General features: G+C 39.6%; 3 protein-coding genes across 17 annotated transcripts; 2 read left to right on the top strand and 1 right to left on the bottom strand.

Moving 5' to 3' along the window:
- Positions 1-43,140: 43,140 nt before the first annotated feature.
- LOC144708384 (calcineurin B-like protein 9) lies at positions 43,141-49,513 on the bottom strand. Of its 10 annotated transcripts, XR_013582772.1 has the most exons (12): positions 49,453-49,513; positions 48,728-48,915; positions 48,182-48,264; positions 47,871-47,930; positions 46,454-46,562; positions 46,326-46,378; positions 45,197-45,277; positions 44,974-45,086; positions 44,790-44,888; positions 44,355-44,458; positions 43,806-43,911; positions 43,141-43,361 (listed from the first exon to the last, which is right to left on the bottom strand). XR_013582772.1 is itself a non-coding variant. In XM_078581662.1 (11 exons), exons 2-10 carry the CDS (start codon positions 48,804-48,806, stop codon positions 44,395-44,397), a joined length of 741 nt encoding a protein of 246 aa, XP_078437788.1. In that variant the 5' UTR covers positions 48,807-48,915; positions 49,453-49,513; the 3' UTR covers positions 43,141-43,361; positions 44,355-44,394. The 10 variants fall into 10 exon arrangements, 8 of the variants coding, with proteins under 8 accessions (XP_078437788.1, XP_078437783.1, XP_078437784.1 ...); XR_013582773.1 differs by lacking the exon at positions 44,790-44,888; XM_078581662.1 differs by lacking the exon at positions 43,806-43,911.
- A 2,122-nt stretch (positions 49,514-51,635) lies between these two features.
- On the top strand, positions 51,636-53,641 carry LOC144708383 (serine/threonine-protein kinase SAPK3-like). Its single transcript, XM_078581656.1, has 9 exons — positions 51,636-51,904; positions 51,992-52,066; positions 52,150-52,251; positions 52,323-52,376; positions 52,468-52,560; positions 52,677-52,769; positions 52,967-53,071; positions 53,151-53,249; positions 53,347-53,641. The coding sequence occupies exons 1-9, from the start codon at positions 51,782-51,784 to the stop codon at positions 53,560-53,562; spliced, it is 960 nt and encodes a 319-aa protein (XP_078437782.1). The 5' UTR covers positions 51,636-51,781; the 3' UTR covers positions 53,563-53,641.
- A 2,361-nt stretch (positions 53,642-56,002) lies between these two features.
- On the top strand, positions 56,003-65,000 carry UVH1 (Restriction endonuclease, type II-like superfamily protein). 6 transcript variants are annotated; one of them, XR_013582822.1, is made up of 10 exons: positions 56,003-57,251; positions 57,365-57,585; positions 57,787-57,866; positions 57,983-58,144; positions 59,915-60,622; positions 60,977-61,087; positions 61,173-61,230; positions 61,339-61,433; positions 62,158-62,277; positions 62,749-62,887. XR_013582822.1 is itself a non-coding variant. In XM_078582043.1 (10 exons), exons 1-10 carry the CDS (start codon positions 56,356-56,358, stop codon positions 62,957-62,959), a joined length of 2,766 nt encoding a protein of 921 aa, XP_078438169.1. In that variant the 5' UTR covers positions 56,004-56,355; the 3' UTR covers positions 62,960-63,297. The 6 variants fall into 6 exon arrangements, 3 of the variants coding, with proteins under 3 accessions (XP_078438169.1, XP_078438167.1, XP_078438166.1); XM_078582043.1 differs by having other exon boundaries at positions 56,004-57,251; positions 62,054-62,277; positions 62,749-63,297; XR_013582820.1 differs by adding an exon at positions 64,505-65,000 and having other exon boundaries at positions 56,005-57,251; positions 61,173-61,433; positions 62,054-62,277; positions 62,749-63,027.
- Positions 65,001-72,089: the final 7,089 nt, after the last annotated feature.

Here is a 72,089-nt window from a genome sequence, read left to right as displayed (position 1 = left end):
AACCAGAACTTTTATTATCTGAAAAGTCTAAGATTAAGAGTTTCCACATACATTCCCCAACGTTCTTCACGTCAAGATTCCACCTACTATATATATCCTTCAAATAAAGCTCACAAATCCAACAATATGATGTAGCCAATATCAAAAAAGTATCAAAGATGTCTTTTTCATCAAAACATTTGTAGGTATAAAATGCCAACTTTGAATATTCATCCACACTACCTATTCTAAATATTGAAAACAACCAGTTTCATTCGTATAAGAAACTCAAGCGGCTTGGATCATGGCCATTATTTATATCCCCCTCCCAGTTATTTGTGTAAGTGATGCTTAAGAACATTATAACGCAGCATAGCCATGAATAGTTCAAAACAAAGGAGGCACTATATAGATGCAAATGGGTTATATCTGATGTTGGTGATGATGTTACTGATCTTGAACCATAGAATGCCTATATTATCTGCACTAACTTACAGATAACTGCCTCTACAATCTTTATAATTCACCAAAATATGGTATATCCTAGATTCTTGTAGAGTAATCTGAATTAGTATTGATCCTAAATTGATCATCCTCTCAAGGGAGTAGAAACTTGATCAGTCCTGCTATAAAATCAGAGTCATATTTTTTACTTTCGTCATTTCCTACTTTGATTTCATTTAAAACATTTAACTTCATCATTGAAGTAGTTCTTCTCAGCCCACAATCCAATGCGTCCTTGAAGAGACACATCAAATGGACATGTCGCATCCACATCACCGGGGACGTGTTTACTGGCCATTGGGTGTTCCAACGTGGCCACATCTTACTGCCATTCTCACATGGGTCTAGCGGACACCACTCTCCTGACAGCATTAAATGCTGAAATAGAGCAAACTGACCATCAGTCGGGATGATCATGAGCTGATCAACCCGATAAACCTAGACAAATTAGATCTGACAACTCTGCTCATACTAGATCCGATAGCTTATTCCATCTTGGTTGTGTCGAACCTGATCAATATCCCCATCCCAGTCGTGCAAGACCTGATCGATACCTTCATCCGGGTCATTCTAGACACTAGTAATCCGATTGGTTTGATCATTCTTGACTAAATTAGTTTGGCCATTCCAGACTTGATTGGTCCAAACATTGTAGTTTCCCGTCAAGAAAATCTAGACTCGCTTATGGGATTAATAAGGATATGACCCATTTGGTTGCTTAACCTACGATCGAATGGATAGCTATGCATGGACACCTTCGATCGTATGCCCAGCCCCCATTGTTTTTGTTGAAATTATTGTAGTTGAGATGTCTCACTGTCATTCACCTAAGTCAAATCTAGGCAACATCATTTCACGCTTGTCGAAGAGTCCTCTAGACCAGATTACAATCATTCCTTTCGACCTTGGCCCCATCACAAAAGGGAGCATGGCTAGAACTTCCACCTCAACCTTGACAGTATCATGGGCCACCCGTGTAGCTGGCAAACCACAAATGACCCCTAACCATTGATTTCCAAGAAGCATGCTTCCCCTACGTATGTCGACACGATTCCAATGTGAGGCTATACATACACTGACGAGATGAGGCATGTCCCATTCTCATATGAGATTCTTCACATTCTAGTTCACTGTGGCGTTACGTTTTGCTACCAAGCGTCATTTTATCGCTGAAAGCATGAAAATATTCTTAGCCCCAAGGAATTTCATTGGTCGTGTTGTCATTGGTGCTCGCAACCACCATAGTGTATTTATTAGATTTGAGCTTGAGGAGGATTTCACGAAGGCTAACAGCTATACCACATGGATGATTAGTGGATCCATCATGCATGCATATCATTGGATAGTTGAGACGATGAGTGGCTCCCATGACCAACACCCTCATTCTTGCATGGTGTGGATTGGCTTTCGTGGCCTTTGACTCTGGTTTTCATTCCCAATGCCCTTGAGTCATTGTTCAATGACATAAGAACATTTATACATCTTTGGAAAGATATACATTTGTTCAATTACCTTGGATATGCACGTGTTTGTGTAGAGATTAACCTTTTGGCGCCCCTCCATTGTATGATCCTAGTTATGAATAGTGATGAGCTGATCTATAAGCCCATTATGTCCAAGAACTTAACAAAATTCTGTATACAATGCACTCTCCTTGAACATTTTATCCACACTTGTTGTCAAACGACAGTGGAGGCTACCTTGCCAACCACAGCAGAATTTCTACCCCCCCCCTTTCCCTATAATGAGTACATTGTAGAGGAAAGAAACAATACACAAGGTCATCACCCTAATCAGCATTGGCCTCCAAATAGCCGATCACATACGACACCATCGTAAAAGATGAGCATTCCACCAGCCGCACCCACTCTAGTTCAGCCTCATGTTGCCTCTACCTCTACCAAGTCCTCATCTACATCTTATCAGTGAGTGAAGCAAGGCATTGTGAAGAGTCTCAATACTCTCACTAAGGCCAAAGATGTACCACCTCCTACCTCATCATCACACAATGGCAAAGAGGTATGCTCCTTAGATTGACATCAAATGTGCTTTCCTCACTTGATTTCAATCCATTCCATGTAACATTTTCTAGGGAAGAATGATTGATGGATCATCAAGCCTCTCTCCCTTCTTATACTAGTGAGGATACTCACAAGGATACTACTGGACTCACCTCGACGTGCCAGGAGGAGGATCATAAATCTATATTTGAGGACTCAGATACTGACTTAGACTCAGATACAGACCCAGGTATGTAAAAATTGTTGATTGTTAAAAATTAAAAGAAGAATAAGCAGAAGAAAAAAAGTGTGGCCTCGAAGGAGCCCGCCAAGCCACAACCACAGCTACAGCCACAACCACAACTACAACCATAGCCATAGGTGCAGCCATAACCAAGTTGCTACATCCAAAAGATGCAGCCACAACTGCAACTGCAACCGCGCCCCGACAGCTAAGATCCATAGGTGATGGGATATATAAGCATGAACTACGACAGGTATCCAGCGCAGGCATGCACAGGAAGTTCTTTCTTTTTTTCTTTTAAATTCAATACGATTTTGACATTTATATGCAATCTATGAATTCTAAATAATTCGATATGGGATTAACATAACTAGATGCCTCAGAAAATAACGGGCTGTCCAGGGCAAATATAAAAAAGTCAATGAGCCGGTGGGCTGCCACATGAATGAACCATACAGAGAAGAAAAGTTTGGGCTCTACATTAACCCTGCTTGAAGCCCATATTATAATGGGCTCTTCTTAAAGCTGATGTTTTAGTCTTGACCTTTTATCATGTTGAAGAAGATTGAATAGTCAAGATCACTTTACATTCTTTTTAAAATCTCTTTTTCTCTTTTAGGAGATGACTTAGCGGCATGAGATGATGCAAATGAAGGAAAATTTGCCATTTGGAAAAAGGAACTGACGCGGATAACACTGACTGGGAGAGGACCACCAGAGCTTAAGGGGGCCCATGTCTACGGTTTAATTGTAGAAGTTGAAACCCCAAGACATGGATCTAACAGTCCACGGACAGGATTTTCTTCTTCCTAACCTTCACCACCGTCTCCATCGACGATGACCAGATTCCAGCGATGAGAGGGCTGGTATTCGCCATGTCACTACCAAAAAGTGACAAGGAATACTCCCATATTGACAAGGAATATCTAAGGAGCATTCCCAGCATAGTAAACCCAAACATTCCTGCCCAGAATGCTATCTATCTCACCAAATTCAAATATGAATATTTAAATATAAATGGGGAAACATCCACCTTTTATTTTCATTCTTGTCTCAATTCTTTTGGTCATTGGTGGTGACATGACCACAACCTGAAAAGAGATTTTTTGAGAGAGTGTAAGAAGAAGGCAATAGATCAGGAGCAGAGAAATTACCTGGAGAATAACTCAGCTAGGAATGGGGTCTAAAGCCGTCAACGACTCCAAATGAAGGTGAGGAATTCTGGCAAGTCTCGATTTAATTCATATAAGTCTTACATTGATCAAAACAAGAAGAAAACATAGAAAATAATAATTCAAAATTCAACTAAAAAATACTTGATTCTATTAGGCATTTCATTGATTAGTTAGTAGTCATAATTGATTCAGAAAAAATTTAACCGATTTATTTCTTAATAATTCAAAACAAATCAAACTTTATATAAATACATAATACTATAAAAATTACATAACTCATCCTATTGTTTCCCAAGATCTAAAATACACAAAAACATCCTTTTCCTTTCTTATAAAAGCATCATATAAATGATTTCCTTCAGTTAGGCAGTTCGTTAAATACATTATACCTATACTCATTTTTCAAAAGTTACTAAGCATTTTCTATCACAAATTGACATCTAAAAATTTGGTAAAAATTACCTCAATTCTCTTATCTCCATATACTATCATAATACAAAACTCCATCTTCGAATAAAATCATTGGAGGAAGATATCCTTATAAAAACTTATAAAAGCTCATTTTTATATTAATCATTTCTACAAACAACTAGTGGCGTTCTTGACTTTCTTCAGCCATGGTTTTGATTCCTTTGCTTCCCGCTAATTCTCATTACTCTAAATTCCTTATTGATATTCCACCTAACCATCTTTACTGACTTCTCCACATTTTCCTTCCTAGAATTTAAATATCAAAAATCCTAAAATTGACATGGTTACTATTATCTTAGAGTCCCTTATCCCAACTTCCTAACACATTAGTTAATTCCATTTCTAAGAGCCAATGCCTGAGGAGACGACCTTTCTCTTAGGTATACATCTTTGAGTGAGAATCAAAATTGAAAAGTATTATTTGACAGAAGTGAAAGTAATAACAATGACATAGTAATACAACTAATTTTTCTCTATCACATGCCTATTGTCACTCCTCGAATAGGCACTGGTAATTATGAACATCATATTACTCGTTGGAGTTACTTGCCGAAGGGATACAATGTGTTACCTTCGCAATACCATATTCCCCACAGCCTTACATGATCACAATAGTCTATGCATCACATAGAGGCCTAGTGCATGAGACCCTACGGGGGAACTCACACAATATATTCAGGACTATCCTCGACCTGTTGATCTCGCTTGGTTTATATTTGAGGTCAAGTTCCATGTAGGTGTTCAATGACTTCATACAACAGACATCACTCATTTGAGCCGCCAACTATGGGCAATCTATGGACATTGTGCAATGAGCGCCAAACAAATGCTCATATGTATGAGCAGGTTGATCATTGTTTACCCAAAAACATTGTCCTAATGTAATGCTCCATTATCATAACCCTTCTACCAATGTATTATTCTTATCATTCACCTATCCCTGGTTATGTGGCACCAGCCTGAGGCTTTTATTGCTTTTTGGAATACCATTAGCATGTAGAGATTTCTACGTTGCCTATGGAGAACTTCATTTGTTGACTGAGGAATCTCTAACTCTACATGAATTGGTAGAATAGACATGTATTTTGGGATGTGCACGTACAAGTTGAGATGCTAAACACGGACCTCACAACAATTGAGCACCAACTTCAAGGAACTTGAACCAATTCAGCTTGGGAGCTAAAGAGTATGATTAGCAAGTAGCTTAATGATGCCATGCGACAAAAGGAGATTTACTATCGCTATAAGTTGCATAACTAGTGTCTTAGAGAGGCTGATAGAAATATTTACTTATCTCATGTATCCATTCGGCATAGATCTCGACCTAAATATTCTATCCAACTAGGGACTTATAATCAAGATCGAGAAGAGTTGTCAACAATTGGTATTACCTACTTTCATTTACTTCTCACCTCGTTGTCGATAGAGATGACTGAGAATATACTCTCCTCAATCTCACATCTAGTGACTGACCAGGAAAACACCATATTCCCTGCCCTTCCTACGCAGGCAAATATCAAGGATGGGGTCTTCTCACTTTGTAGGAATAAGGCCCCAAGGCCTGGCATATTTTCAGCTGAATTCTACATAGCTTGTTGGGATATCATAGACATAGACTTAATATAGTTTATCAATGAGATCTTCATACACATGGTCTTAACTAGAAGCTCAAAATCCACTTTTCTTGTACTTATTCCAAAAGTCCATAATCCTGATTCTTTTAAAGAATTTTGACCCATTAGTCTTTGTAATATATGTCAAACGATTATATCTAAAATCATTACAAACTAACTTGGGACCTTCCTTGATCAACTCATCTCTCCATAGTAGTTTGGTCCTGTCAAGGGCCGACTGATTCATAACAATATCTTGCTAGTTCACAAGTTAGCACAATCACTAAATCTCATATTCAGGGTTTAAACATCATCATTAAAACTCGATATAGAGAAGTCCTTTAATAGAGTCAAATGGACTTTCCTTATAAAGTGTTGTAATGCTTTGGTTTCACTTATGCATTCATCAATCTCATTGATGCTTGTATTAGAGAGAATCATTTTCTATGTTGGTGGAAGGAAACTTTTCTTGTTTCTTTATTACAACACGCAATCGAAGAGAATGTAACCCTATCTCACCACGCTTTTCATATTGATGGAATAGGCCTTTAGTTGATCACTCACATGAGCAATTGCCTAAGGTCTCATCCAACCATATTCTTTGAAAAAGGGTTGTGTGATAACCTCACATTCTCCATTTGCAAATGATGTAATCCTTTTCCTTAATGTATCTAAAAAACTCCATTGAGGGGCTTATGAGTGTACTTACTACATACAAGAGGGTCTCTGGCCAGCTCCTCAATGTCTTAGATGACAGGTTTATAGTACGACTATCGACAACCATAAAATGCTTTGAGATCATCTATCATTACACTCTATACTTACAAGGATGTCTACTTTTTGACTATCTTAGATGTCCCATCTTTATTGGTAATGCAAGATACCATTATTTTGATGCCTAATTGGTCAAGCTGAGAAAGAAACTTAAAGGATGGAAACTCTGTTTTTTAGCCCGTAGATGGCATATTCTACTCATACGTCAAGTCCTCATTAGCATCCCGTTGCATACCCTAGCTCTACACTCAATATCTCTCACTGTTCTTTGATTTGTGGAACATCTATGTGCACACTTCCTGTGGTTGGGTCACTTAGAGGGAGGCCACCAACATAATTGGGTCTCTTGGCAGAAAGCATGTCGGCCGACGGATGAGAGGGGTCAAGGGATTAAGATCCCTCAAGACATCCATAACATGCTTTAGAAGAAGCTCGTGTGTCATATGTGTACCACGAGCTCCTTGTTCGAGTGCTTTATATCGATTAAGTATGACGTGTGGGTTCCCTGTAAGTCTGATATCAAAGGCCCGAAATGGTTGCATACTTGGCAACACCATTGGTAAGAGATATCCACAGTGACCCTCTAGCTTGTCAACCAAGGTACAATCAATGCCTAGTACGATACTTGTCTTGTGAGTGCCACCTTTGCTCGCCACCCAACTTTTCTATACAACCGACTACAATGGATCGTGGCCCAATTGCTAACTAGAATACAAGACTCTTATGGATGCAACATGAACTTTCATTAAAATTCTTGCCAACGACTACGACAATTGAGATAAAGCACGCTCCTGACTATCCAATCTGGACTCTCATGCTTCTTGGAATAACTTCTGGGAGAGATTTCGTGTACACGCTTGGGGTCGCACATTTGGCACCCAACAATTATCACTTGTATCTCACTCTTCCTTTGAAGATTCATGCACCGTGGCCTCTATTGGTTACTCCATTAGTTTGGGGTGCCATTGTTGCCATGTATCTCCTCAGGTTGAAACTATGGAACATCTCTTATTCCATATGAGATTGCAACGAAATGTTGGTGCCAGTTTACTCACCATTGGCATCAGATTTTTCGTTCTCACATGACACTAACAATGCTAGAGTGTTTTGACAAGATCTTTATCTCACTAACATGTTCTAAGCTTAGCCCTTATCTACACATTACCCTAGCATACTTAATATGTGAGATATGGAAAAGGAAAAACTCTTCTCATTTTGCAAGGTCTACTATGAGCCCACATGATGTAATGAGCCATGTCAAGCAATGGTTACGGAAAACCCATCACCTCATACAAACTATGGCCTAACACTCACTACATTCCTATGATACCCTTTGTACCTAGGGCATCACGATCACTTTGACTCGCATCACCACCCAACTATGGATTTGTCCATTGGCACCCACTACCAATGGTTTATCTCAAGTTCAACATGGAAGGTGTGGCCAAAGGGAACCCAAGGCCAGCTAGTGGAGGTGGTCTCCTTTAAGGCCACATAAGGAGTATCATTTTTGCTTTTTCGTATTTCTTTACAGACTAGCACATTGATAGAGGCTATGGCAATATGCTATGGCTTGTTCCTTTGTGAGAAGCAAAACCTTCAGGGTATCATCATAGAATCAGGTTCACTGTTCTTCGTTAATATGCTCCATGCATGTTCAAGCTCTTAGTGGCATCTTCAGCATATACGACGAGACATTATGTGGTGTCTCACGCACCTCACTAGCATCTGGCGCCTATTGCAAGAGGGGAATCAAACAACAAATGCCCTTGCCAACTATGTGGTACACTCTCGCACTCATTCCCTCTACACTACTTTGACAAGATCTTTCCTAAGAGGCCCGAGTCATCCATCACATTGAGAGACTAAGCGTGCCAGCTCCCTACAAACGCCAGACTCTTGTGCCCAACGACCCCCACGAGTGGCGTATCGCATGGAACACTAGAGGTAGGAATGCACAACATCCCACCTAGATGTTGTACCCTTCCCAGAGCTTCAAGATGGTACCTGATGAGCACGGACATAATGCATGCCCCATGTATCACCTATTTGAGGGGACACAAATGAGTTGTTAGCACTTGTGATCTCCACATAAACATGTAGTGGTATCACTATTGAATCATTTTCCTTTGTGTGTAATTGGGGCTCTGTGTGTAACTGGGATTTTTACGCTAGCTCCATGCCTATAAATTCCTCTAAACATTCAGCCTTACATATATAAAACCCCCTTGGGTGGCATCTAGGGCACGCTTGGATCGGCCTACGAACACAACCCTTAGGTTGGTCATACCCGGCAATGTATTTTTACCAATAATATAAAACAGAGTGGTGGATTAAGTTTATTTATGTGTTAAAGTAAGCATTAGGTTTATAAAGCATTCGAGAGCCAAGCAACACAACATGATGCTGCCATGACCAATTTCCCAATGATCGGATGGCGGTTGACTCGGTTGAGTCAAATTAGTAGCAGATCAAATCAACCAATTATAGAAAAAATTAGACTTGACCCCTAATTGTGGTGGGAAATGTGATCAGTGGCAGCCGAGAAGCACGGTAGTTGGACAACAGCTTGTGGTGGAGTTTGTCATCTAACTTTTGCTACGTTTTAAATTTATTGATATGATTGTTTGCATTTGAAATCTTTGAGATATTCCCCAAATAAATAGAAGAAAATAAACAGAAACTTCCCATGAACCTTTCTGTCACATCAGTTGGGGGAAAGGTGGTTATCCTTTTCCTCTACCAAATTAACTGATATGGATCATTGTCCATTCATTCTGACACATCCATAGAGAATGGAAATAAGAAAAAAAAATTCCGGTAGGCCTGTAATAAAGAGTTGGGACAGAAATCAGGGATGAGATGCAAAGGTGATAGAAGAGAGTTTAAATAAGGATTCTGGTTTCTCCATTTAGGAAACCTACATAGAGTTCTAAGGAATAAGTCAACTGCTGCTCCATGTCTCATCCTCTAATATCCCGAAGTCAGTAAGAAATCTCAATGTTAAAAGGTGGTGTCGCTCCCTAAGAGTGAGCCTACTCCTTGAATCGGTCTTGAGTAGGGTTTGCCATTTTTTATTGAAATTCCGTAAAATTCAGTAAAATCAAATTCAGGGTTTGCCATTTTTTATTGAAATTCATTAAAATCGAGCCGATACCATCGTTTCAGAAATATCAGGTTTACCGAAAGTTTGGTATCGGGTTCGGTTTCAAGAGAAAACCAAACCAAAACCGTACCAAATATTGTATGGGAAAAAATATTAATTGATATGATGATAGTGGGATTTTTGCATAGGTCGGTCATGCTCAAACCAAAATCCTAACCAACTATGCTACTGATGTTTACACTAAATGAGTTAAATTAACATAGTACAGATCAATAAATTATCAATAAGAAAATAATAGGAATGCAAAAATGATCTATGCAAAAAGTAAATAAATGCGCAAGTAACCTAAAAAAATACATAAATGTGAAAAAAACTGAGAAAACAATACATACATTTGCAAATATGTTATACAAAAAATACATAAATGTGCAAATAACTTATACAAAAAATATATAAATGTGTGAATAACCCATAAAAAATGCATAAATGTGTAAGTAACATATAGAAAAATTAATAAATATAAGAAAAGACAAATACACAAATAACATATAGAAAAAATACTTAAATATGTAAATCAGATAAAGACACAAATAACATGTATAAAAAAAATATAAATATAAAAATAAGATAAATACATAAAGAACATAAATAAAAAATAATATAAATATAAAAAACACATAATATAAATACAAAAATACACGAAGGACCTGAATGTATTAATATGCAAATGCATAACTACATAAAAATGTAAACACCTAAATATGTAATTGTGTAAATACCTAAATATTTAAATATATATGAATTTGTAAATCTATGACTATGTAAATATGTAAATATATAAATCTATGGCAATGTAAATTCAAATAGAAATATATAAAAATGTGCACAAATACAGATTTTTTTTTTATTATGTAGTAAATCGTTGGCAAAAATGGAATATTTACGTAGTAAAGTTGTTTATTTAAGTCTTTTAATTAGTATTTTTCCCTAAATTTTGACTACTATTTTTAAAATTTCAATATGATTTTTTTCAGAGGCATATGACCAAACTTATAGGTTTTACCAAACCGAAACCAAACTCAGACTGAACCAAGACTGTACCAAAGTTTAGGTACAGGTATTGGCCAAAAACAAATACTGAGACAGAAACCGTCATTCCCTAGTCTTGAGCTTCTCCTAATTTGTGATTTGGGATTATCTCCATGGGCGTGAAAGTTGTATGAGATGATTTAATTCTTAATTGGTAACCAAAATGAATTATTTAATAACCTATGTTGTGCATTTCCTGAGAAATATAAAAAACGATTTTTCAGAAATGACTCGACTAAGAATCCACTTGATCCAAGGAATCAGGCAGGATCATTCACTATATTCAGATGATTAGAACTCATTACATCATTCGTGTTATTTTATTTTTATAAATAATGAATAATATGTATGTAGAACCAACAATAAAGAATTAAATAAAACACAATATCATAACTATGAGTATATAATTGATGCATCAACATGGTGTAGCTGTGACTCATAAGCTATCATTACCTCCATTGTGGTGATAATTTATGTGCAATAAGGCGACCAAGACGTTTTACGTAACTATGTGATGGTGTATAATGTATAAATAATATTAATGTTTCAATTTATATTGACAGGTATCGTTGGAATGGGTCAAATATGATTAACATACATATTGCCTATGCATATCTAGATTGGCTTCATAGGTCATTTACATTTTTTTCTCAAAAGAAATCCCCTTGATCTCAAATAACTAGAATACCAATTGTGCTGATCCGCAGGCTTGTCCTACAAAAATTGCAATCAGAATTTTTTCTAGAATCGTAATTCATAAAGGACTTTGTGCATGCATGATATTCTGTTATAATTTTGATATATCATAATTAACTATCATATATTACCAAATCTAGAATTCTTCAACTTTATAACATATATCTAAAAATAAATATTTTGTTGTACCTAGTTAAGAATTTATATTAATTCTATTTATTTTATTGAGCAAATCATTGTCAAAGTGTTTTGCGATGATATTATGATTATACTGTTATTTATTTCAGGACTATCAACACAAAATAGTGTGGCCACATTTATAAATAATAACATAAGATTTATATTTTGGAATTACCATTTATGAGGGAAAGAGGACAAGACAGTTAAAAACCTCCTCTGCACTACACCTTGTTGTAAGGCCCCAAAGTAGGCGGCATTCCTACGCTCAAGCTTGTGTGCTAAATGTGTAGGGTATGCCCGGATACATGGACTTGGAATAGGAAGCTGAGTTTGTAGACCATAAGCATCACGGGTGGTGACACCTCTCCATGATCTTCGTAGCCAAGACCCACATGGTACTCATTTTTGTTGGCAGATCAGGGCAGGCCAAGTGTGCAGGCCACAAGTGCTGCGTGCATTGTCCGCTGAGGAGGCTTATATTTGGGCACCATGTGCTGCATGCAGGGGCTGCGCTGGCCGCAAATGCCTGCACCACAGTCTGTGGGTACTCCCTGCGCAGCGTTAGGGTTGTATCCCAATAGAAAACTATGGCATGGAAGGTGGGGCATAGAGACGGCTCTTAGGCACTTGGTGTGACCCTGTGAGTAGTGCAGTAGTGCGTAGGCCCCAAGGTTTGAGTGCTGAGAATGGCGCCATCAAGGTGGACCAAAACGTTAAAGGTGTCAACGCAGGTGTTGCTTATGAATGGATCATCAAGTCTGTGCCTCAAATTTCTAAAGGCTACAGCCTCTGATGTAATTATACTAATTATAATTCAATGTCCTGATTTTCTGCTCATCTCAATGGTGGCTTATTCAATATGAATTATAATATAACTAACTTTCCCTCTTTTTTCACCTGGACAGAGTACTTCCCCACACCATCTTCCCAAAGTCTATCTCCTCTCATACAATCACTTTCATGGAAATTTCATTATGTCCTACATGTGAATTTCAAATCTCATGATTATAAAATTGTAATTTGTAGTCCAATCGCGTTCATCCATCCTAAAGATGTCCTTGATGTCTCACATTTAAATATTGAGTAAAAAATACAACTTGGATCAACCAATTGATTTTTTGTACATTATTATTCCACCATCACCTCAAAATTTAGAGTAGTCTATGAGGTTAAAAATAATAATGATTAGGTATATTACGTTTTCGCAGTATTGAGAACCATGGATGAACCAAAACCAATAAATATCTACTATGTCATTTAATCATATTTTATTGTGAACATGTTAAAATAAATTTAATACAATCTTAACACAATCCATAAAGTTTTTAATTCTCAACAATAATTTTAAATTTCATAATCATTAATATATCATCTTGTAAAATCACATCTCATAAAAATAAAAGCATGATAAAGTCTGACCACAAATTCGTGAACTTTCTTGTTGTAAATTAAAGAGTTTAAAATTAATAATCTGTAACCAAGCATATTTAGAAGCATTAAATCGAAGACACTTTTTTTGTAAAAGGATGTCTTATAAAAATGTAAGCTTGTTAAAATCTAAAAACACATTCATAAGTTGTTGGTTGTAAAAGGAAAGAGGTGACAATTAATAATCATTAATCAAGAGTGTTAAGAAAAATTATATGGAAGACATCATCACATAAATTGTGTCCATGATAAGCTCAAAAAGTAAGGTTTTAATATGATGCTGTTATTTTTTATTTTGATTAATAAAAATGTATGCATGTACCCAATTAAATTTACCTACTGATGAGTACAAGTCATCTCCACAAGGAATGTTAATTGAGGATTTATTATTGTTTAAATAGTGAATAGAGAGTGAAATGACATATGTATGATATATGGGGCCAAAAAATGACAAAATCTAAGGTGAGACAGTGATACTTAGTATAATGATTCATCATTCAAGAATATGATATCAAGAAAAACCTGAAAATACCATACTGCCCAATGGGAAGTAAGTGGTGTATAAATAATGATTCTCAAATAGTAGTGAATAAATAATGATTAATCATTCTTTCACATTACTTTGTATTTCCTTTTTAGGATATTCCAAAAAATTACACGTAACTTTGAAGAAAATTCGCTGGAAGTATTGACATTTCTAGAAGGTTGATTAGAGTGATGTAACATTGTGATTACCTGTGCCTGCCAGCATGTCTCCTACATATTTTTGTTATCCTTTTCAATATACAAAGTATATTCAATATACCGCCACCGCACACACCCCCACCGGCAGCCAGGTCACCCCCCTGCCCTCCCCGCCCCCGCACCCCCTCCCACCGCCCCCCCCCTCCCCGCCCCCGCACCCCCTCCCCCCCCCCCCCCCCCCTCCCACCGCCCCCGCCCCCCTCCCCGCCCCCGCAGCCCACTGTCCCCTGCCCTCGATCGCTGACAACTGTCGTCAGCAGCCTCACCATCCTACTCGCCGACGACGACGCGCCCCCCCACCGTCTACAACGGTGTGCGAATAAGTGTGTTGTGCGGTGCGAATTTCCGCACGAAACCGCACCGCACATCGCACAGGCCCTTTTGTGTGTGCAAAAATTTGCACACTAGGTGCAAATTTTTGCACCGCACCGCACGACCAACTCTAAGACTAGATCGACTCGGCTGACTCAACCCGAGTTGACCAAATCAACTAAGCCGAGCCAACTCAGGTCGACTGGGTCAGCTCAACCCAGTCTGACCGGGTCGACTCGGCTGACTCAACTCGAGTCATCTGGGTTGACTCGACCGAGTCTAACAAGCTCTACTATGTTAACTCAACCCGAGTAGACCAGATCGACTCGCATGAGCCAACCCGGTCAACTTGGCTATCTCAGTTCAGTACGATAGGGTTAAGTCAAACCCAGTCAACCAGGTCGACTCAGATGAGTCAACCACGTCGACCATTAAGATGCCTCTTAGTCAACCTGGGTTGACCATATTGACTCACGTGAATCTGACCAAATCGACTCGGCCGAGTCAAGCCAAGTTGACTTGGTCGATCCTGATCTAGTGGACCTTACTAATATTGGCAGAGTTGACCCTATCGACACGGCCAATTCGGACCCAGACAACCGGGCCAATTCTGTTTGGTTTAGTCTTGTCGACTCGGTTGAATCCAACCAGATCAACTTGGCTGACTCCAACTGGGTCGATCTTGTCGATTTGACTAAGTCACAATCGGTTGGTGCGATCATGGGGAAGCATCCAGCTTTGAAGACCCTGACGAAGGACTTCGCCAAGCGAGGGCTCACGCACAAGACCCAACCTTCGGAGTACTCGGCATAGTCAATGGGCCACAAAGGTTTGGCGTTATCTTTCCTTATTTTCCTTGTTTAGTAGGCCTTATATGTCGGCCGCGTATGTGTATATTTTCTATTTGTCTGCATGTGTTTGGAGCGATGTATGGACCTACACATCTTATTGTGTGTATGCCCATGTGTGGGCATGTTAATGGGTTTATCTCTCCTATTAGGGGGCCCTCATTACTCTTAATTGGGCCTTCTCCCCCTTTATTTCTAATGGGGAGGCCCATATTTGCCCTTATAAAAGGTAGGGGGGGCCATAGAAAGAGAAGAGACAAAAAAATTGGAGGAAATTGGATTTTGAAGGATTTTTCCTGATTTTTTTAGTGTTTATTGAGTTTTTTCCATATTTATAAAAAAGCCACCACGAAGTTAGGAGAGCCAAAAAAACCCTAGAGTTCGCCGTAAACTACCGCCGCCTTCAACGAAACTCCGGCCGCTACCTCCCGAGGCTGTCCAACACCTCCCATAGTTGCCCAGCGCCTCGCAAGGTCACCCAGTACAGCCCGCGAGTCCCCAACGCCGCCCGCGGTCGCCCAACAACACTCGCGGTCACTATAGTCGCCCGTATCTGCCATAGCCTCGCCGGCAGCCACCACAACCGCCTGCAACCACCACAGCAACCGCCCACGACCACCACAACTACCCGCAACTGCCATAGCAGCTGCCCGCTGCCATCGTAGCGTCCCGTATTTGCCACAGCCCTAGCGGGCACCGCCAACGCCACCGTCGCCAGAGTCTTGCCAGCACCAATGCCCAACCTTCCCCATTCGCGACCGTCGCTTCCTTATGTTGCTCGTGCCGCCACCACAACTGCATTCACAGCCGCATTCGCCAGTCCCCATGTCTTGTTGACGATGTGACGTCGTGCATTGCTGCCACTACGCCCGTAGCCGCACTTCCGCCACCATGCCGATCGCTACAGCCACCGACGCGTCTCATCGTCACACCCATCGCCACAGTGCCATGCCATTGCAACCGTCGCCGTACCTAGCCACCTGCTTGATGATAACATGCATTTTTAGTACCTTATATGATCATATTTGTATGTTTATGTGCATCAAATTACTCATATTTTCATGTTATCAAGCTTGAAGTGATTAAATCTATGTTTAGAAGGAATTTATGAATTTATGCATTTTTTGGGATTTTTTCTAATAATAGATTCTAGCAGAATATAATTTTTGAGACAGAATATGATATTTCTGAAATTTTTTGACATTAAATTTGGAAAGATATGATTTTACTTATATTTATATTATTTTTTTGGACTCTTATTTTATTTGATATGAACTTTTAAGCATTCTTGGCTTTTTTTTGCACAGGATGACATGGCACGCTCAGGTCCACTCATTTCAAACAAAGAAAAGAGAATAAAAAATAGGATGATGTCACACGCTAATGCACCGGTAGAAAGAGGGGTTTTTAATATTTTTTCTTTGTTTTTCTGAATCTTTTTTCAGGTGCACATGACATGGAATACGAAGGGCACCTGCACGGAATAAGAAAATCTCAGAATACCAAGTTTTGGGTTCTTAACAGGCACATAAACGGAGAACGTTGACGAGGAGAGAGAAGGAAATCAAGGGCTAGGATTGCTCCAACTTCAAACAGCCATAACTTTTGATCCACAACTTCGATTGAGCTGAAATTTTCAGCATTTCTTTATCTTCCACTCTTCTTTCTATCCATCCCTCTTATCTCTAAATAGAGACCTGGATCATTGTGAAATTCATTTTGAACTTGCTTCCTACTTGTGTAGGCTGATTGAAAGATAGTGAGTTTTGAGATCCATTAAGAGTGTTCTTGGTGTCCTGGGTGTGTGGGGAGAAGCATTGGAGAAGAGGGAGAGCTAACCAGCACTTGTAAATCGTCGTGATCTTGACAGAACATAAGCATCTACGATTAGTATCTTGATATATATATTGAAAAATCTCAATCACCAACGAAGAATTTTAACCCTAAAATTGAGATTATCACTTGTGCCTTAGCAGCTACTTGTGCCACCGTGCCTACTTGCTCCGTTGCGCGTACTTGCATCATCGCACGTACTTGCGCCGCTGCATGATAAGCTCAATTTTACTGTGTTTTTTTTACTGGTTATTTATCAGTAACATGTGTGAGGATTAAGCTTATTCAACGAATTTATAAACCTCACAAGTTAGGGCGAGTGAGGGTCGATCCACAGGGAGCAAAAGAAAACAGCAGGAAATTCCTTTTCAGTACGTTAAAGTGCACTTAATCGCCGAGAATTTCTTCTGTAGACAGATCCTTTGCCCTTTGGGGCAAAGGATCGAACACCTGCGGCAGGATAACCTGCGCGCGAAGGTGTTGCGTGCTGGCGGCCTCTGCGCTGACTATGCAGCGCGCGGCTGCCTATGCACGGCGCTGCCTGCACGCAATGCGCCGCGGCGCTGCGTGCGCGCGCCGCGTGCTGCGCGCGGCTGTGCGCAGCAGCAGTGCGCTGCGCCGCGCGCTGCGTGCTGCGTGCTGCACGCTGCCGCGCTGCGGCTGCACGCGCGCGCTGGATGCGCGCGTCGCGACGCGGCCAGGCTGCGCGCTGCCGCGCGCGGCGCTGTGTGCTGCGTCTGATTACAGTGGTGCACGCTGCGTGCTGCGTGCGGCTGTGCACGGCTGAGCGCGGCGGTTTTGCTGCACACAGCATGGTGGAGATGCGGAGGAGTTCTGTTCTTTTGGAAGATTTGGGGAAGACGATTTGAACAACAAAGGAACAAAGTTTAAACTGAAATCAAATCTAAACGAAACAATCCTCAGTTGGGAAACATTGGAAGATCTTGTGACTCTTCCAACCCAACCAAAATTGTCTGAGAAGAGAGGGATTACAGGGCTGAAGCTTGCGATTTCCCACGTCGGGTGTCACGCCTTGCGGCGGCGTGGTTCTTCAATCCAATCTATCTTCACTCTGTTCTTCCTCTCCAACCCCAAAAGCTCATCAGCTCCTGGAGGGTGCAGAAATCCTCTTCTCCAAGCCCTAGTTTCCTTAGAGAAAATTCTGAACACCTAAACTCCTCTCTCAAGAGAGTATTTATAGGTTTTCTCTTAAGTCATGCCCAGGGCATTTTCGTAATTTTACCACTTCAATTTTTGCCCACTTCTGTTGATCCTCCTCTCTTCCTTGATCTTCTTAACCTGTTTCTGAATGTTCACTAGCCATAAAACGTTAATATATACCACTTGATTCAAAGAATCAAGTGGGGTTAGTGATTTCATAAAACAATACATATGCATGAACTTAGCATGAATTCACAAGATAATTGTAATGAATTTAAACTTGAGAACTTGATTATTTGATGACATATTTTAGAGTCATCAAACACTTCAACTTAGATCATTACTAGTCCCTTAGTAATGACATGCAGGTGAGAATAAAAGATGATCTCAAGGTGAGTTTTGACTTCCGATAACTTTGATTCATGCTCTTCTCAAGGAGTATTTTCAGCAATTAAAATTGACCAGCGTAGAAGAAATTTAGGATCTATCTCAGCCTTAAACCTCAACTAAGTGCACATGATCTATGGAGTACATATAGTAAGTACATAGTATATGGAATAAGATCGAGTTAACACCCCAAGCGCACTACTGAACGAGGCGAGAGAGTGGCATTAATGCTAGCTCAATACTATGGCTATAGTAGCATCGGCTCAAACACACGGAGACAGCTTTTCCACCTTTATTTTATTTGGCATTTGCTGCTTGTTGGTCATTTTGATGACAATCAACTTTAGTACTATGATGCAAGCTTTGCTTGTTTATGCGCAGTGCAGCTTTCACTTGATAGTTTGGTGGCGCTTATCCACTACCCATGTGCCGTCCTTAGTAGACCGGCAGCTTATTCCCCGAAGTTATGTATCCTTCATGGGTCAGGGAGCTTCACTCACGTCATAATAATACTGCCAATGAGCTAACACTAACCCTACTCTCCACTAAAGCTAAAAATTTTCGTGCATGTAAGTGCTAACTCAACCCGAGGTGGATGGTGAGGTGAGAGAAGTATAATGGTAATAGATACGACTGTCGTGGTATGGATTGTAGTGCACCTAGCTAGGCTTACTTCACCTAGGATTCCCTAGCTGGCCACTCTTGCATTTCTACCCTTTTGAAAAGAATCGAATTATCATGCATATCATTGGACAATCATCTCCTAAGATCATCAAATATCCATGGTTTGTGAATGCAAAAACGAAAAAAATTTCATGGATAATGCATGTAAATGTACTCCCCTCCCCCCCTCAATAAAAGGCATGTTCCTACATGACAAATCATAAATGAGAGAAAGGAGAAAGGAATACCAAACCATGGAAGGAAGGGCAGCGATCAGCATGCGTGTTGTCCAGTGACGTGTTAGGTGGGCGTGGATCGGAGTGGCTGCACACGAGAATAGAAACAAAAATGCAGAAACAAAAACAAAACAAGGAAAGTAATCAAGCAGAGAGAATATGAAATGTAGTAAAAACAAAAACTAATCGGATCATGAGCTATCATGCGATGGCTTTTCTAACGTAATATTCATGGGGCTGTGAAGATCTTCTTCTTCTAAGTAGGGTTTGAGCCGTTGCCCGTTCACAGTGAATCGTCTTTGAGACGTAGGATCTAAAATTGTAACGGCTCCATTCTCAAAAACCTGTTGAACAAGGAAGGGACCATCCCATCGCGTTTTCAATTTACCTGGAAAGAGTTTTAGTCTAGTGAATTGAGTTTTAGTTTAGTTTTAGTCTAGTTTTAGTCTAAAATTGTAACGGCTCCATTCTCAAAAACCTGTTGAACAAGGAAGGGACCATCCCATCGCGTTTTCAATCTACCTGTAAAGCCATACTTTTTGATTCTCCACAAAAATTCTTCTCCTCAAGCTCTTGTCATGAAACATCTTCATCTTGGCTTTATAAATCTTTGAATTCTCATAAGCCTCATTTCTTAACTCTTCTAACTCATTCAATTGAAGAAGTCTATGCTTGCCGGCTCTATCCAAATCTAGGTTGAGTTTTCTAATAGCCCAAAGGGCCTTGTGTTCTAACTCAAGTGGTAGGTGACAAGCTTTGCCAAAGATAAGGCGGAAGGGAGACATGCCGAGAGGGGTTTTGTAAGCTGTCCTATAAGCCCATAACGCCTCGTCTAGCTTCCTGGACCAATCTTTCCCATCTGGACGCACTATTTTCCTCAAAATTTTCTTCACCTCTCTATTGCACAATTCAACTTGTCCATTGGCTTGAGGATGATATGGGGTAGTGACTCGATGATGAACACCAAACTTTTTGAGGAGATTCCTAAAGTTGTAATTTGTGAAGTGTGAACCTCCATCACTAATGATCGCTCGTGGGCATCCATATCTATAAAAAATGTGTTTTTCAATAAAATTGGTCACTACCTTACTGTCATTGGTTTTGGAGGGAATGGCTTCTACCCATTTGGAGACGTAGTCAACAGCCATCAAGATGTATTCATAACCGTTAGAACTAGGAAATGGACCCATAAAATCAATTCCCCATAAATCAAATATTTCCACTTCTAAGATGGGTTGTAGGGCATTCTATCTTTCCTATTGATATTGATGGATGCTTGGCATGCTAAACAACTGTTATAAAATTTCTGCGCGTCATGAAATAATGTAGGCCAAAAGAAACCCGATTCAACAATCTTATGAGCTGTTACCTTGGCCGAGTAGTGACCCCCTCCTGGTTTTGCGTGGCAGAATTCTAGGATGCTTCGTTGCTCGCTCTCGGGGACACATCGTCTGAGAATTTGATCTTGTCCTTGGTGAAACAGCGCCGGATCTTCCCAAAAATAAAATCGCGCATCCTTGAGGAGCTTTTTTCTCTCGTGGGAAGTCCAACCTGTAGGAATTTGTCCTGAAACTAAAAAGTTGACAATATGTGCATACCAAGGAACGAATGTTCCTTGTGCAGTTAGGACAAATTCATCAGGAAATGCATCATTAATTTGTTCAGGTGGGGTGCCTATGATTCGTGAGAGATGGTCGGCTACTACATTTTCACACCCTTTCTTGTCTTTAATTTCCAAATCAAATTCCTGTAATAAAAGCACCCATCTAATCAATCTCGGTTTAGCCTCTTTCTTCGTTAACAAGTATCTAATAGCTGCATGATCAGAATAAACAGTTATTTTACTACCTAGTAAATAAGACCTAAACTTTTCTAAAGCGAAAATAATGGCCAGCAGCTCCTTTTCAGTGGTGGTGTAATTCAGTTGTGTGTCCACTAAGGTCCTGCTGGCGTAGTAGATCACCACGGATTTCTTATCAATTCTTTGGCCTAACACTGCACCTACTGCAAAATCAGAAGCGTCGCACATTAGTTCAAAAGGAAGGGTCCAATCGGGCCCTTGCAGGATAGGCGCATTAACCAAAGCTTCTTTCAATTTATAAAATGCATCTTTAGCCTCTAGTGTTAGTTCAAAATCATTATTTTTAGACGATAAAAGGTTTGTAAGAGGTTTAGAAATTTTAGCAAAATCAAGGATAAAACGCGTCTATAGAAACCGCGTGGCCGAGGAAACCCTAAGGGTTTTAGGTTGGTTGGAGGTGGAAGGCCCTGGATGATTTCGATTTTGGCCTTGTCCACTTCCAATCCACGGTTGCTGACCGTGTGTCCCAGCACTACTCCCTCCTGCACCATGAAATGAGATTTTTCCCAACTTAGGACAAGGTTGGACTCAATGCACCTCTTCAATACTTTGGTGAGGCTTAGGAGGCAGTTCTCAAAGGTAGATCCAAATACTGAAAAATCATCCATAAATATTTCTAAACATTCGCCTACTACATCACAAAATAGGGCATTCATACATCGCTGAAATGTGGCGGGCATTGCATAACCCGAAGGGCATACGCCTGAAGGCATATGTCCCCTACGGGACTCGTAAATGTTGTCTTCTCTTGATCATCAGGATGGATGTTTACTTGGTTGTATCCTGAATAACCATCAAGAAAACAAAAATATTGATGCCCTGACAGTTTTTCTAGTATTTGATCTATGAAGGGTAGTGGGTAGTGATCCTTCTTTGTCGCCTTATTTAATTTCCTGTAATCAATGCACACCCTCCACCCTGTGGTCAATCTTTTCTGCACCTCTTCCCTTTTTCGCTCACTTCTACGGTAATTCCAGATTTCTTTGGTACCATGTGTACAGGACTCACCCATCTACTGCCGGATATAGCATAAATTATTCCTGCATTCAACCACTTAATCACTTCTTTCTCAAGAACTTCTCTCATGTAAGGGTTGAGTATCCTTTGATGCTCTCTACAAGGTTTTGCTTCCTCTTCTAAAAATATCCTATGTTCACAGATCAAAGATGGAATTCCTCTAATATCATCAAAGGTCCAACCTATGGCATTTCTATGCTCCCTAAGTACCTCTAGCAAGTCCTTTTCCTGTTCAGAGGATAGTGATGAAGATATGATTACCGGTAGGATTTTCTGCTCATCTAGATATGCATATTTGAGGGATGAGGGCAAAGGTTTCAATTCTGGCCCTACCTCTACCGAAGGGGGTCTATGATCTCTCCTCTAGCTCTCTACCCTCTACTTGTGACAAGTATTCTTTAACCACATCCTCTCCTTCATCTTCTGCACACAATTTTAACTCCTCATTGCTTCCTACAGGACATTTCATCATTTTCGATATATCCAGTTGAACTCTCTCCTTTCCAATTTTAAACTCAACCGTCCCCTTCTCCCAATCCATAATCGTTTTTGCCGTAACCAAGAATGGTCTACCTAAGATGATAGGAGCTAAACTAATGTCTCCCGATATCTTTACATCTGTCACTATAAAGTCTACAGGATTTCACAATTCTCTACAGTGATCATGACATCGGTTAACCTTCCTCGGGTTGCCTAACAGTGCCGTCAGCTAAGAGTAGGTCCATATGAATTTCCTCCAACTCTCCAAACCCACTCTCCTCATATAATGCGGTCGAATGATACTTATGCTTGCTCCGTATCTAATAAAACTTTAGAGAAGGTGTTTCCTCCTATTTCGCATGTAATGAAAGGGGCTCCGGGTCTCTCATTTTGATAGGGATGGCATTAAGAATGCTAGAGGCATTTTCAGATAATTTAACCACTTCCTAGGCTTCTTAATGGTGCAAGAGTCCTTAAGGTACTTCTTTAGGGAAGGTGCACACCTAAGCATATCTTCGACAGTAACAGTCATGGTGGCTTTTCTAAAATTCTCTAGCAGTCGGTTTTCATAATCAAATATCGGTTTTTTTCTATTTAAAGCGGAAGGGTAGGGAACATGCTGCCAACTCGTAGAAGGTAGAGGCTCCTCCACGTAGGGGGGGTCCTCTCCTTCTCCCTCTTGTGGTTCGGTTCCCTTCTTAGAATTCTCTATAGAAGTCCGATAGGGATCCTGAAGTTCTTTCCCATTTCTCAATTTTGAGATGGCTAGAACCTCAGGATCATCTCTGTTCGTCTCATCATGAATGGAATGCTGCACATGATGCAAGTTGCATGGATTGATGGACGGTTTCGTGGGAAGTTTATAAGATGTGCAAGGAGAATCTAACGGTATACCTTGGTGTTCAGATTGGACAGGTCTGAGGCTTTCTAGCATCTTCCTCATCTGCTCTTGAGCATCCAGCATTTGCTTCGTTTGAAACTCCATCATCACTTGCATCCGCATCTCCATTTCCCGCAACTTTTGATTTTGCTTTTCGATCATATCTGAAATGACGGGAGTTAATGTGGAGAAATCAGGTTGAGTTTGCGATGAAACCTGATACTGTTGTGGAGGCCTGTGCTGGAATTGTTGTCTCTGCTGGAACGGGGGTTGAGCTGCCGGCTTGTTTCCTTCGTGGAAGGCCTCCGTTTGGAAATTTGACCGCTTTTGACCCGCCCACGGTTGTTGCGGCTGGTTGAAAGCCTTCACCTCTTCTTCCATGGCTTGGCAAGCTCCATCTTCATGTTCCTGCTAAAACAGAGAGAGCAGATCTTAGCTTTAATGATGGGAGAGTTACCTAGGAAGACATTCTTCAAGGTAGAGGTGAGCTCCTCCAATTTCTGGTTGGTCTCCCTTAGGCCCGCTTGTAGCTCTCCCTCCTTGGCGTTGACCTGCAGAACTCCTGCTCTCTTGGGCTGCACATTCCTCCCATTCTGATTGGCTCCAATCTCCTGCAAATCAGTTTCTGCAACTCTCTCCAAAATATCAAAGACTTCATCCTCATATGCAGTATAAAACGTTCCACCCGTGGCGAGGTTTACCTTGTTTTTCATAAAATTAGAGAGAGACTCATAAAATATCTGAGCTAGTTGACATTGTTGAATTCCATGGTGAGGGCACTTCCTCAACAGATCATTGAACCTCTCCCATGATTCACTAAACGCCTCACCATCATGAGGATGGAAGTTGTGAATTTCCCTTCTATAAAAGTTAGTTTTGGAGAGAGGGTAAAATTTCTACAGAAATTTTCCCTGCATCTCTTCCCATGAATTAAAAGTGATTCCTAAATTGCGGTACCAAGAAAATGCTTTATCTTTTAAGGTTAGAGGAAAATATTTCATTTTTAAAATTTCTGTAGATATCCCTGGAACGTTTTGAGATGAACACCTAATGTGGAAATCATCAAGGAATTCTAATGGGTTTTGAGAAGGCAGTCCATTAAATTCAGGTAAGGAATGAATTAATGCATTGTCATATCGAAAGGAAATACCGTCACCGATGTTCAGATTTACATCGGTTTGACGCAAGCTTCCCGACGGTGTGGACCTATCCAGCATAGTCCTCCTCCTCTCATTCTGCTGGTGCATCTCTTCAGCCATATTTCTCTGCTGAATTTCTGGTTCTGTCACTGTAGAATCCGGAGTGGCGTCTCTAATGTCTTTTCTGCAGACTTTTCACCAGCTCTGAGCGTGTTACTACCATAAATCTACAGCAAACGGTTAGAATAACAATGAGCTGAGGATTGTCAAGTCCTGCAGCTCTAGAAAAATCAACAAAATGACTGTAGATTTAGAGAAATGACAGTAGATTCACAAAAATGACTGTAGATTCACCAAAATGACTGTAGGTTTAGAGAGATGACTGAGATTCAGAGAAAATAGAATTTTCTACTGTAATACCGTGCTCCCCGGCAGTGGCGCCAGTTGATAAGCTCAATTTTACTGTGTTTTTTTACTGGTTATTTATCAGTAACATGTGTGAGGATTAAGCTTATTCAACGAATTTATAAACCTCACAAGTTAGGGCGAGTGAGGGTCGATCCACAGGGAGCAAAAGAAAACAGCAGGCAATTCCTTTTCGATGCGTTAAAGTGCAACTTAATCAAGCCGTCTATAGAGAATTTCTTCGTAGACAGATCCTTTGCCCTTTGGGGCAAAGGATCGAACACCTTGGCGTGCAGGGATAACCTGCGGCGCAAGGTGTTGCGTGCTTGGCGGCCTCCTGCGCGCTGACTATGCAGCGCGCGGCGGCTGCCTATGCACGGAATGCCTGCACGCAACAGCGTGCTGCGCGCGGCTGCGTGCTGCGCGCGGTTGCGTGCTGCGTGCGGCTGTGCGCAGCAGTGCGCTGCTGCGTGCTGCGCGCGGCTGCGTGCTGCGCGCGGTTGCGCAGCGCTGCTGCCGGCGCTGCGGATGCGCGCGCACGCTTGCGGCGCGCTGCGCGCTGCGCGCAGGCGCGCGTGTGTGCGTGTCTGCACGCGGGTGCTGCGTGCGCGGCTGCGTGCTGGCGTCGTGCACGGCTGAGCGCGGCGGTTTTGCTGCACACAGCATGGTGGAGATGCGGAGGAGTTCTGTTCTTTTGGAAGATTTGGGGAAGACGATTTGAACAACAAAGGAACAAAGTTTAAACTGAAATCAAATCTAAACGAAACAATCCTCAGTTGGGAAACATTGGAAGATCTTGTGACTCTTCCAACCCAACCAAAATTGTCTGAGAAGAGAGGGATTACAGGGCTGAAGCTTGCGATTTCCCCACGTCGGGTGTCACGTCCTTGCGGCGAGGCGTGGTTCTTCAATCCAAGCTATCTTCAGTCTGTTCTTCCTCTCCAACTCCAAAAGCTCATCAGCTCCTGGAGGGTGCAGAAATCCTCTTCTCCAAGCCCTAGTTTCCTTAGAGAAAATTCTGAACACCTAAACTCCTCTCTCAAGAGAGTATTTATAGGTTTTCTCTTAAGTCATGCCCAGGGGCATTTTCGTAATTTTTACCACTTCGAATTTTTGCCCACTTCTGTTGATCCTCCTCTCTTCCTTGATCTTCTTAACCTGTTTCTGAATGTTCACTAGCCATAAAACGTTAAATATATTCCACTTGATTCAAAGAATCAAGTGGGGTTAGTGATTTCATAAAACAATACATATGCATGAACTTAGCATGAATTCACAAGATAATTGTAATGAATTTAAACTTGAGAACTTGATTATTTGATGACATATTTTAGAGTCATCACTGCACGTACTTGCGCCGTTGTGGTTACTTTCAAGGACGCGCCTACTTGCGACGATGTGCCTACTTGCATTGTCATTGTGCCTATGTGTTGCTCACCTTCCACCGCTACCGAATCAGACACCGCCCGAGACTACCCCTCTTGGTACACTCATCAATTCCCAGTAGGTGTTAGATTATTTCTTTTAGTGCCTCTGAACATTTTCTCCACCACCGGAGTTAGATTAGTGATAGATAGGATTCATGTTTCGAGGGTTAGGATATCAGTCGGTACATCCTTGGTTGAGACCGTCGAGCGCATGCGCAAAAGTAATAGTAGTCGATCTCACACCGTCACCCTTCAATCGGATGTCTGGGTTATCGGGAGCCCAATGTCATTTCTAGGTCATGCTTACCGTAGCTGAATGGTCGTTGGTGTACGTCGACGTCGGATTTATACTTCTCAGTGATTTCATCATTGCATCATCACTTGCATTACGTCCACGATGACATGATTGTCCTCACCCTCTCTGTGTGTAACATGAGTCGTTCAATCCCGTCGTCCATAGTGTTACATCACATTGGTATCAGAGCTTGAGCTAAGTGCTTCGGGTTCATGATTTATCTCATACATCATATTGGTATCTGTGTCGATCATGCTTACCTCTGCGCGTAGCACCGTTGGTCAAATTTTTTTCGTGTCCACACATAATCGCACACATCGCATATCTTGAAATTCATAGCACATGCATTCATACATATACTCGTCATCTTATCATTTAGTAAGAGTCCCCTAACCCTTTACGTAGTATCTAGCTATGACGATGGTTTGAACACATTAGTTTTTTAGGGAACTACCCGTTGGCTCACGGATGGGAGAATGATCCCTGCATTTACGATCTTCCTTTAGAAGATCAGGTTTACATTCATTGTGCGAGCACTTACCTTGACAATATTGGTCTAGAAACCTACCCTGAGGATAGGTAATCATATTTTTGCAATTCAAGCACACTTGAGAGATGGAGATGGCTATGCCGACGACTATCCCGGCAATATCTGTCTCCCGAGCCAATTACCACTGGTACTTATGGAGTGAGTATGACAGGTGGGACGATATTTTCATCACCATTTCCTCAGCCCAAACGCCCATCATGATAGTTGGACAACCATTATCGGTAGTGAGATAATCGTTATCGCTAGCAAGACGATCGTTACCAAGATGATCCCCATTAGGACGATTATGATTGCTACCAGGATGATCCCTACTAGGAAGATCACCATATGGACGATCATGATTACTACCAAGAGGATCCCCATCGAGGCAATCATGATCGCTACCCTGACGATCACTACCAAGGCGATCGCCATCATGATGATCACTATCGACAGTAAAACGATCATTATCTGGACGATTGTTATTATAATGATCGCTACCCAGACGATCGCCATCAGGACGAACACTATCGATTGTGAGATGGTCATTACCACTAGCAGGATGATTGCTACCAAGATGACCCCCCAGGATGATCATTATTGACAGTGAAACGATTGCTACCGTTCGCAAGATGACTGTCCCTGATAGTATGACAATCACCCCCGACATCAGGATGATCGCTACTTGGACGATCACCCCATGGGCAATTTCTACCGCCCACAAGACGATTACTATGGATATCTGGATGATCGTAAACGCAAGGGCATACAACAGACAACAGGGCCACAGGATGACCACGGCCAGTAGCAGGACATACAACAGACAAGAGGACCACCCTACGACCACCACGACCTACATTACGAGTTGATTCCTATCTAGTATCCAACTTCGGGTGGACCATACCCACCATCAGCCTCTTATGTTTCCCTGATCTCGCATGGGCAAGGATACCCCCATGTGCCGACGATGCCTTGCACTCTACAGGCACCTTCGGCGGTGCACACCTATGGGGGCCCACTCGCACCCCCCCAGCCCAGCATATGTCTTTCGTGCGTATCGTGCCCTATGCGCAGCCGCACCCTATGTTGCACCTGACATGCCGCCGACATATGCCTACCAACCGGTGGCGCCTGCTTAGTATGCCTCACATGCGCCGTCAGTTCCTTGTGGACAGAATGATCCACCAGCGCTACCCGCGCCTCATGCGCTGGCTGCACACCCTAAGCTTCTGACGGGTATTACTAGAACTCCACATCCTCACCACCACCTGTTGTGGCCGTGCTATATGCATCCTTCATACCGCGGACACTTTGAGCATTATGCTCCACTAGCGCCGGATGTGCCTCAAACGACTTATATGCCCCTAGCCACATACCAGCCTTCTCACATTACTTCAGAGTATGACACTCGCTATGATGAGCCCTCATGGAACTGTGAAGACTACTATGGTCCACATTATGATGATTCCTAACCACGATTGTCCGACGACGAGTATTACAATGATGTTGTTGAACTCCTCATAGACCCTGTTGTGCTAGGACCAATAGGAGCTCAAGACTGCCCATAATGTTACTAAACGTCAAGCTTTGCTCCCTTGTGATGACACTTGTGGAGATACTAGCAGATTTGCTTCTAGAGGGGGGGGATGATACCTCCATATATGAGGATTCAGATATGACTACATCCCCCCTTCCTAGACATTACTTGCATGCCCATCATCCACATGGCATATACAATACCAAATCGAGAGTGCGTCACTTAGCCGATAGTTTTATGATTCCAACTCTCATTTGAAATTTTCAAGGGAATGCCAAACCTCTTACCTAGTCCCATCTTCTCTCCCGCATCAATAAGTCATCCCTCGAATAAGTTATGGCTTTTTGAAAGTGAGATTATTCGTTGGAATTTCTTGTTGAAGGGACATAGTACGTCACCTTCGCCTTATAGTTCACCCCAAAGCCCTACACGCTCATGGTAGCCTACACCTTGCATATACACCTAGTGCATGAGACCCTCTAAGAGGACCTTATTCAACATATCCACGCCCACCTGAGGCTTGTTGATATCCCTTGGTTAGGGATTTCAACTACATACGTGTAGTCAATGAATGCCAGGTAGGTCGACTGCCCAAGTCAAGTTCCACATAAGCGTTCAATGACTTTATCAACCAAGCTTCACTTGTGGAGCCTTCCACTAGAGGTGAGAACTGGACATGGTGAAATGAGCACCAGGCAGATGTTAGTATGTACGAGAGGATCGACCGTTGTTTCATCAATAGCACTACACTAATGCACTACACTATTATTATCGAGATATTACCGAAATATTACTCTGATTACTCACTGATTCTACTTCTCTCGGACATGAGTACTCATGTTCGTTGTCCCCCCTTTGATTCAAGGCTATGTGGTTGGAACATGAAGCTTTTCATAGCCTTGTACGTCACACTAGCATGGTGTGATCTTTTCATCACCTATGGAGAACTTCAGTTACATATTGAGGAATCTCAAGTTCTACCTGAAATGGTGGAAGCGACATGTATTCGGGGATGTGCAGGCAACGGTCGAAGCACTCAAGATAGAGCTAACAGCTATCGGGTGACAACTACATGATGCATGGATGGACGAAACGGGGGAGCGCAAGCTTAGCTTAGTGAATAGCTTGAGGATGCCATGCGACCTTACGAGATTTTCTACCTCCATGAATTGCATATTCAATGGTTGTGAGAAGGCGACAGAAACACATTTTCTTTCAAACCTTAATTCTACATAGAGCTCGCCCTAATTATGGAACCCTCTTAGGGATGTGCAATTAGGACCCACCCAGCTAGTAACATCTAGTGTTGCATACTATAGTTCACTCCTCGCCTCACACCCGATTGTTGTTAGTGAGGATCTCCTCGACTCCATCCCTCACTTGGTGACCGATCAAGAAAATGCCCTACTTATGACTCTTCCTAGGAAGTGGTCTTTTCCTTCTATAGGAACAAGGCTGCAGGACCGAATGGGTTCTCTGCAAATTTCTATATAGCATGTTGGGATACCGTAGGCACGCATTTGGTACTTGCCATCAACGAGATCTTTACATATAAATCTTACCTAGTAGCTGGAAATTCACTTTCTTGGATCTTATCACCAAAGTGGATAATCCAACTTATTTTAGAGACTTTCGTCATATTAGTCTTTTTAATGTATGCTACAAAGTTGCATCCAAAATTATTAAAAATAAACTATTTTAGGAATCATGGCCTCCCATAAGTTGAGAGTTGGATATTCGGGGCCACAAAAGGTGGCAGACTTGGTAGAGACATTGGCTAGAGATATCCATTGTCACACGTTGGCATGTAGGCTAAGGCACAATTAGTGCATGGTATGATACATGGCTTGCCGACGTGGCCCTAACCTACCATGCCCACTTCGTACCACATAGACTACGGTTGGCTGTGGCACAACTACTCACGGACTACATGTGCCACTTATGGGAACATCATGGCCTCCCACTTGATACCCTACCATAGGCTCTGAATACTGTTATAGGAATCTCTAGTGATCGCCCCATTTGTATGCTGACACTCAATGGGTCCTTCTCATGTCGGTCCTTTTTGGGACCATATTAGCGATAGATTCCCCACATAGACATGGGGTCACCGTATCTGGCATCTAGAAATTCTCACTCGTGTTTCCTTCTTCCTTTGGAGACTCATGCATCGTGGCCTCCTAACTAATGATCAAGTGACCCGTATCGATAACTCACTCAGCTCGCATTGCCATTGTTGCTCCACTTCTTCCAAGGTTTAGACTATGGAACCAATCAAGACTTTTGGCGCCAAGTTACACAGCATTGGCGCCCACTACTCAGCAACCGCGCTTCCCTATATCACCCATAGAGTGTTTTGGCAAGATGTTTATCTCGCCCACATGCTCTAAGTGGAGTCCCTAACTACGCATCACCATAGCTTACTGACTGTGGGAGATATGGAAAGGGAAAAACTCTTCTAGTTTTGTAGGGACCCCATGTGGGCATTAGATATCATGTGATGAGTCAAACGATGGATACAACGCACCCATCACCTCCTACCGCCCCTTGCACACAGTTACACCTTATATGTGATCTTCTTCGCACTTGGGGCATTACGGCGACTCTAACCCCCATCACCACTTGCCTACAAATTGTCTATTGACATCCGCCACCAACAGGCATTCTTAAGTTAAATGTAGATGGTGTGGCCAAAGGGAACTCTGGACCGTCCGGAGGAGGCAGCATTCTCTGAGATCATACAAGGAGCATTCTTTACACTTTATCATACTATTATAGCATTGATAACATGCAAATAAGCATGATAATTCATGTTTATTTCATGCATTTTAGGGCAAAATTAAGCTAATCTTATGTATGTTAATACGAATTTTATGTATTTTTTACCAAAAATACATAGGTCCACTAAATAATTATTCTTGCATTAGAATCATTATATTTTTATGTTTATATTGATTGAAATGTATAGTATAATTAAAAAGAAATAATTTGGTTAAAATTTCATTTGAAAAAGAGTTGTTGATAAAGAGATATTTAATTTTGAGTTGTAGAGAATTTTCTAGATTATATTTGCTATTTTTAAGTATTTTTAAGGTTAAAAAATGGCAAAATCAAAGCCCACAAAGGAGGGATGATGTGGAACAATGTGTGGCTCTCTTTTCTTGTGGAACAAGTCAACTTCGTGCCCTACAAATAAAGATGATGTGGAACAACGGGTGGCTCTCTCTTCTTATGGAACAAATCAATTTGTGCCCTAAAAGGATTGATGATGTGGCATGCTCTGGTGGCTCCTTATTTTGGTGGAACTACTTGAACAAATGAATGGCTAGAAATGCTCAAAATTCAAATATTCATAACTCACTTCATGGGTAGTTTTGGGTCAAAGGGCCACCTCTGATTTCTCTTTCCATGACCTATGGATGAGCCTAAAAATAGATCCCAAGATTAGGCTCTTCTTGTACTTCATTTTGCCTTTCTCCATGTGGGAGACCTTGTGAAACAAAGGTGTATGAGTGCCATTTTAGGGCTTTTTCTCTTTCAAAGGTGAGTTTCTTCCCTCTCTTGATTTATCTTCATGTCTATTGCAACACGCCAAGGCACTGGGCACAATATATGAGTCCATGAACGGAGATTAATGCTTGGAAGCATCACCAAAGGAAGAGGTAAGTCCTAAACATTTAATTAGGATTTTTATTCCATTTCTCCAATCTTTCTATCCATTCCGCATTCTCATATTACTTCACTCTCTGTTATAATTTATTAAACCCTATGAGTACTGATTAATGGCTTATACCACCCATTAATAATTAGGGTTTTAATTTGAAACCCCTAATTAGGGTTTCTTCATTATATCAAATCATTCCTCTCATCCATGCTCACTCCATGATTTTAATATGATCATAAAATCTGTTATAAGTTCATAATTCTTATGAGTAAGAATTAAGAACTTATACATATAAATTAATTTAATTAAAATCACAATATATATCTAGTATCTCTTCTTTTCACACTCTCTCATCTTAACCACTTTCTTAATCATTACTTTGATCTAAATATCAATCTTAATCTCAAAGCCTTCTATGTGGTTCGACACCTAACTCACCAATTTACATCAGTAATAAGTGAATTAGGGTTAATTATTATACTATTGCAAGACGTCTCAAAATTTCACATCGACTAGTTTGACCACCTAAATTTTGACTTATCAGGCATACAAACTAACACAACAGCCGAGGCCATGGTGATTCGTGATGGTTTGTTCCTCTACGAAGAGTGAAACCTTCACAATATCTTCAAAGAATGAGACTCACAGGTGTTAGTCTATATACTTCATGCAGGTACATGCTACCAGTGGCGCCTACAGAGGGTGTGACAGGACATCATGTGGTGTCATCCCTGCTTGACTAATATCCTCCACCAACTATGTGAGGGCAACGAGACAGTGGACGCCCTTGCCAACCATGCGGTATGCACTCGAGCCACTTCCTCTCTTTACCTCTCTCGGCAAGACCTTCCTTGGGAAGCTCGGGGACGCAACCACGTAGAGCGCCTCGGCATGCCGTCTCTACGTATGCATCGCTCCCTGCCGAAGGATGGCCCTCACGACTAGCGTATTGTATGCAGCACTATAGCACGGAGCACTCGCCCTCTCGCCTGATTGGTGTACCCAACGTACACTACTGGCACAAGCAAACTTCTCCGGGGACTTCATGGTATCACTCATGTATTTTTTCTTTTACTGCTCCCTTGGCATGGGCGAGCAGGGTCCGTGTGTAAGTGGACATTTACGCTCGCTCCACGCCTATAAACGTTGATGGAAAATCCACTTAATAAATAAAAACACCCTGGGTGGCATCCAGGGCACGGCTGAATCAGTCTGCAAGCACAACCTTGGGGTTGGTTTACCTGGCACTGTATTTTTGGCCAATCTAAAAAATATATATTGCCAAAATGAGTATCAAGCTGAGGTCAGTATTGGAAAACATCAGAAAAGGGGGAGATTTCATTTAAAATATATATTGATGAGAAATATCATAGTTATCTAACGTTATTCATTGGTTAAGACATTATATAAATCATGTTTCCAATTTGACACTACATTCTTAACATATAACCTGGATCTTACATCTAAAGTACTCAGTTATTTTTAGTCATTAAGAAACCTTGTTGAGTCGTTGCATCAATTATATGAGAATGGAGGGAACTCATGTATTTAAGCATCACCATTATAAGTAAGCAGAGACCCAAAAACTCCATATAATTTCAATACACCAAAAATACAGAACCCCGAATCATTTTATGCACTAGTAGGTCTAGATATTAGTGATTATCTTGGAGAAAATTCTAGTCTACACGGAGAAAAAAATTTGGATAGAAAATATTTTGATTGTAGAATTGTGCGGTTTTTTTTTAGAAAAAACATCGATATTTACCTCTGAGAAAGATATTTTCCTCATTTTCTTTTCCCCAATAATTAAACAGCCTTACACCATTTGGATACTTTGAATAAGCTTGAGTACATATAGGAGACACCAGTGCAAAAACCTTTTATCGAGATAGCTTCCAAGATATTAAGGTCGTTTCTGTGGATGTTGTTCCCCCATTGTGAAACAAGTTGGTTCCACAGTTTGAAAATTCTGCTAATCCCAAGTACTCCATGTCCATCATTGCATATGGCAATATAAATAGAAAAGAGGAGAAGGCATGACCAGAAGAATTATGTGAAATAAATAAATCTGTCCAGTTGAGGCATTATTGATTCATCAAGAATGATTCCCTCCCGACAGGAAACCAAGTTCACCTGTACAAGTAGTCAAGAACTATAAAGAGTTTTGGTTGGTTTTTTATCAACGGAAAACATGAATAAAATTAAATAAACTTATCTTGGTTAAACAATAAATTAAAGGAGTGTGGTGGATGTGTGTGTCATTGGATCTATCAAAACAAAATATATTGTTCCATCCAAAATGCAAACGAAATTGAATGCTGAACAAAAGGAACCTCCCATTCCCAACTTGGAGATCGTCTCTGTGATTTTGCTTAGAAAAACAAATGTGTGTGACCTTCTTTATCCGTGACTCCAATTCCGCCCGTAAACTCGCGCCTTCGCTCTGTCGCTTCTGTTTCACTACTGCTCATTCACACCTCTATTCAATCAAATATTTTACTCGTAAATTATATGTTTTAACAAATCAGGAGTGGAGTGGTTCAGCATCTTCACTCTTTTTCTAAGAGCCAACCATGCATGAACAGTACGTTCTTAAAGTTGGGTTACTCCCATGCCCTAAATAAACTGAAACAACTCACTCCAAACCTGACAAAGCACCCCCCTCTAAAGCTCCTAGAGAAAGCACCTAGACATTAGAGAGTCTTGAAAACACCTACACAACGCTATCATCTACCCATTCCATCCATCATATCAGTCGAATCGATCAGATTTGTTCTCATCTATAGATAACACAAGAGAGAACTTATGACTTCATGGATGGAAAGGGATTCGAACCCCCAGTATTGCGATTAATACTTTGTTTCTCAAGACCGACTCCTTCAACCACTCAGACATCCATCTCCTCGCGCTACGCCCATCCTATCTATCTGCGTGTCGGCAGGTAGGGACAACTCTATGTGATTCGCTACGCTTGCTTATGCCCCACCCTGCTTATGTTAAAACATTACCTGACGGTTAGCTGACTTTGGTCGTATGAATCACAATGCTTCACTTTTTCTACTTGATAATATGCACCGTTCGTCGGTTGTTGTGCTCCCTGCAATAACAAGAGAGTGAAGAACAAATGATCTTCCAAGATGGAATCCAACTCAAGCTGGTGAGTGAAAGGTTCTGATTTCTCAGAATAAAATAAACACTAATTTTATTTTATATCAAAGAAAAAAATATATATCTCTGACCTACCAGTCACTAAGGTTCTGTTAAGAAATCAATATTTAGTTTGGATTTTTCTTATAAAAAAGGAGACGGGACTCTTTTTTCATAACCTGATCAAAGCATATTCAATGGCCATTGGTTATGCAAGAACTTAGGTCTGGAAGAATGTTTATTCGCTTTGCCCCTTTGCTACCGCTCCTAAAGTCACTCTGCTCAAAAACTCGCTATTTCTTTTTTGGTGAACATGTACGTAGCGATTCATCATTCCATTACACAATAACACAATAAATAACTAATACCCTGTTTTGGTGTTATGATTGAAATACCCATAAATGGTATTTTACGTGGAAATAGTATTATTTTATTTTGATGATCCTATTACCGAAGAAACAGTTCCAAAATTACTAAGGCACGGCTTTAGGAGGTTCGATACAATCTCAAAAAAAAGGTTCTTTATTTCTTGAATTTGACTTTCTTTAGAACGTTTATTCGCTTCGCCCCTTCACCCACGCCGTCGCTTCTGCTCATAAATTTCTCCAAAGCACCTAAGGCATGTGGCAATTGATTTTAATCATTAGTCAAGTGTTAGAAGGTTCTGAGGAGTGACAAAGGCACGAATTTAAGAGCGAACTACAAAGTCAATGAAGGTGAATGTTACAAAGTCAATTCAGAATCAGATTCATCATAAGATGGTGATGTTAATCAACATTATCCAGCCGATAAATGATGAAAGGTTCTATAAAGAACAATTTTTTTTCATTGCCGAGGAATCTTACCAGGTTATCTGAACGATAATGGTCCGCAACAATAGTATTATAGGAGTGGATACACTACTCACTTAAATATAAGAAGCCGAGTAGGTAAAGTGGAGAGAAAAAAAGTATTGAACTCCTCTTTATGGGGATATCCATTTTCCTGGAGGGACAGATAAGATATCCAGGCACATTGGCATCTTGATACCACCGCGAGTGGGAAAATTTCATTCTAAGGTTTTGAGGTTATCCCACGTTACGAAGTCAAAGAAAAAGTCAAATAAATAAAATAAAAATATCTCTAAGTCAGCTACATTTTTTCCATGGGATCTTTTGCAGGAAGGGGATAATGTCCAACTTAGAGTTGTCAATTATATCCTTATGGAGTTCTGAAAAGGATTATCACAAAAGTATGAAATCTGTTCGGACTTGCTTAGTATTGAATTGGCATATATATATATAAAGAAAAAATAGTTCTGTAGAAGGTGTATTCATGCTTATTTTGTTAAAATAAAGACAAATGATCTAATTTGTTCATGAGAATTGAGTTAGCTAAGTCCCTTTGTATACTGTATAAATAAATAGTACGGCGGGTTCAGGTTATTATTTTAAGAAGAAGAAGTGTTTTTCAAAACTCTTGCTCCTAAGCTTTTCCTCGTAAACTTGCGCCTTCAGATAATGTTTACTTCGTAACATTGGATAACCTCAGTGATTAGCATCACCTGTGATTTAATTGATGCAGCAGGTGATACTGATCGGATCATTGAGAACATTGATTTACTAGTATCCGCTTGTGCAATCTTTTAACAAAAAATGGCTTGGTGGTATGTTAAAGAATTGGTTCTTTACAGATATGAGACTTAAAAATAAAGTTCAGGGATTTAAGAATGGAACAAAGGATAGGAAAACTCAATAGTCTCACAGTACTAATGTTGAAGAGATAATTATCCACCCTGCAATATATATATATGGGTGGAATCAAAGATGGGGGCGACGCGCTATTGTAATTATTGTTGAGCAGCAAGAAGAATATACATCTCTTCAAGAATGTGCCATTTTGTGGATTCTGACAATTGTTTAATCGTTACAACAAATCTTACATATATTTCAATTTCAACTAATGATGATGCTATCACTTCAATCCGATTGATTCTTAAAAAATTAGTATCTTCTTTTAAGTTCGTTCTAGATATAGAAGAAATAATTTATTATAATAGGAAAATTTCATAGATCTTTTTATGAGATTAGTCTTCATAAAATAAAATAAAGTACTCAAACTTGGGACCTTATGTCATTACTTAGTATCCTAACCACTAATGATTAAAATGGGTCAGTTGAAGAAGACATGGTTACGAAGTAAATAATTATTTGTTTAAAGTTAGATTTCTGTCCGAGGTTATGAAGTAAATAACCCCAAGAAGTAGAATACAGTTAAATACTTAAATATGCATTCTCGCTAGGTGCCTAAACGCTCGTAAAACTCGTGCCTTAACTATCTGTTAACTTTTTTATCATCTTTGGACTTCAGTTGAAAGGATGGCTTTGTCTCTAGGAGTTAGAGCCTCATCCTTAGCTCTATGGAATGGGTTGGGCTGCTACGGCAGTCAAACCTGGGCCATAGTTTTAGCTTTGGGATCCCTATTCACTAACAATGGCTCCATTCTTTTTATGACAGAAGAGGTTCACCATGAACTTAAAACAGTTCCCTCCTGGATTTGGGACTTGCCATGTTCTGTTTCGCAAATAGAAGACACATGCACATCTGTTATTCAACCTACTCCAGGGATCGTGCCTCCATGTAACAAAGTTAAGCTATCTAATCCTCTCGCACCCCATTCTTATAAATACGATGAAGGTACAGCATGAACTCAACGTTATGCAAATAATTGTGTTATTTACTTCGTAACCTACGACCATTGACTATCTGATAGCTGGTATGCAAGCGGAAGATCTCTTCGAAGTGAAGGCTCCTAAGAGCCTGAAGTTGCGCCTTGATCTAACGGTCAATTGGCTGACACTGGGAGCTCAAACACTTCAAAATCCCAATGGGGAGAATACGGTATGGTGATGTTATGTCTATGGTAAGACTAAAAAAAGAAGTCCATACTTTTGTGGTTACAAGAAAAAATGCTTCATTATAGAGAGTTTATCGATGAGACCTAATCTAAGCTTAATAGGACATTTGGTCGATATGGTTTACGAAGTAAATAAATTATTAAAGGCGCGAGTTTATGAGTGGGAGAAGAAGAGTTTACGAGAGGGTTACAAAGTCAATGAAGACATGCAGCATGTAGTGGACAAAAAGGTTACACAGTAAATGAATATGAAGATTAAGATTCAGCCGCGACTTTACGAGCTGGAGCAGAGTCACAGATAAAGAAGATGAAGATGAATTGTATGAAGTCAATAAAGATTCATATTCAGAAGATGAAGGAACTGCAAGAAGTTATCTGAAAGATAAGTTCTGCAAGAAATGAAAAGTTGTGTTTTCTCAGAATTTGTTTCTTTCAGTTATTTTAAGGGTGAGGAACCATAAGTAACTCAGTGCTTAGTTATGAAAGAAATGAAAGCAGAATTCTTCTGATTAAAATCAGAACCTCCCGCCTACATGTTCAATCTTTTTTTAGCGGTTTCCCCAGAGATATTTATCATTAACTTAACCTTCATTTTGCTCATTCATGGAGTAGTATTTAGCACCTCTAAGAAATATGCGCAAATACAGCCCGCATGCGCGCATCCTCAGCGACCAACACACGTAGCGCTTGCGGCCTGCACACATGGCCTGCCCTGATCCGCCAACAAACATGAGTACTATGTGGGCCTTGGCTTTAAAGATCATGGAGGGCTGTCACCACCCGTGATGCGCGTGGTCTACAAACTCGGCTTCCTATTCCAAGTCCATGTATGCGGGCATACCCTACACATTTAGCACACAAGCTTGAGCGCAGGAATGACGCCTACTTTGGGGCCTTACAACAAGGTATAGAGCAGGTTTTTAACTGTCTTCTCCTCTTCCCCTCATATATGGTATTTCCAAAATATAATAGATTATTGATAAAATATTTTTCCAAAACCACTAAATATTAGGCAGATGAGAAAATTCTTTCATAAAGTTACCTTTCTAATGGTAAAACAATCTTCATCCAAACATCCAATGAGGTATTTCCCCAATATCATGGGGAGAAGTTTCATAAACTAGGCAATAAACTTGGCAATCTACCCATCAATGAAACATCAATGGGAAATTAGTACAAATGTTAATGAGAAACTAAATGTGGAGTGAAATTCCTAGACATTGCATGGAAAAATATTCGTGAACATATTTTAATATGATACTACTAAATTTTAAAAAGACGATGTTTAAAATTACTGAGAAAAGTAAATATCTATCAAAATGACAGATATCTACGGCTTAAAATATATTTACAGGGTAAAGAGATGAGTTAGATTTTTTAGTTTTATATGGGAAGTAAAAATATTAAATGAAAACAATTATTGAGTTTTAGTTATCAGTACCTAGGATATACTAACTAAGAAATACTATGATTGTGTAATTCATGAGTTTTATTTATCTGCCCCAAGATCTACCCCAGCATAATAAGCTAAAAGTGTGAATTAAAAAAACCTATTAGGTGCTTCCAAAATTATGGTTAACTAATTATAATACTATTCAGTTGGAAATAAATTTTGGAGTGATTCTTAAACCAATGGAACTTATGACTGAAAAGTTCTAACAATTAGTTATGTCTTTTAAACTCATTATTATTTGAAGTTAAATCCCATTGTAAAATAAAATGGTGCATCTATAAATGCAGAGATAAATACAACTTATCATAGACAGCAGTGGACGAAAATCACTAGTCATATGGAATGTGATAAGTGTTAAATGCAACACCCATGATGCCCAAAAAATTTTAATGTTTGCATTGATAATGATTTTGAGGCGTTTATCGATGTACACTCATATAAGGTGTTTGTATTCAAGTAAATTTATAGAAATAAATAGTGGGAAAAAATATTGAGGTACCAACAGATAGTGAGGTGGATCAGTAAGTACCACTCAATTTAAAGGTTAGTAATTTCATTTCAAATGGATACAAATAAACACACAATGGTTCACATTACTATGAGGAAAGATAATTAATTATCATAGAGGCTTAATAGTATGTTTAACTTGTTCATATATAATTGTTTGGAGTACAATTCTTAATGTTTAAATTATAAGTCGTAGTGTCATTTAAGTTTGATATAAGTCAGCATTCTTAAAGTTTGATGTACGTATAGTTCCATTTGATTTGATTTTTATCCTGCCAATTTAATATTAAAGGATATTACTAATATTTGTGAAAGCATTAATGTCATTGCTATTTAGGAGTAAGAAGAGAGATTTTCTTTGGAAATGTTTCTTTTCATAGAACCCATAATTAACTTTAAATCTTATTTTGAAAGTTGATTGTCTATGATGGGCATCTTCCGTCTTGGTTAGATATTTTATTTTGCAACATCAGTGGACCAATCTGTGGAAATGCTGCACAAGAAAGTAACTTGGGACCAAAGTCTTTATAATATTGTTTGCATTATCAATAACAATGAAATGTACTCGAAAGATCACTTGAAGAGGACTTGGAGAATATATCGAACACCCAGGTCAATGATGCACCAGCCATCCAACCAAAATTAAAGTCAAACTCTAACCCTATGAAAAAAATAATTGTCATTATACATTTAATAATGATTCTGGTGATGATTCTCCAAGTTATGTATTATAAAATACATAATCTGAATCTATTATCCCAACTAAAATGTGATCCAATCTTCATTACTCAATTCTGCCATTGGTATCTGCTTCTGTGGAAAAGATGCAAACTTTTCTGATCTAAGAGTATCTGGGGACCAAACTCTATGTAATCTTGTTTGCATCATTAAATTAAATTGAATGTTCTGGAAAGGTCACTTGAAGGGGACTTAGAGAATATACCGAGCACCCTGGTTGATGATGCACCAGCCATCCAATCAAAATTAAAGTCAAACTCTCACCCTATGAAATAAATAATGGTCATTACACATGTAATAATGATTCTAGTGATGATTCTCCAGGTTATTCATTATAAAACACTGCCCGAATCAATTAGCCCAACTAAAATGTGATCCAATATTCATCACTCAATTCTAGCCATTGGTATCGGCCTCTGTGGAAAAGATGCAAACTTTTTTGATCTAAGAGTATCTGGGGACCAAACTCTATATAATCTTGTTTGCATCATTAAATTAAATTGAATGTTCTGGAAAGGTCACTTGAAGGGGACTTAGAGAATATACCGAGCACCCTGGTTGATGATGCACCAGCCATCCAATCAAAATTAAAGTCAAACTCTCACCCTATGAAATAAATAATGGTCATTACACATGTAATAATGATTCTAGTGATGATTCTCCAGGTTATTCATTATAAAACACTGCCCGAATCAATTAGCCCAACTAAAATGTGATCCAATATTCATTACTCAATTCTAGCCATTGGTCTCTGCTTCTGTGGAAAAGATGTAAACTTTTTTGATCTAAGAGTATCTGGGGACCAAACTCTATATAATCTTGTTTGCATCATTAAATTAAATTGAATGTTCTGGAAAGGTCACTTGAAGGGGACTTAGAGAATATACCGAGCACCCTGGTTGATGATGCACCAGCCATCCAATCAAAATTAAAGTCAAACTCTCACCCTATGAAATAAATAATGGTCATTACACATGTAATAATGATTCTAGTGATGATTCTCCAGGTTATTCATTATAAAACACTGCCCGAATCAATTAGCCCAACTAAAATGTGATCCAATATTCATTACTCAATTCTAGCCATTGGTCTCTGCTTCTGTGGAAAAGATGTAAACTTTTTTGATCTAAGAGTATCTGGGGACCAAACTCTATATAATCTTGTTTGCATCATTAAATTAAATTGAATGTTCTGGAAAGGTCACTTGAAGGGGACTTAGAGAATATACCGAGCACCCTGGTTGATGATGCACCAGCCATCCAATCAAAATTAAAGTCAAACTCTCACCCTATGAAATAAATAATGGTCATTACACATGTAATAATGATTCTAGTGATGATTCTCCAGGTTATTCATTATAAAACACTGCCCGAATCAATTAGCCCAACTAAAATGTGATCCAATATTCATCACTCAATTCTAGCCATTGGTATCGGCCTCTGTGGAAAAGATGCAAACTTTTTTTATCTAAGAGTATCTGGGGACCAAACTCTATATAATCTTGTTTTCATCATTAAATTAAATTGAATGTTCTGGAAAGGTCACTTGAAGGGGACTTAGAGAATATACCAAGCACCCTGGTTGATGATGCACCAGCCATCCAAAGAAAAAGTAATGATCATGATACCAGTAATAATGATTCTAATGATGATTCTCTAAGTCATTTATTATAAAATACATAGCCCGAATCTACTAGCCCAAATAAAACGTGATCCAATCTTCATTACTCAATTCTAGCCATTGGCATCTGCCTGTGGAAAAAATGAAAACTTTTCTGATCTAAAGTATCTTTGGACCAAGCTCTGTATAATCTTGTTTGCATCATCAAATTAAATCAAATGTACTAGAAAGGTCACTTGAAGGGGACTTGGAGAATATACCGAGTACCCTCGTTGATGATACACCAGCCATCCGAAGAAAATCAAAGTCAAACTCAAACCCTATGAAAAATAATAATGGTCATTTTCCATGTAGTAATAATTGTAATGATGATGCACCCAGGCCAAACTAGTAATTTTCCACGTCATCGCTCACCACTTCAATATAAAAATGATTTTCTAAGATATTTGGTCATTTTCAGATACATTGTCCCCACAAGGTTTCATATTCAAACTAACTAGGATGCTGACTATATTCAGAGAAAGGAGGATGTTCTCTTAATTTAGCCTTGATTTTGGATTATATTATTCACAATTTCCCATTTCTTGATCGTTCGGCATCTTTTCGAAGACAATCATTTTCCATTTTCTTACAGCGTTAGACCCATAATACGACTTCTGTGACAGGTATATCTGACTTAGTTGTAAAACTTAACTAACGAACTAGTGAAGCGTTTGATATTAAACGAATGAAGAAATCTGAAATGTTCAAATATATTTACTTACATGTTGGTACAACGGATGTGATTCAATATTGTTTTCAGATATCATATTGCTGAAATTGTTTGAATGTATGAATACTTGACGTTAAGAGATTAACATTCAAACTGTTCTGCATGGAGAAAAAATTGAAAATAGTTAATATGGTAATCAAATTGGAATGAAGTTTCATTAACTTTTAACTCAGGATTCAACATCCCAGAGGAATTTTTTTTTTTTTGAATTAATCTAGAGGAAAATAAACCTAGCATCTTAGGAAAGGATATCCTCCGCATTCAAAGATTAAATATACGCACCTTATCATAGGAACGTTTCAATAATCAACAATCATCATTACCAAAGATGAACTAGAGCGAAGAAATTACCAAATATTTTGGCCAAACTGAAAAATTACTCTGTTTTTTCTCTTTACAACAAAAAATACTCCAATTCATAAGCAATTTCTGCAAGAACACTGCTCCTAGTATGAAAAAACGGTTATCTTGATTTGTGTTAGCAAGAACAAAAGAATAAAGCAGGAGGCGATATCATCATATATTGTTTGAAGCGCCTTACAAATTAGTTTTCAGAGAAAACCAGCGTGGAGGGCAACATCTCAAGTTGCGATCTCATCCACCTCCGAGTTAAAAACAAAGCTCGGAAACGTAGTCGTTATGTCCCTGCAAGAACAATAAAAATTAACCAAGGAGGAAATTTTACATCAAATTTAGTTCACAGTAGCAAAACTTGAAATCTTATATCCAGCCTAATAGAATTAATGAAAATGTATTAAGTGATTAAGTGATAGACACATAGCATAGATTCTATGTTTGATGGCATCGCTGGGTATCTCATTCTAGGGAATAGTGATCGGATCGAATTTTTTATCAGATCGGCCATGATCAATTGATCAAAAGTTTTGATCATCATATATCAGAACTTCTCGTCGATTTTTCTGATTGATCATGGTTTCAATAGAGAGAGAAAGTGTGCGAAAGAGAGAGACGACACCTGCTTTCACACATCATTTCAAGAAATCTCAAGCCTCCCTCAATGTAATTAGCAGAGAACACAGGTTGATCACCGGCACCAGGTGATCTTCCCTCTTTTCTTCAAAAATAAATTAACAGAGGGTTATAAGTTGTTCCCATTTATGAAAATAATTTCACAAGGAATCACGGTTAACGTTGCTGACCTTAGGTAAGGCAGAGTCATTATCTTCATCAAAGAGGGATTACGTAAAACGAAATTATTCCATTCCTCTTTATCAATCTTCCCATCGCGGTTCACATCAGCATCTAGGAACGTCTGCGCACGTTAAGTAGAACTGATAATGAGAAGTTTTCTGAGAAAAATTATGATGCCAAAATATGCCATTTTTTACTTCTTATTGCAATCTATTAAATTGGTAGACTTGCCTTATCTAGAATTATTTCAATTGTCTCATCAGTCAGCTTCATATCTGATTCACAAAGGAGTGCTATAAGCATCTGCTTAACCTGCAAAAAAAAATTATCAGAGATCGAAAAAGTTACAGATAGGAGAAGAAAGAGGGAAAAAAGTTGGCTTTGCACTCATCAAATCAAAGAAAGGAAAAACTTAAGCTTCCTTTTTAGGAGGGTATGTTACAGGAGAGGGCCCTGCAGGGATCTTGCATCCTAACAGGGTTAAATTGGGAGTCTCAGGAAGGTTTAGCCATCAAAAACGACAATGACGAGTGAATGAAAACGGAAACAACGATGAATCATCTGACGATGAATTTGTCATTATATCATCATTACTATTGTAACTAAAACAAATGCAAATGATAAACAAGATACACTCTCCGATGAGTCACAGACTATCTTTTCTCTCTTTCTTTAGCCTTCATAGCTTATATTTCGTAAACCCTAACAGGCAGAACACCAAAATGATCCCACTCCTTTGGTGTCATTACAGACCCTTTGCAAGTCATACTGTCACCTTCCACTTCCAAGCATGCCTATCGAAGGGAGGTAAGATCAGGGAGATGAGATTGTTCAATGACTCCGAATGTAAGTGATAGTTTGGGAATAAAAAAGGAGGTAGGATAACGGGAAGAGGCCACCACCCTGGGAGTAAACAAAGTGGGCATAAACAAAGTGACAAACCAGGAATACTTAGCCAAACTGGGCATATAAAGCACCCTGGGAGTAAGGGATCCAAACCCTGGAAAATCAGTAGAATAACTCATCTTTGACTTCATTCTACCTGCCTTAAATAGACACATAAAGACGCTTTTACAGAAAACCTTCTCATAATGTAGGGAGTGACATTTAAACCCAGTAATCTAACAGTTTTTCTCTGAGCAGATTTAAGATAGAAGATCCCAGGAATGAAATAAAGAGGATCAATTAAGTGTTGAACAACATAGCCTGTTCGACCAAACAAAGTGACAAACCAAGAATATTTAGCCAAACTGGGCATATAAATAGCCGCATACCCAAGGGTATCACCTGGCACATTTTTTAAAAAAGACGTTTGGTGCACGGATTATGAAATATATAGCCTTCCTAAAATGAGTATTACCTCATCTCTTTCAATGAATCCCGTGCCATGCAAATCATAAAGCTTGAAGGAGACTACAAGGGTAGCATATGTATCAGGGAGAAGATTCCTTGAAGAGGAAAACAAAAAGGCAGACATCAAATACTTACAGTCCACTTTAGCTTCGTGCGGGGCATTTGGGTGGAAGACGTTGAGAGAACGAACAAAATCTTCAAAGTCTATCAAGCCTTTTTGTTTCACATCAAATAAGTCAAAGATCTGTTCAGTGAAAAAAGATAAAAAATACCCATAAGTTTTGAAACCAGCCATCACAAACGGCTTCTTGATTGCCATACTACTCGATTAAAATGTTAATGGCACAACATTTGGGATAACTTAAATCTTAGGTAGGCGAACCCCTCCTTCAACATTGTAATAAATTGAAGGAAAAGATGAGATAGTGGACTGCAGAGAGAATTTCTGAGAATGTGGAGAAGAGACAGAAAAATTGGGGCAAAAATGAACTGATCTTTATTACTGAACAGATGCCCCTTTTATACAAATTTTCACAGAGAGAGAGAGAGAGGTTAATGCTTTTGTCCAACGGTCAAAAACTGACCGTTGGAAAAAGCTGCAGAAGAGATTCCTTTTTCAAAAAGGACTTCCAACAGCTATATTTATAGCTGTTGGAGGCTGGGCCTGATATAAATCAGGCCCAGCATATATTAGGTCCTTAATGGACCTAATATATGCCCTAAATGGGCCCCTCACTATTGGGCCCTTAATGGGTCCTTAGTGGGCCGTTAATGGGCCCTTATTGGGCCTTTATTTAAATCCATTTTAGGTTAGTTTTTCCATTAGATCCCTAGGATTAGTCTATTACACGTACATGGCCACAGGCCCATAAGTTAGTAAAATTAGCCCTAACTGGGCCGTGATGATCTAACAAACATGAAATTAGCAAAAGCGTCGTCTGAAAGATGGAAATTTGACCAACGTGGAAACCAATGCTGTGGAAAGTTCAGAGAGAAGAATCACAAAGAACATGAACAAAAGAGTAGTTTCCAATTTCTCCAAACAGCAAAGATAAAAAGACGATTTTCTGGCGTATAAAACAACACACATAAAATTTAAAAAAAAAACAACACACTTGATTCAGACCTCTAAGTTATGAACACTTGAAAACGAAGTATCCTCAAAAGAATGGTTTTCTCCTCAAAATAATAAGCTTTCGATTTCTAGTTACAATTTTTTTTTTTTGAAATAGATTTCTAGTTACAATAAACTTCAATGTGGACTAAATTACTTTATTCTCTGAAATTTGATCTGCTATACCAAAAGAAATAGTTATGGTGGGGCTAGAAAATCAGAACGGAAGAAGAGATAATACAACTGCAGAAATTGAGAACTATTTTTTTTGAAAAAAGAAGTTCAGAAGTTATACAAGGATTTTACTCACAAAAGCCAATTATGCGTTTTAAGTTATCTATGTCCACGTCCCTATGCTTTTGGAGATATCTCGGATCTTCCAACGCGCAAAAGCCATATAAAAAATAGATTAAGACCAAATCGTAAGCACACCATTACCCTTTCAGCGAAAAGGTTTTCCTTTTTCCTATTTTTGAACAAAGCAAGTTGAAATTCCTCCTGCAGAAAGCAAAGTAAAATATTAAGGGAGAAACAAAACATCCAAAATTTCGCAGTAGCATTCTATTAACTATGTAGAAGGTTTGAATTCAGCACGAACTTTAAAATAACTTTGAGATTGTATTACGAATATGATCATGAAAGTTTTCATCTATCATAAACGTGAAGGGGATGAATACTATGGCTTCGTGGAAGAAGAAAATTTTATATGAATTTATACTGTGAACTTCTTTCGGGAGATATTGGTGTACCTTGCTTATAAGTCCGTCATCAACCAAAGAACTACTTATACTTTTGTACAGCTCAAACAACGCTTCGACTTCACTGACAGTGACTACAAGACAACCAAAATAAAAAAAGTAACATCAGCCTGGACGTGATCTGGACAGAAGCATCAAGCAGCGACAAATGAAAAAAAAAGTCAAGTATTCAAACGCAAGACGCTTGTGTTTTACTGCGATTTATCCGCATTGAAATACTCAATAATTTGCCCACCTTCTTTTTCAGGAAATCAACATTCTTCCAAGTTGGGTCTATATAACATTTTAAAAGACTCATGCAACGGATAGATTACTCTGATATTGTAATGAAGACGCTATACAACGGTAATTTTTTTTTAATGAAGTTATACAACAGTAATATCTACACAGGACATTCTACCTTGTTCTTATTATCATTCTAAATTTTGGTAACGAATTTGAGACGGACACGAAATAAGACGTTATACAATAGTATTCTATTTAGAATGATCTGTATTACAGAAGTTGCAATCTGACGAAAATTTTGAAACTACTTACACGCGGTCTGGGAAGCCAGGTCCACAGGATCCTCGCGTCCAGGGAACTGCCTTCTTTGATTTGACGAAAAACAGCCCATTTACCAAGAAACTCTTGCAAAAATAGCTCACGCACCCTCAGAAAGTCAATATTCTTCCCTAATGAGAACCATCAATAGTTCTTTGCAATCCATGGAGACCTCCATAACCCTAAATCCGAAAGACAACAAATTAACAGAAGCGCCTTCGAATGAAACCATGCAAACATGGATCCCAATCAAACAAATTCCTCACACATCGATCTGTCTTTCCCCAAAAAATGCCCAAATCCAACCCTAAAAAATCAGCCCCAACCAAACCCGAAAATTAAATATTATGCACGGGCATCCAGACCTCAGAGTCAGCCACGAAATTAAGCACGCCAATGGCACACGAAATTAATCACGGGAAAGAGAAGATCACAAAAGCCTCCATCGTTATCCAAATAAAAAATAATTAAAAAATCTATTGATCCAGCAAATCAAACGCTGACGGCTGCAACAACGATACGACACGGGGATATTGCGATAAAGAACTAGCAGAACGGGATTGAGAAAAACTACACAAAAAATTATTCAAAAAAAAACTACACAAAAAAAGAAACCTGTGCTCTGAGAAAATAGCTTCAGAGAGACGAAATAGGAAGAAGGATCGTTGAAATCGCGACAAGAACACGCTAAATAGGGCGATTTGGCGGTCGGCCCTTACCACAGATAAGCTGTTCGAGGATAAACATTTAGGCGCTGTTCCCCCTGTTTTTCCGGCCTGACTGGTTTTTTTAAATAACCAAACAACGGATCAATGCTAGCCAATCATATCTCGCCACGTCTGCACACACCTTAGCAACCCGCTAACTTATAAAGTTCATGGTCTCTTCCATAAAGTTTTGCACGTGAATGATGTTAGTGCCGATTTACTTTTTTCCTACTATCAGCAGCATATGACCATTTTCAAATGGGGTATTCTCAAAACTGCATTGATGAAATAATTATTTAACTTAGCATTTTCCAAATAAAACAAAGTACAGTACATTCCCCATAGTGTCAGTATTTCTACTCATGTCAATAGATTATTTAACATCTAAAATTCAAAGGGTTTGGAAGTTTTTGTTTACAATTTTATGGATGTAAGGATATTTTTTATTATTATTGGCAAGAAACATGGTGCCAGGGCCACGCCAACACGTGGGTCGTGCTCGTAGACCGAACCAGCCATTTTCAGGAACGTGCACGGAGTTTGCTGACGTGAACAAGGAAATTAAGGATACGAGTTGCAAAATAATTGGGCATCTTTAAAGGGTCTTGCTCGTAGACCGATCCATCCTTGTTCTGGAACGTGGAGTTTGCAGATGTGAACAAGCACGGGAAAGCTTTGGAGAGCTCATTTACGGTAATAAAGAATTGGTGTCACAAAATAATTGCGCATGTTCGAAGGGTCGTGCTCGTAGACTGATCCAGCCATGTTCTGGAACGTGCGTGGCGTTTGCATGCGCAGAGCAAGCACGGGATGGAGGGGTAGCTTAGGAGAGCCCCATTTCCGGTAATAAAGTATTGGATTCACAAAAATAAAATTTGGAAGTGTTAGAACAGAGTAATAGGAAATAAGTGTATCACTTTAGTGCATTATATGGACTGCTATCGATAGGTGCTAATGCCAGCAAGTCATAAAAGTTCGGTAGACTACTTTCATTGCCTCTCTCAAATCTCAGACAAGGGTGGACGGCATTTAGAAAACGCGGAATTTATAATTTCAGAAGAAACAATTGATCGGTCCACTCGATAGGGCAGATTTGAGTACTATCCCCAGAAAATAAGCTTTATTACGTGGGAGATCCATGGATGCACTAGTATTTCTCGAGGAAATGTATTTTTTCAAAAGGGGTTATTTGAGTGTTGCTTGGAGAATTTTCGGCAGAGAAAGAGAGATAGAGAGGGAGAGAGAAGAATAGAGAGATGGATAGAAGGGGAAGATAAATAGAAAGGGAGAGAGAGAAATGGAGCGGTAGATGGAGGGGGAGAGAGAGAAATAGAGAAATAGACAGAGAAATAGAAAGATAGATTGAGGGGGGAGAGAAATAGAGAAAAAAATAGAAAGATAGATAGAGGGGGGAGAAAAATAGAGAGGGAGAGAGAGAAATAGAGCGAGGGGGAGAGGAGAGAGAAGAAATACAGAGAGGGAGATAGACGATCGAGAGAGGGGAGAGGAGAGAGAAGAAATAGAGAGAAGGAGATGGAGAGATAGAGAGAGGGGGGAGGGAAATAGAGAGAGAGATATAGAGAGATGGAGAGACATGGAGAGAGAGAGAAATAGATTGAGGGAGAGACATGGAGAGAGAGAGAAATAAGGTAAGGGAGAGAAAGAGAGAGAGGGGGGAAAGAAATAGGGAGAGAGAGAGAGAGGAGGGTAAGACAGAAAAATTTAAAGAGACTGATGGACTTATATAAATAAATGTAGAGAGATATAAATAGCCACAGGGGTCGGACTTGTAGATATGGGCTTCTGGAGAGAGAGAGAGAGAGAGAGAGAGAGAGAGGGAGAGATTATTCTGTTGCATTATTGGGGAATGGGACGGAGATCGTGAGGTGCGGAGGGAAGAGGACTAGAATAAAATTATTTTTGACGCGTCTGTTGCAATTGAAACTGGCCTTACCCGAATTCACAAGTCCAAGGCACCATTTTTCAACCTATCTCCTCCCGACTTGGCATTATCATCATCAACATCATCAGTAGCAACAGCATCTTTGTTTTTCCTTCGAATCGCTTTCCGATTTTGCTGCTTCCAGCGAGAGGAAAAGAGTGAGGGACCATGGGAGATAAGAATATAGATAGATAGATAGATAGATAGATAGAGAGAGAGAGAGAGAGAAAGCAGGGGAGAGATAGATTGGCAGAAAAAAGAAGTGAGAGAAGTAGCGACCAGGGGAGAAATTTTGAGAATCTGGGGCGATGGTCGGTGAGAGAGTTTATAGAAAATAGAAATCAGGGGGTTAGAGAGAGAGAAAGTGAGAGAGAGAGAGAGAGAGGGGGAGATAGAGAGATGGAGGAGAACTACGAGCTGCTGAAAGAACTGGGTTCAGGGAGCTTTGGGGTGGCAAGGCTGGTGAGGCATAAGAAGACCAACGAGCTTCTGGCCGTGAAATATATCGAAAGAGGGAAGAAGGTGAGAATTTCAAAAAAAAATGAAAGTTACTAGTTCTTTTTTCAGATCTCACGCATGAATCGAAAGCCCTTTTCCTTGATTTTCCAGATTGATGAGAAAGTGCTACGGGAAATCATCAATCACAGATCTCTCAGACATCCGAATATTATTCAGTTCAGAGAGGTAAAACCATAAACATGGCAGTTCAAACTCAATTCAATCAAATAGCATGTAAACTAGGAAAATTAAATCAAGGGCACTTACAGGTTATGCTGACCCCAACTCATCTGGCGATTGTCATGGAATATGCCGCCGGTGGGGAGCTGTTTCAAAAGATATGCAGCGCAGGTCGATTCAGCGAGGACGAGGTCCTGAAGAACACAATCATAAATATTCGATTATTTTTCCAAGTTCTGACGATGTTCAAGCGATCAAACAGGCACGATTCTTCTTCCAGCAGCTGATCTCGGGCGTCAGCTATTGCCATTCCATGGTAAGCCATGGATTGGTTAATGATCAGAACTTTCCTGAAGAGGAAATTTGTCAAAGAGAGCTTTTGGGTAACCCAGTGCAAGTCGTGGTAGGAAATCTGCCATAGGGATCTTAAGCTGGAGAACACACTCCTAGATGGGAGCCCAGCACCACGTCTCAAAGTCTGCGATTTTGGTTACTCCAAGGTAGAGTTTTCATGGAAAATGAATATTTAATCAATGGAATTAAATACTGGACTTTGCAGTTTAGTCAAAACTAACCGATTCAGGCAAATATTGACGCGAAATCTTTGTATATGTAGTCCGGCTTGCTGCATTCACAACCCAAGTCCACAGTAGGAACTCCAGCATACATGGCGCCAGAAGTTCTCTCAAGGAAGGAGTATGATGGAAAGGTAGGAAAAAATGAATCAAGCAGACAAAAAATACAAGACTCGTATATCTCAAATGATTCAAATCGAGTTGTTTTGACCGGCTCATTTTGGAAAGAAGGAATTTTTTTTGATGAAACGAATTTATCCTGGAAACTACTTGGAATAAATCTGTTCTGTCTTGATTTCATTTTCTGATTATTTCGTTCTATAAACTAAAGATCGCAGATGTGTGGTCCTGTGGGGTTACATTGTACGTGATGCTTGTGGGTTCGTACCCTTTCGAGGATCCCGAGGATCCCCGGAATTTCCGAAAGACTATAAACGTAAGTCCATGACCGAATCAATCGCTCATGATCTCATAATTCCAAAATTTTCTGAGTAATCCACCTGATTACGAATCAGCGAATTTTGACCGTGCAATACTCAATCCCGGACTTCGTGCGCGTGTCCAAAGACTGCAAGCTGCTTCTATCTCAGATTTTCGTCAGCAATCCGCAAAAGGTATGTCTTGTGCTCGAAATATGCATAACTAAACACGCAAACCCCTGGAATTGTTCTCTAACAACTTTTCTTTCATTTCCTGAACATTGAATCAAAGAGAATCACGATTCCTGAAATAAAGAACCATCCCTGGTTCCTAAAGAACCTACCAAAAGAGATCATGGACAAGGGGAAGAAACTCACCGGCGATCCAGACGACGATCTCGATCTTCAGAGTGTTGAAGAGATAACTCGAATCGTCCAGGAGGCGAGAACTGCCCCCGCTGCCAACGATTCAAACTGCACTGGCACGAGCTTCCCGCCATTTAAATAGCACGGCCAATAAATAGTCGTGACAAATGTTTATTATACCCTCGTATTTTTAGATATTAATCTTATGCTTCTTTCCGTAATCCTTCTCCTGATAGTAGGGTTTTTGCATATTTCAACTATGCGGTCTTAGTTTTTAAAACTCTCTTAAAATGTAAAAGGTTGATAATTTCTGATAATTTAGAACAAAAAGAGTTTTGTGCATTTTAACTATTGGGGTTTTGTTTTCCTTAGGCTATCTCAACCTCAATAAATATACTTCATTGGCAAATTATTTGAAATATTTATGATACCCTTACATTTTTTATTTTGCTTTTATGCATCTTTGCTTAACCTGTCTTCAAATAAGACTTTTGTACAATCCAACTGTTTATTATTTGTTTCTCTTAACCTGTGTATGTACACTTAATTGGTCAAATGTTCAAAGTATTTATTATGCCCTTACATTTATCGATATAAATCTAACGATTCTCTCGATGGCCCCTCTCCTCGTAGAAGGATTTTTGTACATTTCAGCTATTCAATCTTAGTTTATATTGAGATCTCTCAACCTCGTTCAGTAGAATTGGCTGGTTAATAATTTAAAAATATATATTATGCGGTCTCTCAACCTCAATCGGTATAATTTTTTGGTAAATGAAGTTATTTGTTATACCATTAAATTTTTTGATGTTGCTTTTATGTGTCTTTGCTTAACCCATCTCCAAGTAGGATTTTTGCAAATTTCAACTGTTTAGTCTTTGACCCCTATCTGTAAACTTCATTTGCCAAAATTCTAAAATATTTATTGTACCCTCATCTTCATAGATATTGATATTATGCTTCTTTCCGTAACCCGATTCCTCGTGGAGGGTTTTTGAACATTTCAGATATTCAAGTGTATTTCATTTTACATATTTTATTAGTATACTTCATTGATCAGTAATTTCAGATTTTTGTTATATCTTTGCATTCTGTGTATTAATATGTCGCATAATGCAATAGTTTTAAAACATTTCAGCTATCCAGACTTTGTTTTTATTAGACTCTCGCAACATTTATCAATACATTTCATTGGTCAATACTTTTAAATATTTATATATTAATATTATGCTTTTTTTCCATAACATGTCACCTAATCATATGGTCAGTCATCGTTTTTCTTATCCCCTCTTGACCTTCACCAACACATTTATTGTCATAATTTCAAATTTTTATCATGTACTAACATTTATATGTAGTAATATTATGCTTTTTTTCCCCAGCCTGTCTCCTCATATAAGGGCTTATGTTTTTATTAGACTCTCTTAACCCTAATCAGTAGATTTTTCTCAACAATTGAAAACAATAGTTATTCACCTGTACTTAAATATAAATGTTTTTTTCGCAATTGAAGTATTCAATTTTTTTAAACCTCTCTTAACCTCGATTGGTATAAATATTTATTACATTCTTAATTTAAATTAGTTATAATTTATTTGTATTTAAATTATTTATTATACCCTTACATTTTTAGATTTTGCTTTTATGAGTCATTCTTTAACCCATGACCAGATAGGACTTTTGTAAAATTCAACTATTTAGTCTTTGTTTCAGCGAACCTATATATGTACAAGTTATTGATGAATGGTTTAAAATATTTATTATGGCATCACAAATATAGATATTAATTTTATGCTTCTTTCTGTAACCAGTCTCCTAGTAGAAGGAACTTTTAACATTTCAGCTATTCAGTCTTAGTTTTGTTTAACTTCTCTCAACCTCTATCAGTACACCTCATTGGTTAATAATTTAAAATATTTATTAAACCCTCACAGTTTTAGACATTAATCTCACGCTTCTTTCCGTAACCGTCTCCTCGTAGAAGGGGTGTTGAACATTTCAACTATCCGCTATTTCTTTTTTCTTTTGCACTCTCAACCTTTATGTGTATATTTCATAGCGCTTCCATTACCAGCATAACCATCAACTTGCCTTTTTATTACTTTGAATTTGACATTGACTAGTCAACCTGACCAGACTGAGACTTGACCTGGACCATAGCTATTTATAATTCAATGTAGGGGACGCCACGTCCGGAACGTGACGCCCCAGACGTGACGGAACGGATGACAAAATGTGATGGGCGATGACATGACAAAACTTTTGTCATGTCACCGTCCCGTCACTTGTCCCAGCATATGCAAAAAACCATCATGTTCCCGTCACCATCCCTCCATAGGGCGTCCCGTCACGTCCCCTTGACCATGACGGCAATAAAACCCTACTTGAATGGAGGGGTATATCTCCAATTATTTATAGACAGCGTCGGTTTTTGCGCGCAAAAAATGGGGACTTTTGTGCAAAATGCCAGGAAATCGAAATGGCCACGTCTCGTGGCGAAATCTCAGCCATCGGAAAGATTAAAAATAATGTTTTTTATATGTATTTTCTGTCACTTTTAACTTTTCAAAAATTCCATCACGGCCGTCATCCGTGACGGCCGTTCCGTCACATCACGCGTCCTGGGCACCCCGTCACCGTCACGACCACTTCGTCATCCGTCATCCTCACCATCACAGACCTCTAAAACCGTTATCGTCACTGTCACGTCCTCTCCATCACGGTGACCAGTGAAGGGATGGATGACGCGTGCGGATCCCTAGTTCACTGGAGAGTGATTTTAAAATTATTGTGAGAGCAGTTCAAACAACCAAGAAGAAATATTTATTGGTATTTATTTTTCGTTTTTAAAAACCAACTAGAACAGTTCGTCGTGAAATCAGGGGTATATATAGCCCGGTGGCCTCCCGCCACGATCGAAATCGCAGATTTGAAGATGCTGCCATTCCACGAGCAGATCGTGGCGGAGCTGCTGGAGGAGGAAGGAGGAGGCCTCGTCGTCCTCTCCGCCGGTCTCTCCTATCAAACCCTAGTTTGCGCGCTTCTCCGCCTCCATTCCCCAATCCAAGGAACTCTCCTCATCCTCTCCGCATCAGATCACCAGAGATCATCCATTCTCCAATGCCTCCGCCGCGAATCGATCGATTCAAGAGCTTCTTCCGTCGCAATTGGCGCCATTACTGCAATTCCCAGCGAGATTCCAGGAGATCTGCCTGCGCAGCATCGGGTCTCCCGGTACTCGAGCGGCGCGGCGTTCTTCGTCTCTCCTCGGATACTCATCGCCGATCTGCTCACTTCTCGATGCCCTGCGTCTTCGCTGGCCGGAATCGTCATCCTCAACGCGCATCAGCTTTCCGAAACTTCGACGGAGTCCTTCATTGTGCGGGTTGTTCGCGGTGCTAACAAGAAGGCGTATGTAAGGGCGATTTCGGATAGTCCGCAGGGTATGGTTTCGGGATTTGCCAAGGCGGAGCGCACGATGAGGTGGCTTGGTGTGCGTCGGCTGCATCTTTGGCCGCGGTTTCAGGTTCAAGTTGCAGCGGATTTGGAGGCCGGGCCGCCGGAGGTGGTTAATGTTCAAGTTCCTATGACTGGGGCTATGCGGGGTATTCAGAGTGCTGTATTGGGGGCGATGGATGCTTGCCTGAAGGAATTGAGATTGTCTAACAAAGTGGATGTCGAGGATCTTACCGTCGAGAATGGACTTTTCAAGTCTTTCGACGAGATCGTCAGACGACAGCTCGATCCCATCTGGCACACGTTAGGGATGAAGACGAAGCAGCTTGTGGCGGATCTTAGGACCCTGCGGAAACTCGCTGATTATCTTGTGAGGTATGTGGGGATTGAATTTGTTCTGAATAATGAAAACCTTGGATGCTCTTTTTCTTTTTTTGTTCGCACAGTATGTGTTTTTGGGTCAGCTTTTTGTCTTTGAATTGGTTCAGGTACGATGCTGTGACTTACTTGAAGTATTTGGATACGCTTAGAGTGTCAGAAGGAATTCGATCGGTTTGGATTTTCGCAGATACGAGTCACAAGATTTTTGAATTTGCAAAGAAGAGGGTCTATCAAGTGATTCGAGAGGATGGTTCCAAAGTCGCGGATGTCCCTGGGAATGGAACCAAAAGGAAGAGACATAAAGGGCATAAGAAGGAAGATAATGCAGGTATGTCTCAGTTTTGTAGAGCTTACGTTATCATTGAAAACTCACCTTTCTTCCTTCATGCCATGGATACCATTTTTCTTTAATAGTCAGTGGGCGGATTCGGCACCTTATGATCTTGAGAATATTCTTAATTCTCTTGCATTGGTGGCATTGATTCCGATTTTACTATCCAGCTATGAATCTTTGACTTTGCTTGAGTAGGAAATTCCGTAAACGGATCAGAAGTTGGAGCAGTATTGAAGGAAGTTCTGGAGGAAGCCCCGAAATGGAGAGTGTTGCGTGTGAGTGAAGTGCTCTCCTTTTCAATATTCTAAGACGGCTATCTGCTAATATGCAAAGATTGAACATCTTATGTCTGGTTTTGTCTTTTGATTCCCTTTTCCGTTTTCCTTAATAGGAATTGCTCGAGGAAATAGAAGAAGAAAGACAAAAGAATGTTATCTCGGAGGACCATGAAATTAACAAGGGAAATCATGATAGCGGCATTGTTCTAGTGGTCTGCAAGGATGAAAGATCCTGCATGCAATTGGAAGAATTCATTGAAAGAGGTTCGAAAAAGGTCTGTGACTTTATATCTCGTAATTTATTGTAAATCATTTTTTAATAAAACCAACTCCTAGCTATTCTATGTTTCTTTGCAACAATTCACAGCATTTTTTTGTAGCCTTGATTGACTATTCTATGTCTCTTTTATTTGATGTCCCGTTGTCCTCTCTGCCCATTTATAATGATTTTTGTTGGGTTGAGTCAGATTATTGCCAGACTTGTGTGCGACAATCTCTAGAATATTCCTTGTAGGCCTATGTATCTTTCTTCATGAGCCTTGGAAGAATCTTAGCAACAGCAGGATGCAGCGGACAAGACATTTGGAAAGAGTAAAAAAAAAATCTATTCCTGTTAGGAATGCAATGGAAGGATCCATGACAGAAACTCACACACTATCTGCACTGTTAGATATTTTTGCGGACTTCTCGGGTTACATCTCAACCGGGCTAAATCGGCATTTGCGGGATTTGGACTTTCGACGGCGGAAGAAGCACAATGCGCCAACGCACCAGGCATACCTCAGGGTTCTCTACCAATGAATTATCTAGGTCTCCCATTGACAGGGAGATGTATTTTAACCGCAGAATGGTAACCAGTGATCGAGAAGGTGGAGCGGCGGTTAGAAGGCTGGTGGTTTGGTATTATTGCGATCAGTGCTTTCAGCGATCCCAATATTTTACATGTCGGTGTTTAAAATACCAGCAGTCGTGACAAAGCGTCTGGAGGGACTGATGAGGAGGTTTCTTTGGGGAACCAATAGATAAGATGGGCATAAGGGGGTAACCCTGGTAGCATGGGAAGAGGTCTGCAGGCCCGTGAAACAAGGAGGGCTGGGAATACTACACATAGACTCCATGAATCTAGCACTACTGACAAAATGGGTGGAAAGGATTATGACTTCAGCAAAGGGCCTCGTCCTCAATGTCCTTAGGGACAGATATGGTGCGGATTAAGTCTTGGATGTACTTTCTTGTTTTCTTCTTAGTCTTCCTTCCTCGTATATATAAGGAAGGAGGCCCATCGGTTTGGGCCTAATTGGGCAGATAGAAAGGCTCGGGTTCCATACCGGGCTGACGTTTAGCATAACAGCGGCCCCGTATCATATCAGAGCATCATTCACAACATTGAGACACTTGTGTCTTTTTGGGTTGGAGGGAAATGATTGGTGGACCATTTCGGTCATATGTGTGTTTTGATTGTACATATTTTCTATTGTTAATGGTAGCAGGTTGACCACCAATTAAGGTTGGTCTTCCTTATTTTCTTCAAAAAAAAAGAAAGAGCTGGGAAGAAAAAATATTCATTCAACTAAGGACATCCGTTAAATACAGGTTACATGACTCAGACCCAATTGGGGGAGGTTTGGATAGATTCCTTACAGATCTCATATTCATATTTATCCAATTACTATGTATGTGAGTGATCATAAAATAAATAAAACGTTAATTAAGGGAAACAATATCATATTAGAAATGCTGATAGGGTGCTCATATACCTTGAGTAAATTTTATCTTCTTAACTGAACTATGTTTTCTACAATGAAATCCATGACAGATTATATATATATATGTTAAGCCAGCAAGTGGTACTGAGTGTTTTATGATTTCTTTTTCATATATTGAACCCTGTCCTTTTTTTAAGAAGAAACTGAACCCGTTGTCATTAAGCTTCAATATTTCAGAATTTTAATTTTTTTTACGGGAAATGTTTTTTTAGTTTTCCTGCTTTGTACAGCCAACTTGTATTGGGAGAGTTATCTAAGAAAAGGGTGCTTTAATTTCAGGTCATGCAGGCAGAATGGGAAAAATATGTGCTTGATAGGGTAGAGCTGTTTGGTCTGCGTAAGAAGAATAAGGTATCTTCAAATCCTGAAGGTTTTGGTGTCCTAAATGGAGAAGTTCCTGCTGGGGGAGGTGACAATCTCAAACTGAGTAGCATCAACCAAGTGGAAAACGAGGCCCTCCTGGCGATAGCATCAGGCATCACAAACTTCTCAGAAGTGACGGCTGCTACACCAAATTCTAATTCACCTGCTGGGATGGTAAGAGGTAGGAAAGGCAAAGTAGCGAAAGGAAAGGCAAAGGTAAATATAAAGGGAACGCTCAAAAGCACTCTCTCAGCAGAACATAATGTATCAGAAGTGGGATTAGTAGAAAATCAAGGTGATGAAACTTCTTCGGAATCTGTTATGCTAGTCGATTCAGTTGATAAGATCCTCCCACCAGTGCAGTTGTATGCCTTAGAAAGTCGCCAGGATATTCTCCACAACCTGAAACCTTCAACAATAATCATTTATCATCCAGATGTGAGATTTGTGAGGGAGATCGAAGTTTATCAGGCTGAGAATCCTTCAAAGAAATTGAAAGTTTATTTTTTACTCTATGAGGACTCCACTGAAGCCCAGAAATTTGAGGCATGCGTACGGAGGGAGAACTCAGCATTTGAATCGCTCATTCGGCAGAAATCCCTTATGATGATCCCTATCGACCAGGTCTTGTACGCTTAACTTTCTCTGTATTAGCGCTTTATTTATTCCTCCAGGACTCTCTCTAGAGCGTAGAGAAACGACACGCTTTCTGATAATCAAAGTTTCGATAACGATAGAATAGAGCCGTTTGGTGGGGAAGAATAAATAATACCCTTAAATAGATGCAGAGTTTCGGTGTTGATTACATCTAGTGCATTAGTACGCACGGTCCATTAGTCAATGACGGTTGTCAGTGTCAGTAGATGGATCTGTTCACTACCTTTTTTTAGACTTGTGGATTATTTTTTAGAGTTGAAACATATGCTACTTTTCTCATTGTAATAACTCAATGAAATCTTCTTATTCAAATCACTTTAGGACGCGCAGAGCATCGGACCATCGCCTTTTAAAGATGGAAAGTCATTGAGCTCACAGAACTCAGTCACAAGAAGAGCAGGGGGTAGAATTGTGCCCGAAAAAGAAATGCGGGTAATTGTTGCCCTAGAATCTCCTTCCTGGATCTGATGTTTCCTTATTATTCTCCACTTTTTCTCTTGAATTCTAAATTTTACAGGTTATAGTCGACATGAGGGAGTTTATGAGTAGTCTCCCCAATGTTCTTCACCAAAAGGGTATGCGGGTCATTCCGTTGACCTTGGAAGTAGGAGATTACATACTTTCTCCATCTATTTGTGTGGAAAGAAAGAGCGTGATGGACCTCTTCCAAAGCTTTTCATCAGGTCGCTTATACCATCAGGTGGAGACAATGGTTCGATACTATCCAACTCCTGTGCTTCTCATTGAGTTTTCCCAGGACAAATGCTTCTCCTTCCAGGTAACATCAGCAATTTAGATATAGCTTTCCATCCATTTATTTTTTTTGGCAGAGCGTATTTCTCTTTTATGTCCCTCTTGCACCTTGATATTTTTCTTTAATATTTGTGTATTACACATTTGTAAATGTAACCTCAAGTAGGTCCACCGAAGCAGCATGTATGGTTTAGAATGATGATGGTTATATGATTAACATTATGTATGAGATAGGCCCAATATCACGTAGCACGTATTTAAACGGGCAGCTTGAGAATCAAGGGTACGGTTTTTGTCTTTTCCTGCTCAAACCCTAGCGCCTATTGAGAACGAAACCAAACTCTACAAAATTAGGCTCAGTTAACAGAAGAAGGTTCTCTACCCTTTTCTAGGGATCAATATCCTAAGAAAGGAAACGGAAAGAATACCCCTTCTTCTAGAAAAGTATATGTTTTTCTCCTTCATGAGAAAATGCTGCCCTAAACTTTGGATTCTCTGGCCTCTGGGCTTATTCAAGCCCTCCCTCATAATGTTAATCATACAACCATCATCATTCTAAACTATTATTCTGGTTAAATTTCTTTTATCTTGGGAAAATCTGTGGATGGTCTTTTTTAATGTTTTGAATTATATCTTCTTTTGTAGTCAGCTAGTGATATTGGATGTGACATATCCCCCACCAACATTATTTCCAAGCTCTCTTTGCTTGTTCTTCACTTCCCTCGTCTCCGTTTGGTATGGTCCCGCAGCGTGCATGCCACGGCAGAAGTTTTCGCCTCACTCAAGGCCAACCAGGACGAGCCAGATGAAGAGAAGGCAGCTCGAGTTGGCATTCCTTCTGAGGATGGCATCATAGAGGATGATGCAAGGTGAATGCAAAGCCTTTTTCTCTGCACGAAACCTACACATATTTTCACACTTGCACATATTAAACAAAAAATGAATGGGTAAACATTAATAACATTGCGTATCATAGTACTAGTTATACCTTAATCAAGATGACCTGAGTCTAGTGAGGAAGCTTCATAGAATATGATCCAAGGCGAGTGGAGTGTTTTATTCACCACACATCAAACCTTTAATTAATTTCTGTATATATTAAGATACTAAAAACCTTACATTATCAAGAAAATCTTGCACATAAATGCGCACATCATTTTTCTTTGTTTGGATGGTACCACATGCACTGTAATCAACGATACTTGAATGTTAAAAGGAGGCTTGTTTTATCAATATGATGTTACTTACGATAATCTATGACTTAGTTGTTTTGGTTTCAAACGGTTGGATAGAACATAGCTTTAAAAACACTGAAGGATCCTTTATTATAAATGATACAGGGCAGAAAATTATAATACGTCGGCGATCGAATTCTTAAGACGCCTTCCAGGGGTAACTGACTCCAATTACCGGGCTATCATGGACGGCTGCAAGAGCCTAGCAGAGCTTGCTGTTCTTCCTGTTGAAAGACTAGCAGTGTTAATGGGAGGTCAAAAGGCCGCTAGAACTCTAAGGGAGTTCCTCGATGCCAAGTGTCCAACCATGCTATGATTTCTCCATCTCACTATACATATTCCGGTGATCAATTCACCAGTTCCCAATCAGGTCAAGCTGCCGAGGTATGCTCAAATCAGAATTTTGCCTCAGCATGTAGTAGTAGCTATTATTTATTGTGATTTATTCATAAAATGTGATAATGCCTGCCTGGCCAATTTGTATGAGTATTTTAACCCATTAGTCTCTACCTCCTTTTAGAAGCTCTGATTTGTTCCAAGTATTGCTTTATGTTGGAAATAGCAGTCTTTTTGTAATTTGTGTTAGGGTTTCCTACTCCGATGTTAGGATAGGGAACCCTTCTTTGTATAATGAGTTTGGTTTTTATTACTCTCTGTCTTTCGTCTCTCTCTCTCTCTCTCTCTCTCTCTCTCGCTTGCTCGCTTCTGCTTACTATCCACCTTCGAGTGGACTTTTTCTTCTGACTCTAAGGATGAATAAGTTGATGAATTTCTATTGATATACTGTGATCTTGCTTGATAAATTTCATCCGTGAAGTAGTCACTTTTATGGATTACTTTTGAACTTTAACGAGAGTTAACAGGTGGATGACTCGTTCCATAACTAATTTTAACTCAAGTACGAATTTCGAGATGCATACTAAAAGTATAATGAGCTGGAATGACCTTCCTAACCAGAAACAGGACTTTGTCTTCTATTTAGACTTGGTAAATTCATGTTGGTACAACATGTTGGTAAGTTCTCTTGTTGTTCTACTAATTTTTATGGGTTATTTTTCGCTTAGAAAATATAGATTTCAGAATCATGCTTTGACTGGCTCACTATCACTGTCATCGTGACACTATCTTTTGATGACCTTTTTAATCGTCCTGTACTTTCTTGGGCATATTACTGTTTTATGGTGCAGAAAAGCATCTTACAAAAACTACAACAGATACATAGCAAGTAAATATTCATATCTTTTGCTTGCATGCGTTGATATAAATTCATTATCATTCCAATTTTCTACGAGATAAGTAGGTTCATTTAATGAAATAATTTGTCTCACCATCCGAAGTCAGTATAAATTTTTATATTTCGTCTCAACATTATATACACCATGTCATTTGCTTCAAATTAAATTTTAATTTACAATTTAACTCTTTCATAAAGGTGTTGAAATGAGACAACATAACTGTTTTACAAAGATTATGCTTCGACCGTGGGTTCATTTAGGGAAATAATTTGTCTCACCATCCGAAGTCAGTATAAAGTTTTATATTTCGTCTCAACATTATATACACCATGTCATTTGCTTCAGATTAAATTTTAATTTACAATTTAACTCTTTAATAAAGGTGTTGAAATGAGACAACATAACTGTTTAACGAATATTATGCTTCGACTGTGGGATAATTTTTTTATGTTCTAAATTGATTGATATAAATTGGGTACTGTTGGGTAAAACATTATTCGATTCCAAATATTATAAAAACGATTTTTCTCAAGCGCTAAAGTTGCTTCAAGAGGCTGTTTTATGATTAATTGAATCGATATTACTTATTTCATCGTGATTTGACCAATACTTTTGATTGAGATTAGGTGGTCATTTACAACTTGGCCCGTTAGGACGTGGGCTTTGGGCTGGATGTCTTCCATAGCCAGCCATTCTATTTCATTTACTCCATGTTTCTATTTTTATTGTCCTTTCTGCCCTCTCTATTTGTATGTTGGCCACGTGCTATATAAGTGGACCCATGTGGGCAAGTTACTTATTCTCTCACGTGAGATAATAAGTAGCCTAAGGTTGATGGGCCCAGCCCATTAACTGTACCAGCTGGTATTTAAACCAGCCACATGAGAAATCCGATAAGTCGTTTTCTCATTTGTAAACCCTAGCTTAACGAGAAGGAGACTCGGGGAGACATAAGGAGAGGCGGGAGGAAGAGCTGCTTAACAAGGGAGAATGTCAACAGTCTTGAAGCTCGATCATTTTTTTCTTAAGGCGCAGCTCGTTGGGCCACAATGCATCTCGTCTGCAGGGCCACAGAAAATTGGAAATTGAAAATGATAATCCCATACCCAAGACATTATGAAAGGTAGCCTCTATTTGAAAAATGAACCCAAATATAATATAGTAGACGACCCATGTTCTGATGTCACAAAGTAAATAAAAGCCCCATTAATTTTTAACCGCCCCTAGAGTTGTGCCTCAGAACTTATTTTCTACATTAGTATATTGTGAATTGACTTCGTAACCCTTCATCCTTTATTTCATTCTTCATAACCTTTCTTAATGGGTAAACCTCATCTTTCTTCTTCATCTGAATTAAATATTCTTCTTCCGCTCATATGGGCCCCTGCATTGCCTCTGTTACTTCAGCTTTTGGGCCCTTGCTTTCTCTTTTCTTGGGCCCTCATTGTGTGCTGCCACTTCTGGCAGACATAATGATTGCTTAATGCATTGGCATTGGCTGGCTGCCGATGGCTTTAGTTTGTGTGCTCGCAAGCCGGCGGCCAGGTTGAGCACCTACTGCACTAGCTGGCTGGCCGTTGGCTGTGCAAAATATCTTTCTTTTTATTTTTTCTACGCATTCAATGTGAATCACTCAAAATTGGCCAGTAAATGGTGAAAAATTCATTCTAAAAGTGCAAGTTGAACATAGTGGACCAATTTGTGCATGTATGTGATTTAACATTAGTATAATAATACTATGAACATTATGATACCCAACAAGCCTTAAAATGCGTATGATTGCATGCATCGAATTTGATTAGTCACCATCACTATTGATTCTGTAAGGAGCTATGCTGCCACTAGCATCCCTGACATCATATCCAGTGTCGCCCACACCACCATTAGTGGCATCGTCAATGTCATCACCAATGGTATCACTTGCACAATTTTCAAAGCCATCATTTGGACCTTCACTAACATCTTTACATACATCATTAATGTAACCATTTGTGATATCAATGTTGTCACCAAGCTGTCCCTAAGAACAGCTCCTCAGAAAATAATTCTCCCTTTGAGCTGGTGAATGTTTTCTGGCTGTTTGCAACATTTAACTCACATCCATGGACTTCCATAATCCCCAAAAACTCAAGTTATGAATTGGATGAAGAAAGTCCTAAACATTTGATATGATTCTAATAAGTTATCATAAGTGTGGAGTTTTGCAATACCGATGCCAAAAACCATGCAACTGCTTTGTTTCACATTCAAAGTAGTATTGTGACATTTTGGTAAACAAACCAATCAATGTGTGAACTCATGTGTAATACAGTCCTTATGATGATAATACTACGAAAGTCTCAACAAAACAAAAAAGAGAAGATAATGATAGTTGGGATTACTTGTTTTATTCCTACATTCTTTCACAGGTTGTTGTTGGGTTATGTGCCTTGGTTCATCCACGGAAGACATGATTCCATGGATGTAGAGGCGTGTTAATCTTCATAATCGACGTTTGAAATCAAATATCATATCTACCTTATGCAGAACTTGTTCCACCCTTAACTTTCGCGCTCTGAGATCGTTCTAAAGCCGCTCATGTGTCTCGCCTCTAGAAGTATTTACGCAATCACTTGGCGCTTGGATCTCCATGTCATCTTCTTCAAATCTTCTTGAAAATCTTAAAGATCTTCTCACTATGAAGACACTCTCCTTAGTTGAGTGGAGATGAGAGTGGAGTAAGGGAGGGGCTCTCAAATCTGGCTGGCATCGGTGCTTGAAATGAATGTCCATTCCTTGTTTATATTTACTTAAGTTTTTCTCAAAAACCCTATAAAGTAATATATACCTACAAATGCCCTCATGATCTAATGCTTGTGACCCTCTAGGCTCATGTATCATTCAAGTTAATATATTTAATGGCTTAATAATAATTATTGGCCAACCTTATTAATTAATTATATCAACATATAGATGAATTAATTAAGGATCTGTTTAACCCAATCGACAGCTTAAATTTACAGCATGTGGGGTGCCAAGCTATACCTCATGTTCTATAAAATACCGAGTAATGTTGAACTCTCTCATAGAATCTTTATCGTCATCGCTTACTCTTGAACAACTTAGGGTATGGTTTATCGTCAAACCTTAATCTATCATTTGATTAATACTAATGCATAACGAAAATCATTGGATAATGTCTTCTCTAATATCCTCATTACCTTGGCTACAGATTTTCTACAACATCTTCCTTGAGTCAATCTCATCTTATACTGGGCGGGGATGATCCTGTCTTGACCACTCTATTATTTCTGTGAGCTTCTTACTACATCCAAGATATGGCTTTTTTAAATCCCATGATTAGAGGTTAATAAGTCGTAGTCAAAATGTGGTCGTCCATTCACAAGATGTACTTGGTGTCTCAATTTAGTGAGTCACTTATATAATCGTGACATAAATCAGCCTGATTAACGTTTACGTATAATACCATTCGGATTCATACGGATCAATTCACTGAATTCTTTCTATAAAGAGCAACCACTATTTGTTCTTAGTGTTGCCACACTAATAGCTATAGAATCAATTATACTTCTCGTATAAGTAGGATAAGTTAGTGATATTCTATCTGGATAGTTCAATGAATGAGAATATTATATTAATTGAATAATATCAATTGAATAAGAATATTCAAAATACATGTTTAAAGACTACTTATCACTATATTATGTTTTTGTCATAATTCATTATTTCATTGCACATATTCATAGACTTTATTATATTAAACATCAAAGTGAAATAATAATGACCACAATATTTTATTCAATGAACTTAAATAAACATGGTGGTGTGATTGGCTTGACTGTCAAATAACATCCATTAGTTGCTACTATCGATTCAAAATCGATAGTTCCCAACTTTGGTTTCTGAAACCTAAGTATTTTTTTTGTGATCTAATCCATATAAAGTATATTTTTTGATTAAAAAATACCTAAAAAGTTAAGATTAGTAAATAAATAGTTGAAACTTGCCCTTAAAAAAATAAGGGTTTTGCTTTACCCCGAGTAAACGAGCTCGAGGTAGCGCTTTCAAACAAGAAAGGACTCACACCCAAAGATTGAGGCGTTCTTAATCGACGGAGCCTCACTAAGGTATTCTCAATTGACTAAGCCTCAATAATGTGTTCTTAATCGACGAAGCATCTAAGGACTGAGGTGTTCTCAATCGGTAAAGCCTCCAAGGTGTTCTCAATCAGCAAAGCCTCCAAGGACTGAGCTGAGGAGTTCTCAATCGACGAAGCCTCCAAGTACTGAGCTTAGGATTTCTATGTGGTTATGTACATGTTCTAAATCACTGTTCACTATATATGTAGTGATATTTATAGGTGAAAGGAGATTTTGAAAGTAGGGGCTTTAGTTCATAACCTGGTGCGGAGCTAAAGGATTGGGCTTCACCTATGATCAAATCAGTGGGCCAGCAACATATATTTTTTCATGGTGTTGTCGTTTTTGGCTTTATTAAAAAAGTGTTAAAGAAGTCCATGTGAAGTTGCTCCCAGCTCATGGGTGGAGGGGTGCAGTGAAGATCTAGAAGGGTGAGTCGAAAGCTAAGAGTTTAGAATCTAAGACTATCATAACTTCAATTGTACAACAGTTATAGAATTTGCATCCAATTACAGAGCTTCACCATGAGTGTTTATGGAACCTTTCTCTATTTAGTATACTCCATCAAGGTGATTCTTAGCTCTTTAATTCTTATCATAATGCTAACATACATTAAATTCATCACAATGTTCTCAAATAACTCTGAGAGAGACAAAAAATTGAAAAATAAAAATTGTCCTCAGATAAAACCTCCTATGACTCATCAAATAACAAATTTGTGTCTATTAAATGCCCACAAATAGTATTTTCCCCCTTCTATTTAAACTTGAACCAAGTTTGGGCCCATCTATGGCACATCCAATGTTTTCACATTTGAAATCTAGTTGGATTAAAATATATAGCATCCAATGTTTTCATACATCGTGTTTTGATGATATGTAGAAGCTTCTTGGATTTAAAAGTCATAATCAAATCCACATTGAGTCTGAGAAAACAACAAAACATGCAAGATTTAACACCATTAGTTGGAAATAAAACACTCAATATAGTGGAAAACATTAGTTCTATTTTAGTTATCTCAAATCACTTTGATAAATGCTAATCAAAGGAAGCTGAATAATTAAAAAAACTAACTTATTTTATTCACCTCGAAAATAACTTTCAGCACATTCATGGATATCAGATCTAACATCACAACCCAAGAAATCATTGACACACCATTCAGCATCTCACCACATCAAGAAGTCTCATGTGAAGAAGAACCTCTACCTAAGATTTGTCTAATGTGGATGAAGGGGTAAAACTAAGGATAGGGAATGGCACGTTAGGGATGTGACACCCCGGACGTGACGGGACGGATGACGGAACATAACAAACGGTGACGTGACAAAACTTTCATCACGTCACGCGTCCCAGCAAAATACAAAAAAACTGTCACGTTCCGTCACACATCCGTCTATTGGGCATCCCGTCACGTCCGCGTCGCCGTGACGGCGTCCACGTCACCGTGACGGCATCACCGTCACCGGTGACGGGAAAACCCCCCCTCTATCTCTCGTTCGCTTATTGCTCCTCTTTCTCTCTTGTTCCTCTCTCCCGGCGACTCTCTCTCCCTCTTCCTCTCTGGTGCACTTCTCTCTCTCTCTCTCGTTCCTCTCTCAGTCTCTTCCTCTTTCTCTCTTGTCCCTCGCCCTTCTCTCTCTCTCTCTCTAGTTCTTTTGTCTCCCTCTTTCTCTCTCGTTCCTCGATCTTCTCTCTCTGCATCTTTCTCTCTCGTTCCTCGCTCTTCTCTCTCTCTGCATCTTTCTCTCTCGTTCCTTGCTCTTCTCTCTCTCTCTCTCGTTCCTCTCTCTTCTCTCCCTCTCTCTCTTTCTCTCTCGTTCCTCGTTCTCTCTCTCTCTCTTTCCTTGCTCTTCTCTCTCTTGTTCCTCTCTCTTCTCTCCCTCTCTCTCTTTCTCTCTCGTTCCTCGTTCTCTCTCTCTCTCTCTCTCTTTCCTTGCTCTTCTCTCTTTTGTTCCTCTCTCCCTCTTTCTCGCTCTTCTCTCTCTCTCATTCCTCTCTCCCTCTTTCTCGCTTCTCTCTCTGGTGTTCTTCTGTAGCTCTCTCGTTCCTCTCTCTCTCTCTCTCTCGTTCCTCTCTCCCTCTTTTTCGCACTTCTCTCTCTCGTTCCTCTCTCCCTCTTTCTCGCTTCTCATTGGCGCTCTTCTGTAGCTCTCTCGTTCCTCTCTCTCCCTCTTTCTCTCTCGTTCCTCGTTCTTCTCTCTCTCTCTTTCTCGTTCCTCTCTCCCTCTTTCTCTCTCTTCTCTCTCTCGCTCTTCTCTCTCTCTTTCTCGCTTCTCTCTCTGGCATTCTTCTGTAACTCTCTCGGTCCTCTCTCTCCCTCTTTCTCTATCGTTCCTCGTTCTTCCCTCTCTCTCTCTCTCTCTCTCTCTCTCTCTCTTTCCTCGCTCTTCTCTTTCGTTCCTCTCTCCCTCTTTCTCGTTTCTCTCTCTCTCTCTCTCTCTCTCTCTCTCTCTCTCGTTCCTCTCTCTGGCGCTCTTCTGTAGCTCTCTCGTTCCTCTCTCTCCCTCTTTCTCTCTGGCGCTCTATTCTCGCCCTCGTGTTCCTCTCTCTCCCTCGTGCTATTCTCTTTATCTCTCGTTCCTCTTTCTCTCCGGCGCTCTTCACTCGCTCGTTCCTCTTGTTGAAGATCTTTCTGTCTATCCTTCCTCTCTCTCTCTCTCTCGATATTTCGTTCTATCTCTCTCTCCACAACCTCTCTATGTCACTCTCTCTCTCTCTCTCTCTCTCTCTCTCGATCGATCGATCGATCGATATCTCTTTCTATCTATCTCTTTTAAATTGATTTAGAAATTAACATATCGGCGGTCATCCGTGATGGCCGTTCCGTCACGTCACACGTCCAGGCTAACTTGTCACCATCACGTCACCGTCACCTAAACCTTGTCACGCGTCACCGTCACCGTCACGTCATCTGTCACGTTTTCGTCATGGTGACGTGTGACGTGACAGATGACGTTTGACGATCCCTTACTAAGGATATGAATTTCATTAATTGGAGTCAAATGAACGTTGTACCTCGACAGCTAAAAGTTCATGTTCATGTGCGAGTTTGGGTCGCACTTGTTCACAAATGAACTGTTCAGTGAGTATTATCATGACTTGTGATTATGTATGAGTAGCTGAGTGGCTAGTCCAAACAGATATTTGCGAACAGTATTTGAGTCATAATTTTCTCATTCGTGTTCATGCTCCTTCACACAAACCTTTGCATGTTAGCGAACTCACGTAACTTTTTTTTCCAATAACTAGGTAAGAATCAATGGGAGATAAGAATATAAACCTACTTATGCATTTTTGAAGAGTCGCCACCTCTAGAATGACATTGTAAGCTCAAGAGAAGAAAAGGAGAGTAGTGTCGACAAAGGAGAAAGAACCCAGGTGCAAGTTCAATGAGAAAACTCCATATATTCAGAATGTTTGCGTATTAGGCCTAAGGGCTAGAAGCCATAAGATAAGGGATTTTCATGCCTTTGACACACATGTGACCCACTCAAAGAAAGACAAAATAGGGAGATGGCTGAAAGGCACTACACAGTTAAGATTGATAGCTTCATTAGCTCCTAAATGGTGCTACACAACAATTATTGTTCTCTAAAGGATAACAGTATCTCAGAAACATGGGTTTTCTAAATTGGTCTCATCTGTCTGATTTTAGCGGCATAATATATTTTTATAAATACTCTTGCACACTTTTCTCAATACGATGGATCTGTTTTTTCATGCCATTGACACACATGTGACCCACTCAAAGAAAGGCAAAATAGGGAGATGGCTTAAATGCACTACACATGTGACACACTACACAATTATTGTTCTCTTAAAGAAAATTGTATTGTGAAAACATGGGTTTTCTAAGTTGGTCTCACCTGTCTGATTTTAGCAGCATAAAATATTTTTAAAAATACTCTTGCACACTTTTCTCAATATGATGGATCTCTTTTTTGTTCAATCATTCCTAAAATATTTATTACACTTTGGATCAATTCATGCATTAATTGATAAAATATTATAATAATTTTGTTATTAACTTTCTCTCATCCAAACTGTAGGAGGGAGAGAACAAAGCCAA

The sequence above is a fragment of the Wolffia australiana genome, chromosome 10 (assembly GCF_029677425.1).
Source record: "Wolffia australiana isolate 7733 chromosome 10, ASM2967742v1".
In the NCBI taxonomy this organism is placed as follows: domain Eukaryota; kingdom Viridiplantae; phylum Streptophyta; class Magnoliopsida; order Alismatales; family Araceae; genus Wolffia; species Wolffia australiana.
Note: the sequence above shows the minus strand (reverse complement) of the source record. Positions and strands in the feature narration are given on the sequence as shown.

Excerpts from the sequence above, each read along its gene's own strand:
- LOC144708384 (XM_078581662.1), bottom strand. The coding sequence starts at position 48,806 with ATGGGCTGTTTTTCGTCAAATCAAAGAAGGCAGTTCCCTGGACGCGAG. Across the intron at positions 46,379-46,453 it reads GCACGAAGCTAAAGTGGACT|TCTCCTTCAAGCTTTATGAT; the intron begins GTAAGTATTTGA and ends CTACCCTTGTAG. Across the intron at positions 45,087-45,196 it reads TTGAAATAATTCTAGATAAG|ACGTTCCTAGATGCTGATGT; the intron begins GCAAGTCTACCA and ends TAACGTGCGCAG.
- LOC144708383 (XM_078581656.1), top strand. The coding sequence starts at position 51,782 with ATGGAGGAGAACTACGAGCTGCTGAAAGAACTGGGTTCAGGGAGCTTT. Across the intron at positions 52,561-52,676 it reads GCGATTTTGGTTACTCCAAG|TCCGGCTTGCTGCATTCACA; the intron begins GTAGAGTTTTCA and ends TTGTATATGTAG. Across the intron at positions 53,072-53,150 it reads ATTTCCGAAAGACTATAAAC|CGAATTTTGACCGTGCAATA; the intron begins GTAAGTCCATGA and ends ATTACGAATCAG.
- UVH1 (XM_078582040.1), top strand. The coding sequence starts at position 56,356 with ATGCTGCCATTCCACGAGCAGATCGTGGCGGAGCTGCTGGAGGAGGAA. Across the intron at positions 57,586-57,786 it reads TAAGAAGGAAGATAATGCAG|GAAATTCCGTAAACGGATCA; the intron begins GTATGTCTCAGT and ends TTGCTTGAGTAG. Across the intron at positions 57,867-57,982 it reads CGAAATGGAGAGTGTTGCGT|GAATTGCTCGAGGAAATAGA; the intron begins GTGAGTGAAGTG and ends TTTCCTTAATAG.